At 41.0% G+C, this 72089-nt stretch overlaps 2 protein-coding genes and 2 long non-coding RNA genes across 5 annotated transcripts; 3 read left to right on the top strand and 1 right to left on the bottom strand.

Moving 5' to 3' along the window:
• The first annotated feature begins 11711 nt into the window (after positions 1-11711).
• LOC116201803 lies at positions 11712-13518 on the top strand. Its single transcript, XR_004155948.1, has 3 exons — positions 11712-11903; positions 12700-12781; positions 12868-13518. It is a non-coding gene; the product is annotated as an uncharacterized LOC116201803 (long non-coding RNA).
• A 30225-nt stretch (positions 13519-43743) lies between these two features.
• Positions 43744-47563, top strand: LOC116200231 (ATP synthase subunit beta, mitochondrial-like). The gene is made up of 9 exons (XM_031531035.1): positions 43744-44280; positions 44772-44847; positions 44934-45022; positions 45167-45284; positions 45375-45478; positions 45598-45756; positions 45848-46072; positions 46180-46491; positions 47115-47563. The coding sequence occupies exons 1-9, from the start codon at positions 43801-43803 to the stop codon at positions 47226-47228; spliced, it is 1677 nt and encodes a 558-aa protein (XP_031386895.1). The 5' UTR covers positions 43744-43800; the 3' UTR covers positions 47229-47563.
• An 8099-nt stretch (positions 47564-55662) lies between these two features.
• On the bottom strand, positions 55663-57937 carry LOC116200968. Its single transcript, XR_004155782.1, has 2 exons — positions 56560-57937; positions 55663-56313 (listed from the first exon to the last, which is right to left on the bottom strand). It is a non-coding gene; the product is annotated as an uncharacterized LOC116200968 (long non-coding RNA).
• Positions 57938-58496: 559 nt separating this feature from the next.
• LOC116200967 (fruit protein pKIWI502) lies at positions 58497-68865 on the top strand. Of its 2 annotated transcripts, none has more exons than XM_031531991.1 (5): positions 58497-59329; positions 59650-59749; positions 59858-59953; positions 60075-60155; positions 68716-68865. In XM_031531991.1, exons 1-5 carry the CDS (start codon positions 58794-58796, stop codon positions 68785-68787), a joined length of 885 nt encoding a protein of 294 aa, XP_031387851.1. In that variant the 5' UTR covers positions 58497-58793; the 3' UTR covers positions 68788-68865. The 2 variants fall into 2 exon arrangements, with proteins under 2 accessions (XP_031387851.1, XP_031387852.1); XM_031531992.1 differs by lacking the exon at positions 68716-68865 and adding an exon at positions 61806-61915 and having other exon boundaries at positions 58499-59329.
• Positions 68866-72089: the final 3224 nt, after the last annotated feature.

Here is a 72089-nt window from a genome sequence, read left to right as displayed (position 1 = left end):
AATGGTCTGTACGGAACCGAAAATTCCGAATTCGGGGATTTTATTATGTGTGGGCCTAAATCCCACACGTCCTTTCGGTACTCTAGCTTGCCTAGGCTTGCCATTTTAATTTAATTACCGCTTAATTAAGTTCCGCTCATCTTATGCGTTTTGACACCGAAAATTCGAAGAAACACTCTGGCCGTCCACTCTCCGACCTGGATTTTTACATGAATATATGTATAATATAAAACCTTATCTCAAATAAAAGACAAATTACAATGACTGAATCCCGATCGGTTCGCGTTCGGCCATTGTTTCACTCATGCTCACCGTATGGTTTTGGAAAAGACCGAAAATTAAATTAAATGAGCACTCGGTGTATGGGGGCATTGGATCCCGTGATCGACGGTTAGAGGCGTTGGACCCTGTGTGAATCGTGTCCTAAAGGATCGGGCTCGATTCGCATAACAAATAATTGCAAAAAAAATGTAACAAGCAAGCTCAAATAAACAAACAATGAGGTTTTGTTATCGCCGAATTTACGTGAATTAACTAATTATTAACCGAGGTATCTTGGCATACAAATCCTACCTTAAAACAAACATAGTGGGTACATGGTGTGAATCGATCAAGGATCGCCTCAGGAAGGTATTTCGCATTCGGCATTATTTTCCGAGGACTTGACAGACGTGACGTCTGTAGTCAAATCTTGTGTTTGTGGGTTGTTTTTAGAATTGTTCTATGTTATGACACTACGATTGTTACAAGTTATTACCGAACATTGATTCCGCCTGTAAATCCTAGAACCTAGTGCCTATCCCACTATTACCCATTTTTGTCTTAGCCAAGTACACAATTAGTCTGATATTTGTATTTTGAGTCAATCCACCCGAACTGACTACCCGAGACTATGCTAGAATAATAAAAACTCATCGGTCGGATAGAGCAGGCTATGCAGATGAAGCTAGGCCTAGACAGGTAGTCCATCCCTACCCAGACACCGTAGTGTTTCTGTTATTCTAACCCTAGGGGTGTCGCTAAGTTGCAAATAGACGATTTTGCCCTTGAGGTGAAAATTATTTTTGAAAAAGAGAGACTACGCGGTGCGGGCCACCTCGGCCTGTGACCGGCGTTAATCGATCCCCTGAACCTTCCAGGGTTGTCAAGAACCCTAAAAAGCCAAAAGATCGCTTAATCTATCCTGAAGTGATCTAAGAAGAACTTTCACGTCCCGACCTGAGTTTCCTGAAATCAGGTGAGGCCTCAAGTTAAGACGCGCAAGTCCTTCCTAGACATTCATGTCACATCGAACCACGTTTCTTAGGTTTTATAAAATTTGCAAGTTTGAGAAGGACACCAACGCATGTTTACAACCTATCGACGCATGTTACCGGTTTATTACCAATTCGTGCAAGATCATTAGGGCCAGGTGATTTAATTAATCGCGTGAACGTCCCAATTACCCCATTGGTGGAATTATTGATTAAATTAATTAATGTTTTGCCGAATGCTCTAAATATACGGGTTTCAGACCGTCGAGCCGATCATTGATGGACTGTCCGATGCAAATCCTAATTCCCGACCACCTTGGGATTCAAAAATTAATTTTAGGTCAAGTTTGCATGATTAAACCGATTCATGTGAGGTTTCGATTAAAACGAGAAAATAAAACATTTAAAACAAGGATCAAGAGCATATTATCACGTCAAGAACGACGAGCATACAAATTTACACAACCGGTGCCGCCATGATCATGATAAACACATACAAACATACACACAAACATAATATCAACGGAATCGATAAAACAGTACCGATTCATGGAAGCGGGAAAACATAAATGAGCGTGCATTGTCACGTTGTATACAACTAATAAAATATTTGAACGGGGCACAAACGTTGTCGGTCGGGGATCTAAGTAGGGAAGGGTTGGATATTTTTAGAAAATGCCCAAGGACTGATTTGAACGATTTTAAAAGAGCAGGGACTAATTTGAAAATTCGGCTAAAGTTTCGGGGACTGATTTGAAAATTCTGAAACAATTGGGGACTGTGTGAAAATTACTGAAATGTCCCAGGACTTGTTTGAAATGGATTCGAAAATTCGAGCTAATTTGAAAAGTGAAAAATTACCCCTAGGGACCAAACTGAAACGATTTAAAAGTTTCTGGGACTGGTTTAAAATCCTACAAAGTTCAGGGACTGATTGGAACGTGCTGAAAATGGCCGGGACTCGGCTGAAACGAATTTTAAAATTCGGGGCGGATCTGAAAAAGGCTGAAAATCGCCCAGGACTAAACTGAAACAACTTGAAAAGTTCTTTGGAGTGGTTGGAAAATTCTGGAAAATTCAAGGATTGATCTGGAAATATTAAAACTGGCTGGGACTTGAATGAAACGAATTTTAAAATTCGGGACAGATCTAAAAAAAATAAAATGCATCTTCAGGACTGAAGTGAGACAAAATAGAAAGTTTGTAAAATAGAGTTCGGGACAAATCCGATCATTCACGCAACCCAATAACGCTCATTTCACAACATATCCATCCAAGCAAACATTTATATTCTGAACTGGAGCCTTAAACATGCCACTAAGTCGAGGATTTATCTAGTTCGGGAAGTTGAGGGGTGATTCTATAAATAAAAAAAATTAAAAAATTAAAAAATATGCTGGCGAGTTGGGCTGCTGGGGAGGATTGGGCCGGATGGGCCGAACGGGCCGAATGGGCCACTGTTGGACTGCTCGCTGGTCCGAATGGGCCGCTGCTGGCTGGGCCGATGAGGAGGACGGACTGGGCCATCTGTTCAACCCGAGAAAAAAAAAACGAAACCGAAATCCGTTCGAGAGAATCGGCGAGCTCCGGGATTTTTTCGTTTTTCCGTTTTCCAAATCCCGAGCCGCGGGTTTTTGTTCCAAAAAATCGAGAGAGAGAGAGAGAGAGTCGGCGTGCACGAAATCCGTTGGCATGTGCAGAGGTTACAAGCTCGGTCATCCCTGCAAGGAGGAAGAAAAAAAAGAAAAGAAAACTGAGAGGAAAGGAGGAAGAAGAAGAACAGGAACCTGGGGGGGCATCGAGTCACTGACCAGTTCTGACTTTTTTTTTCGAATTCAAATTCGAATTCGACGCGCGTACAAAATTGAAAATTCCGTCGTCTTGATCGGACGTCGGAAAAATGATTCGATACTGCCATCGTGCTCAGAAAAATTCGTTGATCGATATTATGCAATAAAATTATTTTCAATCTCGAATTTTGTCCCAAATTTTGAAAATTGACGTCAATGTACGCGAAATTCGAAAACGTCCCAAATAGTATTATTTTTGAAAAATCATAAATTTTGTGTTAAATTAGGAAAATGTGCTATTTCCAAAAAGTCGTGAATACTCGAGTAACTAATTGGAAATACTTCCCTCACAGGTGGCAAAAATGACGATTTTGCCCCCCTTGGAGCCGGTGGACCAAAATTGGGTGCTGACATATGGATAAAACCTGACCCGTTTAATAATCGTGTCGTGTACGAGTTATGATTTCGATGACACGAACCCGTTTAGACACGACACGTATAAATACGACACGACACGAATTGCCACCCCTAGTCGTGTGGTTGAGCTGCAACGGTGCAGCTTCCTCCGACAAGGTAATGGCAGAGTGAGAGAGAAAGCGAAGACGGAAAAAGATCTTAGCGAGAGAAAGAAGTGATTTTCTGGATAGAGAAGCTGATGGAGGAATCTGAAAGTTAGTTATTTCTATGTATGAGTTTGCTATTTATAGGTTGGTTGCAGCACCCGGCAATGGGGGATTTTAAGGCTGGCAGCCTTATTGCCAACGGGGCGCCGTCCCCTGTCTAAGACAACTACAATTCTAGCAATTGGGGTGGTGGCCGGACGAGGTCCCTGCCACTCGGAATCAGGAGAACCCTCAAATTGGGGATTCTCCCGATTCCGACGGGTGGAGCCACGATTACTATCACGAACTCTCAATTGGGGTCATTGGTGCCCCTCCCCCAGATTGGAGTCATCGGTGCCTTTCCTCAGATTGGCTTCGTCGATGCCCTCTATGGCCTCAGTTCAGTCCAAATTAATGAAAAATTTGACGTCGTGCTAAAATTATTATCAAATCGAAAATTTATGTACTTTTAGGTTAAGGAAAAAGCTCATGCTAGAATTTTCAAATGTGAAATGTTTGTATTTTTTATTTTTATTTTTTTGGTTATTTACCTAAAAATTTTTTAGTAAGGACGATACATATGCATGCTTACATGGTACAACATAACAAACGATACAGATGCCCAATCGATTTGCAACCCCGATCTTCTTTGCATGTATCCCCATCAATGGGGTTCAATTCAAGATGAGGAATCCCTTCTTCGGCTAAAAGGAATGTCCACAGCCTAGTAAAAGGAAATTCAAATATAAATTTAAATAAAAAAGCCACATATAACCTTACTAACAAAAATCAAACATGAAATCTCTTAATTTTTTAGACAAATGCTATCTTAATATGGTTCATATCCAATGGTCATATTTCTTTGCCATATTAAAATTAGGCTATATTTGGTAGGCCGAATAAGAGGCCGCATGGGATTTTTTAAAATTCTAATGTTGATTTTGGTGCCGAAATCTCTTAATTTTTTAGACAATTGCTATCTTAATATGGTTCTTATCTGATGGTCATATTTCTTTGGGCATATTAAAATTAGGCTATGTTTCGTATGCCAAATAAGAGGCTGAATGGGATTTTTAAAATTCTAATCTTGATTTTGGTGTCGATCTGAGTAGGATTGGGATTGGGATAGATCTGAACATAGTGTTAAGTAGCTAATCCAAGGAGGGGATGGATTAAGAGTGGATTGGGATAAAATTATTTAAGAAAAGATAGAAATAGCCCTCTCCTTGTGTTAAATTTCCGAAATGTGCCATTGAACATGGGAAAGCTCTGAAAGGTGTGGTGGCTTCTTGATTTCGACAATCACTACCCAAGTGAGTCATCGACGGCCACAAAGGTTGTCAGCGACCTTAAAAAGACATGGTTACTAGAACCAGGGAGCCACCTTCGTGGAAATCACCCCTTCTCTTTCTCTCTAAGAAAGAGAGGAGGCCTAGTGGCACGGTGGTGGCCTGATTCCAACCACCACCGCGTCAATCAAGGTCGCGGGTGCCCCTAGAGTTCGTCGGCGACCTCGATTGACATGGTGGTAGTTGGAACGGGCCACCACCTTGCCACTCGGCTTCCTCTCTCTCATCGAAGAGAAAGAGAGGAACACTAATTTGCGGCGGTGGTCGCGGGTATCGAGCAGCCACCATCCCTTTCCCTCCAGCTCTATTAAACGGACTATCTTTTAAAAAAAATTGATTTTTTATTTCAAAATTCAAATATTATATTTTTGGATAAACAAAAATCAAGAATTATGAAGCTATTGGCATATTATCATTTTACATTTATGTCCTAGTCCCAAGTCATGAAACGTACCAAACCCTTAATTAAGATATTATAAATCCATTGAATTTATAATCTCATCCCATCCCTATCCCAAATCCGACGACCGAACGTAATCTAGGGGTAAGTAGGTTGGGCACATAATTCTCCCTCTCTAAAATGTAAGATATTATGAAGTTAACCGCTGCACTAAATATAACCGTTACACACAATACTTTTTCCAAAATAGGACGTGTTTCCTACTTTCTCAGGAGATGAGAGAGCTAAAAAGTGGAAAAAATATGAGTCAGTCATTATTGTATATACATATACTTTCTCAACACCCTCAACAAAGCCGATTATTGCTATCCTGGATCCTCCCTCTCCTTCTTCCATAAGGCAAAGCTTTCTCGAGATGCATCACCCCGTAATTCTCTAACTTTCATTCGCTTGTTTTGGTTAGGTGTTTGTCCTATTGATAACAGACTGGCCGCGAGAGGTTTATGGACATTTAGTAGCAGCAGTCTCCCTCCCCTTGCAAGCGAGCACTATGGAAGAAGATGATGAGCACTCGATGAGTACCGCGACAAATCCATCAACTGAGACTAGTTGCTTTTCATATGTCGACTTATTCCTAACAATAAGGTAACTTCTGTTTATTTATTAGTACCTACAAAATCAATTTTCTATCTTTACTTCTTTCGTTTTTCTTTTTTTAAGATTTTGCATCGCTCGATCTCTAAGTCTCTGACATATGATCGGTTGAACAAGAAAGAAAAGGTTTAATTCCCAATGGATTAATAATGTTTGTATGCACATTTCTTGGGCTTATGCATTGACCACTTCATATGATGATAAGTTGCCAAATTTTATTTGTTTTCATTGTCCCGACACTGACAAAGAGAACCAAAACCTGTTTGCAAGTATTGGTCTGGAGTTTTTAAGGGGTATGAGTTAAATTATCCGATTCATGAAAAGGAAGAATTGCTTTTAAAAAAATGGTATAAAAGCTTTCTTTATCTTCATTTCAGCTAAGAAATTCGAGGTAAGAACCGACTCGTTATATGTTAAAAGATTTATGAACCTAAATCTAAATAGGCTAGACAAACTAGGCTTCTAAGATTGTAGGAATGATTTAGCTATTACAAGTTTGATATTGAATACATTCCTTCCTAGAAAAAAATGTAATAGTTGATTCTCTCTCACGTGAATTATCTTGTCCTGCAGATGGATCCCAGGACCAACCCAAGGAAAAGGGTATGCTGGGAATGCAAGAAGGCGGGACACTCCTACCAAGATTGTCCTAAGAAGAAGAGAAGAATCAAAGGGCTCTAGAAGCCTTGGTCCCATAAGGGGCAGCCTAGAGTAATATGCTGGAAATGTCTCAAGCTAGTACATTACACATCATATTGCCCAAAAAGGAAAAACCATGAAAGAAAGAACGAGAAGGCTATTCGAAACAAGGAAGCCAAGAAGGCTAGGAAGGATATAGTCAAAGAAATTCCAATTCCTACAGCTTCAGAAGGAGAAAGTTCTTGGTGTCCTTGTAAAGATGGACACGAACTAAGGACTTGTTCCAATGTTATCATGAACAACGATGACCAGACCACTAGTCATTAGGTTAATCCCTCGAAAGAGGAGATTGAGCAAGAAATTCAATCTCCTTCATGAGCTGATGGCTCATGCTATGATTCCTAAGATTGAGGAAAATCGGGATTTGTTGGGAGAGCCATTTGGAATGTTTGACAACAAATATTCAGTTCCTCTTAATTTCTACATGAACGACCCATAGTTCCTATAGGATAGGGCTCTAAGGGCAAAAATTCTGAAAAATCAATAATGCTTGATGGCAAAAGCCATGAGGAACCCAAAAAGGTTGATGGTCAAGGCTATGAAGAAGATAGACTTATGGGAGATTATCAAAGATATTATTTTGATCTTGATCTTAAAAAGCTCGAAATTTCTAAAAAATCGATCCTAATGTATTCCGGATTAAAAGGAGGGTTAATAAAAAAAGACTTCAAACAAATTGAAATATTTCATAGATGAAGTTTTTTGCAGGCTCAGAGTGCTAGAATAGCACCTTCATATCTGGGAGGCGCATGAGGAAGGGTTGCTCGAGAAGTACTCTCAAAAGCAATGCATCCTAAAAGACTTTAAATGTCTTATTCCACTAGAAATTCAATGGGCAGACCACAAAAAAGAGGCAAATCCCATGGATTTATAGATCTAAGAAACGTTCTTTTGAGAACCAGTCATCGCATGGGAAGAAGTATGGGAATGGTTGAGGTTAAGGTTTGGTAACCTCTTAGAGAAACAAAGTCTCTCCTTCATAAAGGAGTACCTGGTAGAGGTAGTAGAGATCGATAAATCTGATTATGAGCTATGTAACCAGCTGCTCACTCCAATCAAGAGTGCACTATGTTGCTTGGGGTACTCCCTAAGGTATGTAACGGCTTTGATCTACAGTACCAACAGAGATAAGAGGGAGGGAAAATCTATAACCCCTATCAGTATTGGGATATTAACCATGCGAAGGCTATAGGCTTATTCCCACGATAACTCCATCCAGATTCAGAAGTTGCGGAAGAAACTTATTAGAATACCTATCAAGTCCACAAGCTGAAGTAGAAGGCAATGAGAATAAAGTATCTAAAGGCAGTCTTAAAAGATATTTTCTCTAAGCAATGAGAGTATTTTGTCTTCTGTGATGTGTCATAGCCTCAATGCCACCCAAATCTATTGCCTCCATGGATGAAGGCATATGGCCAGAACCCAACGGGACAAAGTAGAAGATCTGCTTCTACTGTTCTGGGATAAGAGCCCTAAATTGAAGATCAGGCCAAAGACTTTCAAGCTTTGGAAACAGATTGCAGAGATTCAAGACAAGCACTTCGCTAAGTTCCAGGCCTAAATGCCCCAAGGCCTAACCCTTGATGGCTGGACTAAACCTCAGTCATGACGTCACCATAAACGTGCAACACTGTAAGCATATCGTTCCGACCTGGGCTAAGATAATCGTTTGGGAAGCACACAAAATTAGAGAATGGATAAGGTACCTGAGAATCACACCTAATAAGACAGACTTTTAAGAATAAATAAATAAGTTCTCGAGTGTTAAGTACTTAATTTCAACTATTCATGTTTGTTTTCAAAACAATACGGGTTAATTGACAATACTTTTTTCTCCGAGGATGCGCGTGTAAAACAAATTTCAAAACGTGATGCCCACTCTTTGGAAAACTTGTTTTAAACCCAATTGCTCATATTTATAGATAAAAAAGCACGTTAAATTTTCTCTAATTAAAAGCTCAATTATTCTATCGGACATTAGTTCGAGACGGAGAAATTGATATTCTCATGTAGCGAGAAATATTAATATCGGCGATGATTTCCAATTAAAAAGTGTTTTCTAAACCTGATGATATTTTTCGATAATTTTTCTCTACTCAAATGTGCTTTAAAATCCCGAAGAAGATGAAAATGAAATGTTTTCACAATATATGTTATGTTTGCCCGACCAAACCAGTTTAGTTCAACTAGTTGAAGTGAGCTCCCGCCAAGGTGAAAATTTAGGACTTCGGCGCGGTTGAAAATAACACCTTTGTGTATAGGAACGTACCAGCTGTCCAAACGAATAGGTTTGGACAGCTGAACCCATCCGGAGCTCTCAAGTTTCAAAATAATTTTTTCGTTCTTGCCCCTGAACAATTGTTATTTGCAAAATGATCCCTCACTCCCTTTTGCCTATAAATAAAGGGTTATTTTCAGAAGATTGGACTTTTGACCAACTTCATGTGCTGAGGTTCTGCCAAAATAACCCTAAAATCCCTAATTACACTTAAGTTCATACACTTACATAGTAGGATTTGTAGAACTTGAGCCTGATTTTGTCATTCCCGAGCTTGAGAGTTCGAATCATGCCCGAACTAAGGTGAGAAAGGCGACAAGCGCCTCTGTCTAGAGCTGGAACCGATCTATTTAGTTCGTGTTTCGATCGAACCAGTCCTCCTTTATGGTTCTTGAGCGCCGGTGGGTCAAAACGGGATGCTGATAGTATATATGTAGATTAGATGACTAAGTGGGTAGTTTTTGTGTACTAGATCCTAATTAGGATTAATCATGCAGTATCATACTTAGGTAGGATCAAACTCAACTAAATCAAACTTTATTGCCCATGGGAAAAGACTAATTGCATGTTAATTGGACTTATTTGGTGTTAATTAAGTCAATTTGTGTATAATTAAGTGTAATTAGTTGCAATTAGCTTGGGTACGTGTTAATTAGGCTTAATCTTACTTAATTACTTGTGTTAATATTCTGGTCATTTAGTAATTAGGCCCAATTTGTAGTCAATTAGGTTCAATTTGGCTCAAATTGTGTGTAATCGGACAAATTACAAACTTGGCTATGAGTAATTAGGCTAGAACTTGCTTAATTAATAAAAAAAAATTGGTATGAAATTGAACTCATGTACATTCTGTAATTTTTGGTAAGTTAGGCTTAGATGGGTCAATTTGATTATTGGTGACTTGATTAGGCTTAACTAGGTGGAATTAACTTCCTACTGCTTGAGATATGGCTTAACTAAGTTCAATTAGATTTAATTAGATCAAAATTGATCTCGTAAGCATGCTGGGAAATTTTTGCTGAGTTGATCCGAGTGTCAATTGGGTGATTTAGGGGTCAAGTAGGCCTAGTCATGGGCTAATTGAGTTAATTAGTCGATCTCCTTATGTAATAAGACCTAATTGCTGCCAATTGTCTTGATTTCTGCTTGAATTGATGAATGGAATCCCTAATAGTGTGGATGATGATGTGGCTGAGTGGGTTATTGTCCTATTAGGTCCGATTTTGCTTAATTAGAATCTAACTAGGAGTAATTAGACCGATCTAGGCGAAATTGACCTAATTAGGTCTCAACCTTAGCAATTGAGGTCTAATTGAGTCGAATCTCTTGTGCGTATAGGGCCGAATTTGTGTGTAATCAATTGAGTCAAAATCTGTCAAACCATGAAATTGTTGTGTCAATTTGTAATAACTATGTATATTTGGCTTAATCACATGAGACTAAGGGTAATTGGATACCAATGAGGGTGTCTTAAACTCTTAGGAAGGTCTACGTAATCTTGAGGGTGGGTCATTAGGACCCAGAATTCCTTAAACAGGTTCAAGTCAACCACTTGGTTTAATTGGATATAAAACTCAACTTTTTGTGTGAATTGATTAAAACGATAAAATCATGTATAGCGACACAGAATTATGGGGATTAAATAATTGATTTCTAAGATCTAAATTAATGGTCAAATTGACCTTGAGGGACTTAGGACTATTTTCGTAGATTTTTTGGGATTAATTGGCCTAATCGTGTAAATATGGCTTTGTTAATAAAATCAGAAAAAATCGGACATGTTGTGAATAAAATAAATATAGAAAAATAGACTCATAAATTTTGTAGGTTAGGGGCCAAGGCCCATTTTCCTCTCTTCGAAGGTCCAATCGGTCCATTTGTCTGAACGACTGGCCTGAATGTATGACCTATCTATTTCCGGCATGAAGGTATGACCCGTTTCATTTTTTGCCAGAATGTGTGGCCCATTTTTCAGAGTCGGCATATATAATTTGTATATAAGCACGTAAATCGTACAGAGTCTGTAATTTGTCTTTTATTTCTTTGCACATTCACGAATAAGACATTGACCCCAGGTTAAACAACTCGACTTCAAAAATAAAAAGTGTTGGAATTGATAAGAGCCTAGGAGGGTACCGAAAGGGTAAGTTATTGGCTTACATGCCTCTAATCTCGTAACAAAGCCCCTAGACTCATTTCTCTGGTTGGAAGACCGGGTCAAACTTAAAATCCTTAGGCAGTTAGTATCCTGACCCATAGGTGATTTAAGTGGCTCGCCAGCAAAATAAAACGGTATAGTGACGAATCCAATTGGGTCCTCGATCACAGGGACTAATTGAATTTCCAAGTCGATAGCGGAGTCCTAAAAACCAAGCTCCTCCCAACAAATACTAAGGGTATATACTCCCTGCTAGTGGAGACAATAACAATAAAGTTTGTCAGACAATAATGTAAGTGTGTGGTGTGTAGCAAGTAGACGAGCATCGGATGCTCTTAGTGCCTTCTATTAATATACTTATTTGCACTATTTACTTGTCATTTTGTAATCAACATGTTGTGTGGTGTGTCGTGTTGTTATTATTGAAGATGAGCTGGCTAATAGTGCCATGGGCACTAGCTTTGTATAAATATATGTTATCTCTTCTAGTCAGGGATGTAGAGCAAGAGTAAGAGTGTGCTAATAACATCAATGAGCTTCTAAAATTCTCTTGTCTCCTACATACCTTTCTATTCTCTAAATAGTCTAATATCGTAGGGAGTGCCAGTGATAAATCCTCTTGAGTGAGTGAGGTATTTGTAGAACAGAAGAAGCTCCAATGTCGGTGACGAGTTTGAGGAAGAAGCGGAAGCTTATTGAACCCTGAAATTTCAAACCTAGGTATATGTTTATAAATGATTTCACGTTTATGCTTTCTAGCCAAAAGGGAATCTCTCTTAGTGAAAGTCTAAAGGAAGATATGTGTATTCTTCTAGCACAGAGTGATCCCATCTATGCTAAATACTCTAAAGTGAGACCAAGGTACGAGAGTATATAGAAAAGGTTAGGACACTGGGGGCATCATTGCTTGGGAATACTATTGCCTTCAATGATCTCTTAATCAAATTCAATATAGGAAACTTGAAAGAATTGGTGCTTGGATATGATACTTCGAAAATCCCAAAGTGGAACTTCATACGGGGTATGTCAGAATGATATCCTAATCCTAATTGTCTACATTTAGACCATGGAGAAGGCATGGATCCCGTTATAGGTTACTTAACTCTACATCGGATCGATTAATTTCTTTAAACTCTATGGTAGATAAGATATCCGTAAAGATGATTCAATGGATTGGAGACATATGATGCATCAACAGGTGAAACCTTTAACTTGTACATCACTTTTGTGGACTATCAATGATGTTGGGAGTTGGAAGAAAGCGAGGTAAATATAATGATTTTAAAGTTTTGTTCTTGTGTATATGCTCCTCCAACTCTAATCTTTGTTATATTGTTGCATTTATCTTCATTCTCCATTAGTTTAATTGAATTATGATTGCATTTCTGCTTTTTCTCTTTCAGCAGTAGTAAACTTTGTTACATTTTTGCATTTTCTCTTCTTCTCCTTCATTTACACTCAATTCTAATTACATTTACATCTCTTTTGTTAATGCGTTTTGACTGAATATTTGCAGAGCTAATAAGGCTAATAGATCAAAGCAAATGTTGGTGCACACAACTGGTTCAAAACTTTTTAATCAAATTTATGCTGATGAGGTAATTGGTTATGAATAAAATTGGTAAGACAACATGTTATTAGCAGCTTATTTATAAATTTCTTATGTTGTTTATGATGATAACAGCGGAAGAAAAGGCCTAATGGTTCACATTCACATCCATCGTTGGTATTTCGCATTGCGCATCAACATGATGGTCAGCCTGCTGATGAAGAGTTTAGAAAAATCATTGTATGATAATATAGTTAACTACCATTTGATTCTTCATGGTTAAACAAATTATTGATATCTATTTGATTTTTGAATTTGCAATTAGAGTTAGATGAAGTAGAAATCAAGCAACCAGAGTTGGCTAAAAAACCACTGAGTTATAATGATAGTTTAATAAGGGTCATGGGACCAGAGAAACCTGGACGTCTTAGGGCATTCAGTATTTTTGTTATACCTTTTTCTTTGTGGAGGAAAGAGGCCCAATTCATGGCGGATAAAGTAGCCTTAAAGGCAAAGTATGAATCGAAGCTGAGCATGATGAGGGGGCAACCTGGTCAAGATGGCTCAAGGAGTTCATGAGGCTTTTTCCTGTCTCCGAAATCAAGGAATTGATGTGCCTATCACTTCCATCTTCACTGAATTAATCTATGGTCAGATATACTATTCTTCCATTACATTAAATGTTTGAAGTAATAACAAATAATTTATAGGAATGTATGAACCTAGGATCCTACAGAAAAAGATGCCATATTAAGGTCATCCGCATCGGCTAGTAATCATACGACAAATGAGGTAATTTGGGTCTATCATTCTATATAGACTCGTTCTATGGTTTCATGAGAAGTACTTTCCTTGAGCAACAATTAAGCGTGTACTATTATACTTTAAGTTCAAAAATTAGGTTGGCATTAAATATGGGCAGTCAGACAATTCTCTCCACATAGATTATGGCTAAGTATTCAGATTTTACTAAGACTTTGGTTCAAATACTCGAGGGTTGGTTCCCAATCTCCATTCTAGGGTTTGCCTCCCCCCCCCCCCCCCGAATCTGAGACTCGGGTGAGAAAACCATCGTGGGAAGGGCACCGTGTAGTGGTTTCGGGCGCCACAATTGGGGGTTTGGCCTGAATCTCATTGGAGTTTATGGATTTTCCTGCAATGGAAGCTTCAGGTTCCTCCTCTGGCCCTCAAAAGTCTGCTCGTACTTTGCCCCTCAACTGGAATGGGTTGTTCAAAGGCAAGCCTGCCTGTTCCCTAGAATATTTTGAACCACTATGCGTGGATGGTCGCAAGATGGCAAAGCCACCGAAGGAAGTAACAGAGGTGGGTTGACTCCAATGGGTTAATACCCTTGTGGGTCGTTTCTTTGGTGCGGCCCTTGATTTCAAAAGATTTGCTGGTACTGTAAATTGATTATGGGGGAAGAAAGGGGTGGTTCGAGTCATGACTAGGGGCCAGCTCTTCCTTTTCCAATTTCCCAATTTCGATTCACTTCAATGGGTGCTTGAATTGGGGCCATGGCATGTTGACCACAAGCCTCTTCTTCTTCAAGAATGGACACCCGATTTGTCATTGGAGAAGCTGAACCTCAAGCGTATTCCGGTGTTGATTATACTACGAAATATTCCGCTTTAGTTTTACCTCAAAACTAGAATTAGCTATATAGCTAGTGTAATTAGTAAGCCTCTTTATATGGATAATTCTACTACCTCTTAATTGCATCCCGATTATGCTAAGGTTTGCATTGAAATGGCATTTGATGATGAGTTGATGGACGTAGTGCCATTGGATATAGCTGATAGCTTTTGGGTTGATATTATTGTTGATTATCCTTAGTTTCTTGGTAAGTGTGAAAAGTGCGAGGTGTTTGGTCATGATTGTGCCAAGAAGAAAATAGCTCAGAGGGTTACGAGATCTGAGCAGCAGATTGTTAGTGATCCTCCTGAACAGGAGCAACCTCTAACAATGGTTACTACTGAAGTAAGTGCTTTGAGAGTTGCAGGAAGTGATGAAGAAGAGCAGCCCTGTGTAGTTCCTCATTTCCCTGATCCTTCTCCACTGGAACAAGATGTCCAAGCACGGGAAAGTGGGAGGAAGGAAACTGGTAAATAGGTTATGCCACTTGAAGAAGCTGTAGTATGAGTAATTCAAAATGTGGAATGCAGCCCCCCTGGTGTAGTTAGTGTTGTTGCAACTAATAAAGATGATCTTGGGTTTCAATTGGTAGAAGGGAAAAAGAAGTCTAGAAGGAATTGTAAGAAGGGAAGGGACAAACAATCTCCTCCCGACCATGGATAAAGATATCCTCATGGAATATCAGGGGACTCAATGATCCCCTGAAACAAATGGCCATTTGGGCTCATGTAAAACATAATAAGGTGGATATCATGGGTGTACTCGAAACCCGTATCAGAGCCCCCAATATTCAGAAGTTTTGTAGTAGCTGGAGAGGCTAGAAATGGATGACTAATCACTCTCATGCTGAAAATTGGAAGGATTTGCTTGCTTTGGCAAAGTTCTATTGATTTGGACATCCTCCTTTTGTCTGACCAGCTTGTGCATTGCAAATCAACCGAAAAATGCCTCTCATGTGTTCTGCACTTTCATCTATGCTTCCAATTCTCAATTGGATAAGAGGCATTTGTGGACTAGCTTACATAGTCTAAGCCTGTCAACTCTTAGTCTCTGGACAGTACTTAGGGACTCTAACTCCGTTTGTAATCCTGGCGAAAATCTTATACCCAAACAAGGTGGCAGAGATGGACTTAAGCATGCATGAGCTTTAGGATTTTTTATTTGAAACGAGTTTGATGGACCACTCGTTCTCGGGTTGCTTCTATGCATGGAATAACAAGCAAAAAACTGGCTTTCAGATGAGGAAAATCGATAGAGTCCTTCTGAACAGCTATTGGGCACAGGCTCATCCTTTTTCTAGAGTGGAATTCTTCCCCTTGGGCTTTTTGATCACAACCTAGCTATTTTATCACTCATTGTATTAGAGAACTCGAGGCCTAAGCCTTTCAAGTTTTTCAATTTCTGGAGCTCTCGTCCTGACTTTATGACAACAGTAATTGAGACATGGAGTTCTGAAGTGTTGGGTGACCCAATGACTCAATTATATTAAGTTTCGGAACCTCAAAACTAAGCTGAGACTCTGTAACAAAAAAACAGGGGATTATTTTGAGAAGATAGCTCTGATCAAGGCTGAGCTTGACAAAGTACAACTTTCTATTCTCGGTGATTCCCCTCCTGCCTCCCCTTTAGATCTTGAAAAGACATTGCAAAGGAATTATCTAGCAGCAGTGAAGGAAGAAGAGGCTTTTTTCAAGTTAAAATCAAGAATAAATTTGTTAAAGTTGGAAGACCAAAACACAATTTTGTTTCATAATTCGATGAAAGCTAGAAATTTTCTAAATATTTTACGTATGCTGGTCACTGAGGATGGCGAAAGACTGCAAAGTATAATAGATATTAGACAAGAGGTTGTGGAATTTTATTGACGGCTGCTTGGCTCATGCGATCCTAATGTCCACTCTACTTGTGATGATCTCGCTACTCTGAACTTGAAAATTGTCTCATCTGATTTTGTTGATTTGCTTTTAGCTCCTGTTCTTGCTCAGGAAATCAAAGAAGCCTTTTTTTTCAATGGATGACAATAAGGCACCGAGTCTTGATGGCTTTACAGCACATTTTTTTAAAGTGGCTTGGTCGATTACGGGGGATTCATTTAGCAAGGTTGTCCTTCACTTCTTCGCTACTAGCAAGCTAATGAGGCAAGTGAATTCGACCATTATCTCCCTTGTTCCAAAAAAGATAAATGTTGAATCTATGAAGGACTTTAGACCTATTTCTTATTGTAATATTGTGTATAAGTGCATCACGAAGCTACTTGCGAACATAATGAGATTGGTGATGCCTGACCTTATAAGTTGGAATCAGAGTACTAATGTGAAGGGTAGAAGAATTTCCGATAACATCCTCCTGGAACATGAGCTCCTGCATAATTATAATATGCGAGTTATTTATAAAAGGTGTGCTATCAAGATTTATTTGATGAAGGCATTTGGCTTTGTTAATTGGCAATTCTTGTTGACTTTACTTGTGGCCGTTTGGATTCGGAGTTAAAGTTACTTTGATTTTAATTTTGATTTTGATTGTGGAAAAGGACAAATGAGATGTAATTATAAATTTGACTTCGGAAATGTGTATTTTTGTTGTGTAGTGTGTTGAGTTAAAGTTAAACTTAAAGTTAAAATCAAATTTCTTACGATCCAAACGGGCCTTTAATAAATGGCTCTCTTGCTGGATATTTCAAAAGAGGAAATATCAAGTTTCATCCGAGAAGCAAAAAGCTCAATCTCACGCATCCTTGCTTTGTATATGACATATTTGTGTTCTTTGATGGATCTGTGAGCTCCCTGCAGGGTATTTTGCATGTTCTGGAAGATTTTTATCGGCTTTCGGAATTGAAGTTCAACCCTGAAAAAACTGAATTATTCTTTGGTGGACTATCTACACCTCAACAAGAAGAACTCTTGGCCCTTTCTGGATTTAAAAAAGGTATTTTACCAATCAAGTATCTTGGAATGCCTGTAGTGTTTGAAAAGCTCTCTTCAAAGGATTACAAACCACTTATTGATCGAATTGTTACTTGTATTAAGAGCTGGACTTCCAAATTTCTCTTTTATGCGGGTAGATTACAACTTATTAACTCTGTCATGTTTAGCATGGCTAACTATTGGTGCAGCAATTTGATTCTTCCTAAGAAGGTCATTAGGGTGGTGCAACATAAATGCAGTTCCTTCTTTGGAAAGGAAATGAAACTAATGCAAAAGGAGCCAAAGTTAAATGGAATGGTGTATGCCTCCCCAAGAGTGAGGGTGGTCTAGGAGTCAAGGAGCTGGAAGTATGGAACAAGATATGCATTTTGAGGAATCTTTGGTTGTTATGATAAATGCAGGTTCTCTTTGGGTTGCTTGGATGAGATGCTACATACTAAAGGGCAGATCTTTATGGGCTGTCCATAGCTAAAGCAACTTCTCTTGTGCTGCGAACAAATTACTTAAACTGCGGCCTATCATCAAACATGTTGTAACTTGAAAGGTTGGTGATGGCAACTCATCTCTTTTTGGTATGACTCGTGGTCTTCTCTTGGGCCTCTTGTTTCGAGGGGTTTCCAATGCTTTCCCTCCATTAAACCTCATGATAATCTCAGTGTTATCCTTCAAAATGGGCAATGGAGCTGATCTAGAAGCGTAAACTCTGAAGCCATCAGGATTATCAATCAGGCCAGCTCTTCTGTGATTCGAGCAAATGTTGACACGATGCTATGGAATGCTACAACTTTGAAGTTCAGCACCTCCAAGCTATGGTAAGATCTCCGACCAAGGAAGGCAAAGGTCCCATGGCATAAACTTTTGTGGTTCCAAGGCCATTTCTCACGTGCTTCATTCATCTCTTGGTTAGCCATCATTGATAGGCTGGTCACGAAAGAAAGATTGTCAAACGGGGCTTGTCTCAATGGAGCTTATGTATGTAACTTTTGTAGTGCAGCTGTGGAATCACGTGATCATCTCTTTTTCACCTATGATTTCTCTAAGCAGATTTGGAACTTACTGTTATCGAAGTTATTCATCTCCAGGAATTGTGGTGACTGGGAGCACGAATTCTAACTTGCCGCTTCTTGGAAAGAGAAGTCTCTTAGTGCTATAATCCTCAAGTTAAGTTGGACTTGCTATATTTATAGAATTTGAAGGGAGAGGAATGTGCGAATCTTTGAGAGGAATGCCCAAAAGCCTAATGATATAGTCCAATAGAATTTTTGCGGACTTGAAAGGAAGGCTTATGACGATTCCCAAGCTGCTGCTGAAGTTTCCTCACAACCCTTATAGATCACCTTTCCAATTTTGATATGTATATGGTTCTGTGGTTTCTGTCCTTGTCTATATGTGGTAGGTTTTTTTTCTTTGCTCTAATGAGCATTTCCTTGGATAAATGTAACGTGAACCTTCAGGGTTTTAATGCACCATCATTTATCCAAAAAAAAAATATTCGAGGGTTGTGTTTACAACAATAATTCTTAGCCCTTTTAATGATGCACATGAGAAGTTTCTTTGCCCGGGGTATAGGTTGCATTAGCTTTGCTTAAATTATGCTCCATGGTCTTTTTGGATGAGCAGTTAAAACTAGTAAGGAATTATGTAAGGAAGAATGGGATGGCGATCACTAGCATATATAATGGATATTTTAAAAACAGGTTAACATTTTACTATATTTTTGTTTTATGGCAAGTACATCTATGAAGATGATATTAAAGGGCATCTTCGCAAATCTTGATTGAACACGTTAATTTGTGTGAAATGTTACATGGAAGGAGAGCATCTCGGCAATTCTAATTTCATGGCTCATTTATCATAGGCGGCAGTTAGCTAGGAACTGCCACGAGAAGTATTAGATCTGCCACTATAGATAGTTTGCGACAGTCAAGAACTGTAGCAAAATCCGTTGCCAAATATAGCATCTCATGTTGAAAAATGAACTGCCGCATAAATATGCCACCATTGACATTTCTCGACAGTAAACTTGCCGGCACCCTCCAAAACTGCTGTAATTGCATATTGCGGCAATTTTGGAAGATCTAGCGGCAGTTTTTAAGTGCCACGCAATGTCATATATATAGTAGTCTATTTTAGTTATACGGTGGAAAAATAACTCTCAACTATGTATTTTTAATTTTAATAAGTTTCTCCGTACAAAGTACAAAGCATGTATGAATTCTAATGTGGAAGAAAATTTTTCATTACTCTCACACCCAAAAACTTAAAATGAATATGAAAATATTTTAAAAAATATCCCTCTAAATTTTCTGTACTACAAATAAATTTATGGTTTTCCTTTTTACCTCTTAACACCAATACAATCCCATAAAATCCAATCCCATAAAATCCTCTTACCTACTCTCATTTTCATCATATATTATTTTTTGTTTTCTAATTTTTTCTTGAGTTCCGAGCATTGAAAAAAATCTATCTATGTTTATGGTATCTATTTAGACTTTATAAAAATGCTAAAATAATTATTTTATTGAATTATAATAATTAATAGTTGTGATGCACACATTGTTTTGTTGTATGTAAAGAAGGATCATTGTCATCCTCAAAAATTTGATTTTGAATATCAAAATATGAAGAATAAATATCAAATAATGTCGACTAGAGAAGGTACTATAAAGAAGATATATTTTTGAGATCTTAAAATTAATATTATATTATATTATATATATATATATATTACATTACATAAAGAAATGATTCTAGGTCCATCGCCACAAGGTGGCGAGTGGGGTGGATTTCCCCACCTACGGAACCCCACCGAGTCTTTCCATTTTTTTTTTAAATTTTTAAATTTTTTATTTTAAATTTTGTATTTTTTTTAAAGTACGTATACAAACTTTCATTTGAGACACCACTTGATATATGAATTTCCTACGAACCCAATTAATTTAGATTCGAGCGAGTCGATCCTTATTTTTTAAAAAGTTTATTACATACATGGGATCCCACCAATCCCACCATTTTTTTATTTTCATTTTTTATATATTATTTAATGTAAGTATACAAACTTTATTTTTTAGCAACACTACCTAATATTCAAAAGTCCAATGAATCCGATTAATATAGGTTTGAGCGGGGTCGATTCACTAAGGGAAAAATCTATCTCCAATACATAAAGAACTTATTCTTGTTCGTCACCACCTAGGGCGAGTTGAGTGGATTTCCCACACGCGGGACCCTACCCCCTCTTTCTTTTTTCTTTTTAAATTTTTTTTGACTATTTTCCAATTTTTTAATTCTTTTAATGTATGTATATAAACTTTCGTTTCGGAAACCACTTGATATTCGATTGTCCTACGAACCTGATTAATTTAAGATCGAGCGGGATCAATCCTTATTTTTTAAAAACTTTATTTCACGCACAGAGATCCCACCATGTTTTTTTTCAAATCATTTTTTATTTATTATTTAATGTAAGTATACAAACTTGTTTTTGAGCAACACCACCTAATATTTGAAAGTCGAACGAATCCGATTAATATAGTTCTGAATAGGGTCGATTCACTAAGGGAAAAATCTCTCTCCAATCACAGCACCAAATTACCTAAAATCAACACACGTAGGTAAGGCCTATTTAATGCATTACCAATTTAAGTAGTATCTTTTTATTTATGATTTTAGAAATATCATTTTGTCGGTTGACATAAGTTTAAGCTAATTTGTTGATTGATACTAATTCTTGCTTGGTTGACTTGGCTATAACGAAGAGATGCTTTTATTGAATAGGAATTATATTGAGAGTAAATTTTGTGCATTTACTTATGCAAAAAAAAATTGTTTACTTAAAACTAGTGGGCTACTTAAGGCCCATTATGTTGTGGTCATGATATCTAATTACATTATTGAAAAATCAAATTAAAAATAAAAGAAAAATTATTTGACCTGCGGCACTGCATGGAATTGCTACCTAGTATACTCTAAAATGGGTTTGTGCAAGCTTAGGTTGCCACATCACCCCCTCTTCTTTTTCCTTCTTTTATCTTTCAAAATTACTAGTGTACCATATATATATATATATATATATATATCATAAAATAAAGTGCTCGGATATCATCCATTGCCATCGCCTATGGGGATATCCTACAAACTCTTGTGACAGGTCGTTCGCAAATCGTGTGGGATTTCAAAATGGGGAGTATTATCGAATATAGTTTTTGGATCACACGGGTCACGCAAATCGTACATGGTTCTCAATAAGAGTATTGTCATATTTAGGTTGTAGATTGATTCGAACTTGAATTTTGACCGAAGAAATCCCACTCTTTAACCACCGTGTCTATCCTATCGAATTTTTTTCCTGCTAAACTTTTATTAATTTGTTTTGTATTTGAATTTTTTATCATCATTCCATGTACTTTATATCATTTTCTTACATTATATTATATATATGTATTTTTTTATACTCTTAAACAGGTCCATGCAAGCTTAGCTTGCCACATCACCCTTTATTTTTCTTTCAAAATTATTAGTGTACCTATATATATATATATATATATATATATATATAATAGAATGAAGAGCCAGGATTTCGCCCATTCCCATCGTCTATGGGGATAGCCTGTAAACTCTTGTGACAGGTCAATTCGCAAATCGTGTAGGATATTCAATGGGGAGTATTATCGTATATAGTTTTTAGATTACATGGGTAACACAAATCGTGTAGGGTTCTCAATATGAGTATTATCATATACAGTTTTTAGATTGAGTCGAACTTGAATTTTCACCAAAGAAATCCCACCCTATAACCACCACGTCTATCCTATTGAAATTTTTTCCTGCTAAACTTTATTAATTTATTTTGCATTTGTGTCTTTTTTTATCATCGTTCCATGTAATTTAGGTCATTTTCTTCTACAATCAAGTATGCTTCTCAAGAGGAATTAGTTTGAATTATATTTTATTTATAAATGAATATAGTGGCAATTTTATGTGTAATAAAAATAGATATGGTATATTTATACATCAAAAATTAATATTTTATATCTTATAAAATTAGATAGATCTCTAACAAATATATACATATATATAATTTTTTCCCTTATATGTTGTAATTATTTAATCACTATTTTTAAAATTTCATATACACTTTTGCCTTTTTATACTTATGTTATCATTATTGTTTAATTAAGTTTCTCATTTCTTTTTCCTCCACGTCTACATATTCACTAAATTCAGACAATTTCGAAATTAGATTGTTCTATCTATTTTAAAAATCCAAAAGAATATCGAACTAGGACCACCTATGTCTTTATGTTGTTGTCTCCTTTGTGAAAGGTGAAGATTCTTGTGGAGCCTTGTAGATGTCGTGAAGCCTTATGGAGTATCTTGACGTGGATTCATGTGGAGCTAAATGTGCTTGCTATTCAAATCAAAAGGTTTGGGTTATTGAACATAGTTAGGTTTTTTCGATTTGTGCTTTCTAAACATGAATTTTCTGGTCCTTTCTTATCCCATCAAACCCCACCCCACCTGACCCCACCTGACCCTTCCAAACCCCACAATTCAAACAATGCCTAAGAGAGTTGAGAGCCTTAAAGGGACTAGCAGCACTGCTAAGCTAAGGGAAATTAATGAGAGTATGCTAGTATGTTTGTAATTGATAGAGTTGTCAGCACCTAATTTCGGTCCATCGGGACGGGGCAAAATTGTCATTTCCCAATTTATTACCTTTTCTTTAAAAAAAAAGAAAAAAAAAAGAAGAAGTTAGGTGAACCGGGCAGGCCGGGCAGCGTTGACCGGCTGCCCGTGACCCACCGGCCTTTTCCTTAAAAAAAAAAAATTGATTCGGGCAGGCCGGGCAAGGCCGAGCAGCGCTCGCCGGCTGCCCGAGACCCCGCCGGCCCAGGATCCCCAATATCGCGGATTTCCGCGGTTTTTCGCCAAATCGGTCGAAATCTTAACGGTAAAGAAGATTGAATTACAATTAAATGAAGAGAAATACAATTTGGAGGAGCACGGACAAAACCCAGCAAAGAAAAACAGAAAATTGGCTCTCGATTTGGCGAATTTTGAAATCGGGGAACTCGGAACTTTCGCCGGAAAACCGCGGCTTTTCCCCCCGATTCTGACTAATTAAGAGCCGGTGAGGTCCCGATCGACCACGGTGAAGCATCGGCGGCGCCCAGAGCTATCTCCCGCACCCTCTCGTGCCGTAGTCGCGGTGTCCAAGGGCCAGAACCGCCGCCCGCAGAGTCGTCGCCGCCGCTCCCGGCGATCCCGACGCCCGCCGGCTAACGGGCCTCGGCCCATTTCTCTTTCTTCGCAGGCCCAGCCCAAGTCCATTTGGCCCAACGCGCCCAATCCGGCCCAGCGCTCTTCCGGGCGGTTTCTCCTTCGGGCGGGCTAGCCGATCCGATCCGACCCGATTGTCCGACTTTTTTTATTTTACAGAGAAGCCCCTCAACTTTTCGGACTAGGAAAATTCTCGACTTAGTAGCATGATTAGGGCTTCTTTCCAGAATATTAATGCTTGCTTGATGGATATAATGTGAAATGAGTTTTCTTGGGTCGTGTGGGCGATCGGATTTGTCCCGAACTCGATTTTACGAACTTTCCGTTTTGTCACATTTCAGTCCAGAGGGAGCATTTTACTTTTTTTAGATCTACCCCGAACTCTAAAAATTAATTTCAATCAAGTCCCGGTCATTTTACTATTTTCCAATCAGTCCTTGGATTTTTCAGAATTTTTCAACCATCCCAAATAACTTTCCAAGTTGTTTCAGTTTAGTCCAGAGGGCGCATTTCACCTTTTTCAGATCTGCCCCGAACTCTAAAAATTATTTTCAATCACGTCCCGGTCATTTTACTATTTTCCAATCAGTCTTTAAATTTTTCAGAATTTTTCAAGCATCCCAAAGAACTTTTCAAGTTGTTTCAGTTTAATCCTGGGGCCACGTTTCACCTTTTTCAGATCTACCCTGAACTCTAAAATTATTTTCAATCAAGTCCCGGTTATTTTACTATTTTCCAATCAGTCCTTGGATTTTTCAGAATTTTTCAAGCATCCCAAAGAACTTTCCAAGTTGTTTCAGTTTAGTCCCGGGGCCATTTTTCACCTTTTCAGATTTGCCCCGAATTTCAAAATTTCTTTTCAATCAAGTCCTAGTCATTTTACTATTTTCCAATCAGTCCTAGAATTCCCAGAATTTTTCAAGCATCCCAAGGAACTTTCCAAGCTGTTTCAGTTTAGTCCTGGGGCCATTTTTTGTTTCCAGATCAGTCCAGATTTTCAAATTCATTTCAAACAAATCCTGGGATATTTTCAGTAAGTTTTACATAGTCCCCAATTTTTTCAGAATTTTCAAATCGGTCCCCGAAACTTCATCCGAATTTTCAAATCAGTCCCTGCTCTTTTAAAATCGTTCAATTCAGTCCCCTGGACATTTTCTAAAAATATCCGACCCTTTCCTACTTGGATCACCCACCGACAATGTATGTGCCCCATTTAAATATTTTATTTTTGTAATTATATGTATACAACGTGACCATGTCGGAAATTAGAGTTTATCGGACGGTCAACTAATGGCTATCTCGACGACTCGAAATCCGTAGACCAAAACATTCGGCAAATTTCTAATTAACCTAAAATTCTACATACGGGGTAATCGGGACGTTAAATTTGGCTAAACTAAATCACTTGACTCTTTAAATGAATTGTACGAACTGATTAATAATCTGTAATCGCATCGACAGTTCAAGAACTGTTAGTCAAGCCCTTTTCAAAATTCACAATTTCAAAAGCACTGAGATACATACAACGTAATATTGATTTTCATGCACACACATATTTACCGATTCAAGGGCATGATTATCGGTTCTTGTCCTGCCGTCACTCTAGTGTAGGTTTGTGTTTAGAACGGGTTAAAACATGGAAAAACGGATTAATTTCAAACTCGGCTTAAATCAAATACGGGTAATAGTCAAATAGAGGGTTAGGTTTTGGGTTTTAGGTGAAAATACTCTTAATTTGTAAAAGTCATATTGTCACGATGCAAAATAATCTAAAAATAACCCACTCATTCGAGACTTGACTATGAACATCATGTCTGTCGAGTCCGTTAAATGATGTCGAATGCTACATACCCTATCTATCATCCAGTTTGTTTGTTTTAGGGTAGGATTTGTATGCCAAGATACTCCGGATAATAATTGATTAACTCATGTAAATTCGGCAATAACAAAATCTCATTGTTTGTTTATTTGCGCTTACCTGTTGCATTGTTGCACTTATTTGTTATGCGGGTCGAGCCCGATCCTTTAGGATACGATTCACATGGGGTCCAACGCCCCAATCTTAGATTATGGGATCTAATCCCCTAAACACCGAGTGCGCACCTTAATTTCAATTTCAGTCTTTTCAAACCACACGGTGAGCACGAGTGAAATAATGACCGAACGCGAACCGACTGGGATTCAATTGTTGTAATTTGTATTTTATTTATTTGAGAGGACAATGTAAGGATTTATGTTGTACGTTTATTCATATAAGAATCTCGGTCGGAGAGCAAACGGTCGGAGTGTTTCTTCGAATTTACGGTGTCAAAACGCGTAAGATGAGCAGCACTTAATCATGCGGTAAATAAATAAAATGGCAAGCCTAGCAAGGTAGAGTACCGAAAGGGCGTGTGGGATATAGGCCCACGCGTAATAGAACCCCCGAATTCGGAATTTTCGGTTCTGTACAAGACCATTGCCTTAGCATACTAGGTGTATCCATACCCCTAGACCCGGGCGACTCACCGGCCCTTGACCTCCGGGTCATAAACAGGTAGTGGCGACTTCTTCTCACGTGCGTCCGTCGCGCGTCCCCGGGAAGGTGGACACTCCCAAGCTGCGTTGCAATTAGGCGCGCATATGCGTGCCCCGACGAGATGAAATTTGGGTGCGCACAGCTTGGCGACTCCGTTGGAGACACTTAGAGGGTTCGGGCTCATTCTCGCTTGCTTTGTTTTCTTGTTTATTTATCGCTTTCCACAATTTGTCGCTTATCTACTTTACGCACTTTTATTTCTCGCACACGCATTGTATATCATACTAGCTTCTAGGTACCTATGGGTCGCGTCCCACTAATAAGAGCATAGGCTAGATAGGAGTTCGAAGTAGGGGTACGGCGCGCAGTTCGACTTTCGCTTAGGCCCTGAAAAGAATGCCGCTCGATTTCAAGGAATTGACACCCTTGAGTCGGGGGCCCCCATCCCTAGGTAGCACGGTCATTGTAGTGCCGAAACCATGCATACTGCAGGAGCTCCATACCATCTTCCAACCCGACTTCAATAACAGTTCATCGAGTCAGCCTGCGCGCCATTTGAGTCCTTTTCTGTTTTTGAGAGAGATGTACACTGTATACATTAAGCCGTGGGCATTTATTTTCTGTACCCATGCATCATCTAATTTCAAAATTAGGTGTCATTTGTATTAACTAGTCCTAAATCGGTTTTCCTTTCATCTTGGTAAGAGATGGCGCGCTCGGTCTCCTTTCCACACCTCGACAGGGTCACGCCACCACTCGAGGAAATCAGTCATATCTGGGCTTATCTACGCCAAGTCGACCGCGATTACATCAAGACCTTTGTTGGGGATATACAAATGCTAGCCATCTGCCGAGTGGATTGGAACTTCTTGGGAGCAGCAGTGACGTTTTGGGACCCAATCCACGCCGTCTTCAACATCCAAGGTACCGAGCTCACACCTACCATCGAGAAATATCGTACTCTCGTCGGAAGAATTGCAGCCACCCACGGCATTGTGGAACCTAACTTCCATACCACCCGACTTGTTTTGGTATCGCGCCTACTCGGGGTGCATAGGTCTCAGCTACAAGCCGAACTTGCATATTCCGGTGGCACAGAGATAGTCACCGCGAAACTCCTCCGTTTCATTGAAATAAGAGCGCGCCGCGTGGATGCCACCCGGACCCATGACCCTTAAATGTCTTGATTTTAACGGAGTACCACTCGTGAGCCATGCGGGGTCCACCACCTATTTTCCGGCGCGAGTAGTGAGGCAGTCAGGTGGCTTACAGACGGTTCCCAAAGGTACGGCGCGAACCAAGTTCGAACACACCTGGCGGGAGGACCAGACGTCCATAGATCGCTTAAGTGAAATCGAACGGGTTATGACCGCGTGGCAGACTACGGTCATCGAGCATCCTTGTGGTCATCGAGCATCCTTACTTCCCCGAGCACCCGACCTAAAATGAACGGGACTTTCAAGCCACAGAGGAATATATCCTCCGCTTTTATCGATGGGGTCCATCAGAGAATGATGATTTCACAGACTCTCCTCCGGTCGAGAGTAGCACATCATCCGGGGCACCGGTACCGGACATGGCCATCCAAGCCGAGCTCGCCAATCTGAGGGCTGAAAGGGTCCGCCTCCGCCAGGAGGTCGCCGAGAAGAATGAGCAGCTTGGCGATCAGCACCAACTACAGAAGGAGCTTGCCCAGGCCCGCGCCCAACTGCAGAGGCGTGATCAGGAGTTGGCGCAAGCGAATGCTGCCTTGGATAGGTCCAGAAAGAGGGCCCGTGGAGGTCCACGCACATCCTAGGATAGATACCTCTACTAGGCCCTCACCTGAAACTGGCGCTTTCCATGGCGACGGTCGCTTGCACCCCGAGCGTGTTGGAAGATCGACTTAGGGCTATCTTTTTAAAATTTGTATTGCACTTTGAACCATTCGGAGTTAATACGAATGACAGCATTAGTTTTTAAAAATTCATGCATCTCATGAATCCCCTCTCTTTTCATTACTTTGTATGTTTATTTTAAAGAGAATATTCTTGCATCGAAACTCACACACTTATGGAATCCAGGTATTAACAACTGGCGGCGCCCCACCGGTATCCCACACGCTTCCAATTAAGAATGGCAGAGGAAAATCAACTCACTATCTTCGAGGGGAATACACCACCGACGCCAGTTCATTCTCCACGGCCCACGATGAACGCGCCACCACCACTTACCACTACAGGCACGCCACTAGCACATCATGGGACTCCCACGGCCCATCTCCCACAACTGATTTCAACAAGCATGTCACTACCGCCGGGATACGCACCACCACCACCTGGACACTCGCCGCCACCATCGAAGTACGTGCCGTCGTCGGCGACTCAAGCACCACCGCTTGCCCATGATCCTACTCGCATGGCCACGCTCGAGGGAAACGTCACAACTCTTCAAAACACGGTTGACCTAATGGCCGCTAATATGGCCGAGATGATGGCCTTGCTCAGGGGGCCAAATGGCGCATCTTCGAGCTCCATCCCGCCTCTCGCACGCGGGCCAACTGTCAATCCCGCTCCTTGGGTCCCGCCAACCCATGCATCAGAGGGCGACATAGCGGCCGCCCCCGCGCCAGCAATTATCCCAGTGCCCGCTCTTCATCCGAAGCATGCACCGGCAATTCACCCGGTCGACTTCGGCCATCCTCAGTCCACCATTCCAGCAACCGTCTCACTTCCGCCCATCACGATTCCCGCGCCGGATCCGATCATGTTCGCACCACCTCCTGTGTCCGTGCCAGCTCCAGCTACCGTTTATACTGCTCCTCCGCCGATGGGCTTCCCGACATCGAACGCCCCTGTTCCTGCTCACACAACTGAGCCTTTCCCTCACCAAGCTCCACAACCCCATATCAGCCTCCCCTACCAAGCTCCACCTCCCATAAATATTACTTTCTCTGAACTGGGCATGCCGACTCAAGCGGCCCCTAGAGCTCCACCCACAAATTTCTTTCCTGAAACGGAAACTGAGCAGGAGAGGAGAATGAAGAAGATGGAAGAGACTATTAGAGCCCTCCAAACAAGTGATCCTCGACATAGCACGAGCTACTTGGATTCGTCTCTCTTCCCGGGAATGCAGCTGCCCTTGAAAGTCAAAATGCCGGAGTTCGAGAAATATGATGGAACCAAAGACCCGCGGCACCATCTTCGCCACTATCATACAAAGATGCTTCAGTACTGGGACTATGAACAGTTCGTTGTCGCCACTTTCCAAGAAAGTCTATCGGAATCGGCCCTTAACTGGTTCATGTCGCTCCAAGCGGAAGACATCCCATCTTGGATCGAACTGGCCAAGAAGTTCGTTGAACAATATCAGTACAACATAGAGACGCCGCGATCTTTCCTCGAGCTAAGCACAATGGAAATGGCAGAAGGCCAAAAGTTCGAGAAATACGCCACTGATTGGCGCTCAGAAGCAGCGAAGCATTTTCCCCCAATTTGCGAGGCGCAACAGATACAGATGTTCCACGGAACACTCAAAGGGGCCTACTATTCCCATCTCATGAGCCACAAGTCCTCCTTTTCGGAGATGATTATAGCGGGGAAGTAGGTAGACTTGGGCATCAAGCTCGAAAGGTTAGAGGGTCCGACAAAGAAGGAGAAGGAGAGTCCTCGAGGAAGACCGCGGCTGCAGCAGCCCCTACTAACGGCCGAAGGGGAAAGGAGGCTTTGGTTAATGCAGTTAATCTAAGGCATCCGGGATCTCAACAGTACTCGGTGAATTTCACACCTGCGCCACCTGCTACTCCCGCATATGCTCCGCCGACTGTACACTATCAGCCTCAATACCCCGCTCAACCAGTTTACTATTCAGCCCCGCCGGTCCCGTAACAAATTGTCCACCACTATCCCCCTGTTTCGACCCAACAGTATAGGCCCCCGGCTTCAAGAGTTCCTCAGCCGGCACAGCAAACCCCAGCCACGCAGAGCCAACAGAGCGGTACGACGCAATTCCGACAGCGTATACAGTTCACGCCCTTGCCTACCCCACTCTCCCACATATACAGGCAAATATTAGCTGGCGACATGATCCGACCAACGGTTCCCGGTCCCAGTTTCGTTCCGGCAAACCAAGATCAGAGTCTACACTGTGAGTACCACTCAAGTGCTCTCGGTCACACCACCGACAACTGTTGGAAATTGCGGGAAGAGGTTCAGAAGTTGATCAATGATAAGAAGATCTCGTTCAATGCCATCAGGGCCCCGAACGTGCAAGCTAACCCTCTCCCTGATCATGGGTCGAGCTCGGGGCCCACCATCAATATGATCAGTGTTTGCACTATGAGGGAGGACGAGAGCCAACAGGAGGGCCCTGCTCCATTTGTAATCGAGTATGTCCCCGCGGAAGCCACCGTAGGGTTCACAGGGTCTAGTGCCGCGCCTGCCCCGTTCATAATAGAAGTCCTCGCTCGTGAGCCGTATCAGGACAACAAGGTCCCCTGGACCTACGAAGGAAGTGTCGGGAACCTTGAGCAGCAGTTCAGTGTCATGGGCGTGACAAACTCGGGTCGGGTGTACACAAACCCGGAGATCGCAGGCAAGGGCAAGGCTCCCGCTGCATCCGGAGCTGCTCTGGAAGCCCCGCCTATCTCGCAGAAGAAGGTGACCGAAGAAGAAGCCGAGGCTTTCATGAAAGTGATCAAGGCGAGCGAGTACAAGGTAGTAGAACAAATGGGTAAGTCTCCAGCTCATATTTCACTACTCGCTCTCCTATTAAGTTCGGAGCCACACCGAGAAGCCCTCCTACGAGTCCTTACTGCAGCACAGGTTCCTAAGGAGACAGCCCCGGATCGGATTTAAGAGACCGTCAGCTCGATTTTCTCCAATGCCATCTCATTTTCGGATGACGAACTCCCGTCTGAAGGATGGGCACACTCACGGGCGTTGCACATTGTCTGCAAGTGCAACAATTTCGTTATTGGCCGGGTCATGATCGACAACGGCTCCGCTCTCAATGTTTGCCCAGTGTCCACGTTGAAGCAAATGAATGTGGACCTCAACCGCGTCCGCCCGAGCAAAACCGCGGTTCGAGCCTTTGACGGCTCACGGAGGCAAGTGAATGGGGAGATTGACCTCATGATCGATGTCGGCCCGTGCTCATTCAGCGTCACATTTCAGGTCCTTGACATCCCGAATGCTTTCAGCCTGCTCCTAGGAAAACCCTCAGCTAGAGCCGTTCCCTCGTCCCTGCACCAAAGGATCAAGTTCATCGCGGAGGGTCGGCTCATTACGGTCAAGGGTGAAGAGGACTATGCCATCTATAAGAAAACGGATGTACCCTATATTAGCATCGGAGACGACGAGAACCTCCCATTCCATTCATTCGAGACCATCTCAGTCATTCGGGACTATGGGGAGGCTCGTCCGTCTCGTGCTGACCGCATGGTCGGGAAGGTCCTTCTGCGTCACAACTACGTTCCCGGTACCGGGCTCGGAGCACAGGGGCAGGGGATCAATTGCCCCATCGAGATTGAAGAGTACAAGAACAGGAGGGGACTCGGTTTTCGCCCTTCCTGCGACGAGATTATCGAGGCCCGCAGGAGCATGCACCTCCACCATCTCGCCGCATATTATGGGAAGATCAACAGGGGCATCCCAGTTCCCCCACTCTCTCACTTTTTTCCCGCACTACCGCACGTCATCGGAGGTACTCTTGACGGCCCTTTCTTGGCTTTAGAGGACGAGCCTGTCGATCTGTCAGCCATATGTGCCGTCACTGAAGAGACTCCTTTGGGGGTCCATATCCGTCTCACACAGGAGAATGAGGAGCTCAACAACTGGAACTTAGTCCCGCGCTACTCGGTTGTAATCGCCGATGTAAGGCTATCTATGTGTTTGATGTTTCCCCGCGTTTCGGCATAGCCATAAGCCACATGACGGAAGAGGGATTTTGTTATGGCTTCATGCTTACACCATTAATAAAATCTCCGCACGCATTTTTGAATTTTCGCGTCTACTTTCTCTTTTCTTTCACTTATCTCACAACGCTCTAAATTTCTAAGACTATTCGTTTGAATTGCCAAGCTTCACTCGAATCCAAATCTTCGACACGTCAATTCGAACTCATCCGAGGAACACCTCGAAGAGTCCCAACCCATATACTTCGGGGAAGGGCTCGACGAGGATGGTTGAGTGCCCGAGATAGAGGAGAGTTTGCGCCGCCTTGAGAACCGTCAATTCACTTCAGTTGAGCCGACAAAAGAGTTCAACGTGGGTACCGAAGGAGAGCCTCATATCCTGAAGATCGGGATGAGCCTCGACCCCACACAGCAGGCCTGAATGATCAATTTCCTCAAGGAGTACCAAGAAGTCTTTGCTTGGTCTTACGCCGACATGCCAGGTCTGGATCCCTCAATAGTTAAGCACTTCTTTCCGCTCGATACGGAGAGGTTTCTACCCAAACGACAGCATTTACGGCGTCAGCGAGCCGGCCTTCTCCTCCGCATTAAAGAAGAGGTCATCAAGCAAATCAACGCGGGCTTCCTGGAAGTTTGTAATTACTCTGAGTGGGTGGTGAACATTGTGCCTGTGGAAAAGAAAGATGGAAAAGTAAGAGTTTGCGTCGACTATCGGGACCTCAACAAGGCTAGCCCCAAGGATAACTTCCCCCTGCCTCACATTGACGTCTTAGTTGACAACATAGCACGCCATACATTGTTCTCCTTCATGGATGGCTTCTCCGGGTACAACCAGATTCGGATGGCCGATGAGGACAAGATCAAGATGACGTTCATCACAATGTGGGGCACTTTCTGTTATCGAGTCATGCCTTTCGGCCTCAAAAATGCCGAGGCAACATACCAAAGGGCCATAGTCACGCTATTCTACGATATGATGCATAAAGAGATCAAGGTCTACGTCGACGACGTGATTGCTAAATCAAAAGAAGGAGAGGATCATCTCATTAATCTAAAACGCCTCTTCGACTGACTCAAGAAGTACAAGCTTCGACTTAACCCGGCAAAATGTACATTCGGCGCCAAGTCAGGGAAACTACTAGATTTCGTGGTCAGCGAACGAGGCATCGAGGTTGATCCCGACAAGGTGAAGGCAATCAGGGAGCTACCTCCACCATCGACAGTCCGTGAAGTACGAGGCTTCTAGGGACGGTTGAACTACATTGCGCGTTTCATTACAAACCGGACAGACAAATGTCAACCACTCTTCTGCTTACTTCGCAAAAATGCAGCGATTAAGTGGGACAGAGAATGTCAGAAGGCCTTTGACACTATCAAGGCATACTTGGTTCAACCCCCTGTATTGGTCCCGCCTACTCCAGATCGCCCTCTTATTCTCTATCTGACAGTGCGCCGGCAATCCCTAGGATGCATGTTAGGGCAGAAAGACGAGTCCATGCGCGCAGAACATGCCATTTACTATTTAAGCAAGAAGTTCACCGAAGGGGAGTCCAACTACCCGGAGATTGAGAAGATGTGCTGCGCGCTGGTGTGGGTCATGTAGCGGCTCCGGCAGTACACTCTCTATCATACTATTCGCTTATCGTCAAAAGCGGATCCCCTGAAGTACTTGTTCGATAGTCCATCTTCCATGAAGAATATTTCAAAGTGGCGATGTTAGCTGACGGAATACGACATTAAATACGTGCCCCGCACATCAGTTAAGGGGCAGGCAATTGCGGATCAACTCTGACTTTCTGGACGAATGGATTCTCCAAGTGGACAGTGAGGAGAACAAATTCGCATGGGGGATGTATTTCAACGGCGCAATAAATTCCACTGGGTCCGGCATTGGTGCAGTACTGATATCCCCCGACGGACACTACTATTCGGTCGCAGCAAAGGTTGATTTTCCCTGCACTAATAACGTGGCCGAATACGAAGTATGCATCCTCGGTCTGCAAGCGGCGATCAACTTCAAGGTGAAGGAACTAGAAGTGTTTGGTGATTCCATGCTTACAATTTTCCAGACGTTGGGGCAATGGAAGACGAAGGACGCGAAGCTAGTGCCATATCACGAGTATCTCGAGGAGTTAGCGGAGAACTTCGAGAAAATCTCATTCACATACACACCGTGCATCAAGAACCAATTCGCAGATGCACTTGCGACGTTCGCATCCATGGTGAGCATCACGAAAGAGAATCTCATTGAGCCACTCGAAATTGAGATTGCCAAGGGCCCTGCTCACTGCGACGTAATCGAGGCAACTGACGAATAGCCATGGTATGAAGACATCAAACATTTTCTGCAAACCGGCCAATACCCGACATTTGCCAACCGGCGTGACAGAAAAACACTTCGGCGACTCGTAGCACATTACTTCCTGAGTGGAGAGGTCCTTTATCGCCGTTCCTTCGATGCCACACTACTCCGGTGTGTCGATGAAATTGAGGCACAACGCCTTATGGGAGAGGTACATGAGGGAAGTTGCGGACCCCACATGAGCGGGCTCATGCTCGCTAAGAAACTTATGCGTTTGGATTACTTCTGGTCCACCATGGAGGCCGACTGTGCCAAACACGTCAGACACTGCCACTTGTGCCAGGTCTACGCCGACCATATCAAAGCACTCCCCAATGAGCTACATCCGATGGCAGCCCCGTGGCCTTTTTCAATGTGGGGCATAAATGTGATCGGCCCTATCAATCCCAGAGCATCCAACGGACACCTTTTCATTTTGGTGGCAATTGACTACTTCACCAAGTGGATCAAGGCCATAATGCTTGCTTCGGTCACCGCAAAGGTCGTGGCACGCTTCCTCAAGTGCAACATCATCACCCGATACGGAGTCCCCGCGACAATCATCACTAACAACGCTAAGAACTTGAACAACAAGATCATCGATGAACTCTGCGAGCAATTCAAAGTGCAGCATCGTAACTCCACACCGTAACGTCCCCAAATGAACGGTGCGGTGGAAGCTGCGAACAAAAACATCAAGAAGATCATCGAAAAAATGACGGTGACCTATAAGGATTGGCACGAGATGCTCCGTTTTACTCTCTTAGCATACCGAACATCTATCCCCACTTCAACCGGGGCAACTCCGTACTCTTTGGTCTACGGCATGGAAATCGTCCTCCCAATTGAAGTGAAGATTCCTTCCATGAGGGTCCTGGCCGAGTCCGAGCTTGAAGAAGCAGAATGGGCGAAGCAACGCTATGAACAGCTCAATCTCATCGACGAGAAGCAGCTAACAACGCTATGCCACGGCCAATGCTACCAACAAAGAATGGCCCGAGCATTCAATGCAAGAGTCCGCCACCGCGAATTCAACCCTGGTGACCTTGTCCTGCGGAAGGTTCTTCACATTACACCTGACTCTTGGGGCAAGTTCGCATACAAGTATGACAGGCCCTTCGTCGTTAGGGAAACCTTCTCTGGAGGAGCAATTATCTTAAGTGACATGAACGGGACCGAAAATGCGCTCCCAGTCAACGCTGACGCCCTCAAGAAGTACTATCCCTGATAGCTTTCTTGGTCATTCTGCAGCCTCTTCATGTCCCCGCAGACTGCAAGCCACATTTCCGACATTTGTCTTCTTCTGTATTCTTCAAACTCCACGCTCATGTCTCCTCAACGCTTCCTGTCATCAACACCTGTACTCTTTCCATCTAAGATCACCTTTGAGAGAAAAGAATAAATTTCCCGTTAGGTCGAAAACCTCCTCGAGGCGACCTAGGCAAAAGTTAGGGAACGAGGGGCACGGCTTAAAATCCTGTAAAGGGGAGCCGTGACAAAAGGAGAGCATAAATCATATTCCTTGCTAGGCTGAAAACCCGCAAAGGGCGGTCTAGGCAAAAGTTAGAGGAATCGAGAGATGCGATCGGACCCTATCTTGGGCGGTCGTAGTAAAAGGAGAGCATTCATGAGAGAAAAGTCAAAATAAAATATCCCGTCAGGTCGTCACGCGTTTTGCGGCCTGGGAAAAAGTTAGGGGCAATTGTCGGTTTGACCACGAAAGAACAGCAGCACCCCGCGTGAAGCTACAACTAGTAGTGGTTTGGCAGTTCTCAACGCAAACAAACTCTTCTCGACTCTCAAGGCTCGAGACGCGCCTCGAAATGGGGTCGAATCGTATCCTTGATTTGGAGGATCCTAAAGATCCTTCCTTTTACCTTTATTCAAAGTTCTGTGGGCCATGCCCACATTTTGCGAAAAGCCTTTCTTTTGGTCAAACGTGAGTTCGGGACACGGCCACCCCTCAAATGGTCACCAAGTTCAAATCCCCGAAGCATCATTACCTAGATTTCCTTTACACATTGTAATTCCAGCAGTTTCACGCGACTGACAACGACCATTAGCTGTCACCCTCCTATGCAGGTACAGGCATGTGGATCCTAAGAGGCGTCTCTCCCTAACGGACTCATGTCTGCCTCATACGACAAGATCGCAATCTCAAACTCGAGCGAAAGGCCCTCAATGAGGCACCTAGCACCATTATTTGACGAATCCGTCGGTTTCATCGGGCCCAAGTCAACTCTCTCAAGTTCTCAAGCCATTCTTGATGACCGAATCCACTTTTATTGTTTTGGGTTTGGACACCCACCTTTTACTGTTTTGGGTTTGGACACCCGCCTTTTACTGCTTTGGGTTTGGACACCCGCCTTTTAATGCTTTGGGTTTGGACGTCCACCTTTACTGCTTTGGGTTTGGACACCCACCTTTACTGCTTTGGGTGCAAACGCCCACCTTTTACTGCTTTGGGTTTGGACACCCACCTTTTACTACTTTGGGTTTGGACACCCACCTTTTAATGCTTTGGGTTTTGACACCCACATTTACTGCTTTGGGTTTGGACACCCACCTTTTAATGCTTTGGGTTTTGACACCCACCTTTACTGCTTTGGGTTTGGACACCCACTTTTACTGCTTTGGATTTGGACACCAACCTTTTACTGCTTTGGGTTTGGACACTCACCTTTACTGCTTTCGGTACAAATGCCCACCTTTTACTGCTTTGGGTTTGGACACCCACTCTTTACTGCTTTGGGTTTGGACACCCACAATTTATTACTTTGGGGTTTAGACACCTACATTTATTACTTTGGGTTTAGACACCCACCTTTTTATTGCTTTGGGTTTGGACACCCACCATTTATTACTTTGGGTTTGGACACCCACCTTTTTATTGCTTTGAGTTTGAACACCCACCATTTATTGCTTTGGGTTTAGACACCCACATTTATTACTTTGGGTTTGGACACCCACCTTTTTACTTTCTTTGGGCCCGTAAACCCATCTTTACTGCTTTCAAGGCCATAAGTCCACCTTTATTGCTTTTGGATTCATAAACCACCTCTTCACTTCTTTCAGGTACATACGTCCATCCAACTCTATCCCATGAATCCAAAACCAGAGAGAACAAGTGGCTGTGGGGAAAGATGCCAGGACGGTCGCAGAGATCAGACGGGGTGCTTCTTATGGTCTTTGGCTGCATTCTCTATCCGAGCACACAACCAAAGAGGGGCAAGCTGTCAGTACTCAATTTCGGTCCATCGGCTCCGGAAGGGGGGGCAAAATTGTCATTTCCCAATTTATTACCTTTTCTTTAAAAAAAACAAAAAAAGAAAAAAAGAAAAAAGAAGTCAGGCGAACCGGGCAGCGTTGACCGGCTACCCGTGACCCGCCGGTCTTTTCCTTAAAAAAAAAAATCGATTCGGGCAGGCCGGGCAGCGCTCGCCGGCTGCCCGCGACCTCGCCGGCCTAGGATCCCCAATATCGCGGATTTCCGCGATTTTCCGCTAAATCGGCCGAAATCTTAACGGAAAAGAAGATTGAATTGCAATTAAATGAAGAGAAATACAATTCGGAGGAGCACGGACAAAACCCAGCAAGGAAAAACAGAAAATTGGCTCTCGATTTGGCGAATTTTGAAATCGAAGAACTCGGAACTTTCGCCGGAAAACGCGGCTTTTCCCCCTGATTCCGACTGATTAAGCACCGGTGAGGTCCCGATCGACCACGGTGAAGTATCGGCGGCGCCCAGAGCTATCTCCCGCACCCTCTCGTGCCGTCGTCGTGGCGTCCAAGGCCGAGAACCGCCGCACGCAGAGTCGTAGCCGCCGCTCCCGGCGATCCCGACGCCCGCCGGCTAACGGGCCTCGGCCCATTTCTCTTTCTTCGCAGGCCCAGCCCAAGTCCATTCGGCCCAACGCGCCCAATCCGACCCAGCGCCCTTCCGGGCGGTTTCTCCTTTGGGCGGGCTAGGCGATCCGATCCGACCCAATTGTCCGGCTTTTTTTTATTATTTTATTTTATTTTACAGAGAAGCCCCTCAACTTTCCGGATTAGGTAAATTCTCGACTTAGTACCATGATTAGGGCTCCTTTCATTAATATTAATGCTTGCTTGATGGATATAATGTGAAATGAGTTTTCTTGGGTCGCGTGGGCGATCGGATTTGTCCCGAACTCGATTTTACGAACTTTTCATTTTGTCACATTTCAGTCCAGAGGGCGCATTTTACTTTTTTCAGATCTGCCCCGAACTCTAAAAATTATTTTCAATCAAGTCCCGGTCATTTTACTATTTTCCAATCAGTCCTTGGATTTTTAAGAATTTTTCAACCATCCCAAATAACTTTCCAAGTTGTTTCAGTTTAGTCCAGAGGGTGCATTTCACCTTTTTCAGATCTGCCCCGAACTCTAAAAATTATTTTCAATCAAGTCCCGGTCATTTTAGTATTTTCCAATCAGTCCTTGGATTTTTCAGAATTTTTCAACCATCCCAAAGTACTTTCCAAGTTGTTTCAATTTAATCCCGAGGCCACTTTTCACCTTTTTCAGATCTGCCCCGAACTCTAAAATTATTTTCAATCAAGTCCCAGTCATTTTACTATTTTCCAATCAGTCCTTGGATTTTTCAGAATTTTTCAAGCATCCCAAAGAACTTTCCAAGTTGTTTCAGTTTAGTCCCGGGGCCATTTTTCACCTTTTCAGATCTGCCCCGAATTTCAAAATTTCTTTTCAATCAAGTCCCAGTCATTTTACTATTTTCCAATCAGTCCTGGAATTCCTAGAATTTTTCAAGCATCCCAAGGAACTTTCCAAGCTGTTTCAGTTTAATCCTGGGGCCATTTTTTGTTTCTAGATCAGTCCAGATTTTCAAATTCGTTTCAAACAATCCTGGGATATTTTCAGTAATTTTTACATAGTCCCCAATTTTTTCAGAATTTTCAAATCGGTCCCCGAAACTTCATCCGAATTTTCAAATCAGTCCCTGCTCTTTTAAAATCGTTCAATTCAGTCCCCTGGACATTTTCTAAAAATATCCGACCCTTTCCTACTTGGATCACCCACCGACAATGTATGTGCCTCATTTAAATATTTTATTTTTGTAATTATATGTATACAACGTGACCATGTCGGAAATTAGAGTTTATCGGACGGTCAACTAATGGCTATCTCGACGACTCGAAATCCGTAGACCAAAGCATTCGACAAATTTCTTATTAACCTAAAATTCTACATGCGGGGTAATCGGGACGTTAAATTTGGCTAAACTAAATCACTTGACTCTTTAAATGAATTGTACGAACCGATTAATAATCTGTAATCGCATCGACAATTCAAGAACTGTTAGTCATGCCCTTTTCAAAATTCACAATTTCAAAAGCACCGAGATACGTACAACGTAATATTGATTTTCATGCACACACATATTTACCGATTCAATGGCATGATTACCGGTTCTTGTCCTGCCGTCACTCTAGTGTAGGTTTGTGTTTAGAACGGGTTAAAACATGGAAAAACAGATTACTTTCAAACTCGGCTTAAATCAAATACGGGTAATAGTCAAATAGAGGGTTAGGTTTTGGGTTTTAGGTGAAAATACTCTTAATCTGTAAAAGCCATATTGTCACGATACAAAATAATCTAAAAATAACCCACTCATTCGAGACTTGACTATGGACATCATGTCTGTCGAGTCCGTTAAATGATGCCGAATGCTACATACCCTATCTATCATCCTATTTGTTTGTTTTAGGGTAGGATTTGTATGCCAAGATACCCCGGATAATAATTGATTAACTCATGTAAATTCGGCAATAACAAAATCTCATTGTTTGTTTATTTGCGCTTACTTGTTGCATTCTTGCACTTATTTGTTATGCGGGTTGAGCCCGATCCTTTAGGATACGATTCACATGGGGTCCAACGCCCCAATCGTAGATTACGGGATCTAATCCCCTAAACACCGAGTGCGCACCTTAATTTCAATTTCAGTCTTTTCAAACCACACGGTGAGCACGAGTGGAATAATGACCGAACGCGAACCGACTGGGATTCAATTGTTATAATTTGTATTTTATTTATTTGAGAGGACAATGTAAGGATTTATGTTGTACGTTTATTCATATAAGAATCCCAGTCGGAGAGCGAACGGTCGGAGTGTTTCTTCGAATTTACGGTGTCAAAACGCGTAAGATGAGCGGAACTTAATCATGCGGTAAATAAATAAAATGGCAAGCCTAGCAAGCTAGAGTACCGAAAGGGCGTGTGGGATATAGGCCCACACGTAATAGAACCCCCGAATTAGGAATTTTCGGTTTCGTACAAGACCATTGCCTTAGCATACTAGGTGTATCCATACCCCTAGACCCGGGCGACTCACCGGCCCTCGACCTACGGGTCGTAAACAGGTAGTGGCGACTCTTTCTCACGTGCGTCCGTTGCGCATCCCCGGGAAGGTGGACACTCCCAAGCTGAGTTGCATTTAGGCGCGCGCATGTGTGCCCCGACGAGATGAAATTCGGGTGCGCACAAGAGTAAATGCTGGTAGAGGAATTGAAGAAATGCAAACTGATGGGGTAGATATAGCCAGAGGAATTGATGACGCAAAATACTTAGATGAATTTAAGAGCTGTAAATTGTATGTTGTCCTTTTGATACACAAGGAAGTGATGGTGACAGAGGTTTAGATAAGGTGAAGAGAACTTTGAGAGTGATAATGAGAGATCTTGAATATGTGCCTAGGATGAAAGTAAAGATGATGATTTTGAGTATACTTAGATTGTGAACCAATTGAAGGTTGCCAAGATGAAGAGAAAGGACAACTTGAAGAATGTGAAGCTATACAAGGATTTGAAGACAATTATAAAGAAGGTAAGGCATGACAAAGAGAAAAATAGGGAGGAAAATGAAAAATATTACTAGTAGATATTATGGTGGAAAGGAAGGATAGCAGAGATTACCCATCATCAGATAATGTCTACAGCAATATTGAACAAGAAGGATCATATGTAGAGCTTGAGGATAGTGAGGAGGGAGAAACCTTTCCTCAGTTTGATCTAACTTTTGATAGTCCTACTTTCTGTGTTGGGTAGTTGTTTGATGATGGGAAATAATTCAAGGATGCATCATTATATGCTGTGAAAACTCAAAAGAATTCATACCACAAGAAGAATTGTCGAGAGTATATAGGAGCTAGGGGTAAAGGGGAATTGAGTCCTAAAAAATTTATGCTAGATTTATAAAGAACCTAGGAGCTTATCATGTTAAGAGGTTGCTAAATAAACACACTTGCACTGTGACTTTCAAGAACAACATAGTGAATAACGCATGATTGGCAAGATAATACATTGGCACTATTAGGGCTATGCTAATCACGAAATTGATTGAATTTGAAATGGTGGTGAAAAAATAGCGACATGTGGAGGTTTTTAGATCCCAATGTATGAGGGCAAAGGAGAAAGTGTATGATATTTTTATTAGCGATAAAAAAAGTAGAGTGTGCGCTGATGTGGGCTTTTGCTGATGAGTTGAGAAGACCAAACACGGGTTTCACTGTGCATATAATGGTTCAGAGGCTAATACTAATAAAATCAAGTGTGTTTGACAGATTTTATGTCATTATTAAAGCTGTGAGAACAAGATTGTGAAGGGCTATAGGCCAATCATTAGTGTTGATGGGTGCTTTTTAAAAACTACCATTATATTATTAGTATTAGTATTATTGCCGTTGTTGTTGTTCCTAGCGGTGTTGTTATTATTTAGTTATTTTTAGCTTTCATGAAAAATTGCAAAAGTAGTTTTTATTTAGTTTTAGCGGATTTAGAAAATAGGATGCCAAACGCCCAACAACTTTTGAGAATCAACAATAATTTTTTGGCAATTATGTTTCAACACATTTTTTTTTCTAGTAATAACACTCCCAAACCAAGCTTAAAATAGAGACTCTGTTAAGGATGTGACTATCTTATTATAATTTTATTTTGTTGTATTTGATATATGGTTATATCTTGTAATCTATTTTGTTTAATTTATATTGAAATTACCTTTTCTTCATTTTTATGTAAATATATTGTTTCGGATCTAGAAAATCCGTAGTATATCATGAGCAATCCGCATGCTTGTTGTTAAAGATGAATGTACGAGACATGAACCACCTTCGCCTGCACGAAGAGAAGATCGGGGGTGGTGTCCGGATTTCCCTCTTCGACACTCAAGTCACTATAAACCTTACATTAGATAGAAGTGTGCAATCAAAACAATCAAAGAATGTGCCTCCATATTTATAGGAGATTAGAGATATAATTTGCTACCTATCATTAGAGAGATTCTCGATATCCCAAATATATCTTGCAAGTCGATATATTAGGAAAGCACATTAAACATGATTATTCCCCAAGCATAACTCAAACATAGATTAGATGTGCCGGGCTGCGTTGTGTAGACCTTCACTGGGCCCGCAACGAGCTTCTCAAGCCCACTCGGCAATAGACCCAATATGATTAAAAAGTAAAATTCATATTTATTAAAATTAAATTTATTAATTATTACTTAATTAAGTATAATTATTTATTATACTCAAAAATATTTTTATTATTTAAATTATTCACGATATTATATATTACATATGTCTAAACATAATAATTATTTTCCTCTATACAAGGAAAGGTTCATTATATTATATGTATGGATAAAGTTCTAAAAAAGCTACTAGTTTGTACATGATGGATAACTTTGTATCTTTATTCTAACCATTTCTATCCATTAACTTACACCAATTAAAGTTGCAATTCTCATTTTTTCTAGTACATTCAACTATACAGATATATTCACGTGTAATCTCAACTCTTTTACTTATCAATCCATATTCCCTGTTCATTCAATTTATCGCTAATTCCACTACAGCGACACTAATTTAATGTGAAATTCGGGGGCTAACTCTCTTGGAATGACAATCTCCGTGTTCAAATGGCGCTTCAAATTTTAAACATTGGCAATGTCGGAGACGCTTGATGGGCGCTGCCCGTTTGACTTCTTGTTCGCCTAATCAGGCGGAATGAAACTGACCCTCGGAACGTCGTCGTATCCTCCACCCCACGGGTCGAACACTCAATTCAGAACGCACAAATTGGAAGAAAAAGGAGAGAGAAAAACGAATATATTCTAATTTCTAGCGGAGCAGCAGAAATACTGAAATAGTAAACGGAACCTCACTAATCGCCTGCGCCGCCCCCACCACGATCCAATCATTTCGCCGAGATCTGAGCCACTGATGCTGCACACGTGCCAAGCTCTCGGACGTATCAGAGACATTACGTCAGATCAACGGTGATGGTACGATTGGTATAGGTGGAAACGGGAGCAGAGGATAACTCAAGCAAAGCGGAGTCTCAGCTGGACTGCCGAGCATATAGTAGCTCTGAAAGACAGCCTCCCACTAACCCTAATACTCTGTCTCGCTCTCCTCTGAAGCCTCGTCCATGGCTTCACGCAGGCTCTTATCCACATTTCTCCGATCCTCGGCCCGCCGATCTCCGTCCTCCAGGTCCGCCTTCTCCGGCCCCAAGGCTTCCCCCTGCCCCTACGCTTCCCACCGCCCCTCCCCGGCCGGATACCTCCTCACTCGAGCGGCGGAGTACGCCACATCCGCCGCGGCTGCCTCGCCGCCCTCCCCGCCTCCCCCGACGAAGGACGCCGGGAAGGGGAAGATCACCGATGAGTTCACCGGCGCCGGCGCGATCGGCCAGGTCTGCCAGGTGATCGGTGCCGTCGTAGATGTCCGGTTCAATGAGGGGCTGCCCCCCATCCTCACGGCCCTCGAGGTGCAGGGCCACTCCATAAGGCTGGTGCTTGAGGTTGCCCAGCACTTGGGGGAAAATGTGGTCAGGACTATCGCTATGGACGGGACTGAGGGTCTTGTCCGTGGCCAGCGCGTGCTCAACACTGGCTCCCCTATCACTGTGAGACCCCAATCGATCTCATTGATTGATCCTTTTTTGCTTGGATCCAATTTCTTATATGAAGTAAAGTCTAGCTTTTCAATCTTGTCGGATCGAAATCTCGGCCTTGGTACGTCTTTGCTTGTGATTTTGTGGCGGATTGGCCGATGAGATTTAGATCTGAGAGTAATCGGTTGAATTCTTGACTATATTCCGATTGAATCTGTTGTAGCAGAGGGGTTTTATGGTTTGCAGATTTAGTAAATGAGGTAGCTGAGAATCAGATCAGTTTCAGTTTGATTAAAACATTCGCACCACTTCGTCTCCGGCTTACTGTCACTCAGTTCTTGTTTTGCTTTTCTGTTGGCATGATGATGTCTTGTGGAAGCTGTCTGTTGTGTTCGATTTGCTTATACTGAATTGCGGACCTTGTTGATTACTGTGATTTATGTTTGTGTTGTTGTTCAGTGACAAGGCGTGATTCCTTATTTCTCTTTCGCTTGTCGGTTCAGGTGCCGGTTGGGAGGGCTACACTTGGCCGTATCATTAATGTCATCGGAGAGGCCATTGATGAAAGAGGAGAACTCAGTGAGTAATTTACTTGACTGTTTTATCGGTTTTTTATATTCTGTTTCAGTTGAGATGAATCTAAAAGTCTCATTATCCCTCAACAGAGACCGACCACTACCTGCCCATCCACAGAGAAGCTCCGGCATTTGTGGAGCAGGCGACTGAGCAACAGATCCTTGTCACTGGTATTAAGGTAATATACCTCACAATTATAGTAAGACAGTTTGTTTGTCCCATGATTCCTTTTCTCTTGTAGACTTGATGGAATTGGATCCTTTTCATTCTCAAATGGCTTTTGTGAACACAAGTAAATTGGACTAGCTTGTTTTGATTTCAGGTCGTTGACATGCTCGCTCCATACCAAAGAGGAGGAAAGATTGGACTCTTTGGTGGTGCTGGTGTTGGAAAGACTGTGCTAATCATGGAGCTTATTAACAATGTTGCAAAAGCTCATGGTATGTTTGACAGATAAAAATTAAACTTTTCTTTCCTTGGTGGCCTGCTTGGCTTTACATTTGCGTGATACTAGGTGATTCTTTCATCAGGTGGTTTCTCTGTGTTTGCTGGTGTGGGAGAGCGTACTCGTGAGGGCAATGACTTGTACAGGGAAATGATTGAGAGTGGTGTCATTAAGCTAGGGGAGAAGCAGGTCAGTATTGTGCAGTGATGTGCTTCAGTTTCTTTTCATTATTAGTATATATTGGTTTATGTTCTTTTAGCTTTTCTTTTGTAGTTGACAGTAATTCTGGTATACCTTTCATTTTGCAGGCTGATAGCAAGTGTGCTCTTGTCTATGGTCAAATGAATGAGCCCCCTGGTGCCCGTGCTCGTGTCGGGCTTACTGGGCTTACTGTGGCAGAGCACTTCCGTGATGCTGAAGGGCAGGATGTGCTGCTTTTCATTGACAACATTTTCCGATTCACGCAAGTAAAGCTTGCATGATTGACAGTTTTTGTTTGTTAAATTTATTGTTGAATTTGCAAGCATTGGCATTAATCCTTGTTTTTTGTTTCACTAGGCGAACTCTGAGGTGTCTGCGCTGCTTGGTCGTATTCCTTCTGCCGTGGGTTACCAACCAACCTTGGCTACAGATCTTGGAGGTCTTCAGGAGCGTATTACAACCACGAAGAAAGGCTCCATCACATCAGTGCAAGCCATTTATGTGCCTGCTGATGACTTGACAGATCCAGCCCCTGCTACCACTTTTGCCCACTTGGATGCTACAACTGTGTTGTCGCGACAGGTCTTTATATCTTAAAACTATTAGACCGCGTATTGGTAGTGTTTTTACTTTATTTTGTTATTCAAGAGATTATGCTCTAATGTATTTAACCTTCCAATAATGAGCAGATTTCAGAACTTGGAATCTATCCTGCTGTGGATCCCCTCGACTCGACATCCCGTATGCTCTCTCCTCACATTTTGGGGGAGGATCACTACAACACAGCTCGTGGAGTGCAAAAGGTTCTTCAGAACTATAAAAATCTTCAGGATATTATTGCTATTCTGGGAATGGATGAGCTCAGTGAAGATGACAAATTGACTGTCGCTCGTGCCCGTAAGATCCAGCGTTTCTTGAGCCAGCCTTTCCATGTTGCTGAAGTCTTCACGGGTGCCCCTGGCAAGTATGTCGAATTGAAGGAGAGCATTGCCAGCTTCCAGGTATGTATCTATCTCTGGTAATATCTATAATTCTTATGATTTTGTTACAGGGAGCTTGAAATTTTGCGACATTGGAACAGGGAAACACATTTTCTTTAAAAGGGTCTGCCCATCAGGCATTAAGATCGTTAGCCTAGATTGGATATATGGCGCTTCATTTGTTGTGGTACTGTTAAGTTCCTTTAGTAGCAATAGGAAATGGGAAAGCCCGAAACCTTTCTATAGAAGTTCCTCTTAGCTGCTGTTCATTCTGCTGTTTTGTACCCTAGATTTTTTGTGGACTTTGCTTCTAGATAATCTCTTTCCTGTAGGATAAGAATGTAATGGAGTTAAAATGTTAGTAATTCTAATTCAGATTTGCAGTTGTAGTTCTAGTTGCTAAACTTCTTCCATATGAATGTACCGCCTTTTTCTGTTTGTCGGAAATCAATGTGCTTCTTCTGGTTAAGCCATTGACGAGTGAGCTCTTGGTATGCTCCTTGTGTGCTTCATGTTGACTTGCCCCATGATGTTCCACATTCTAGGAGTAAAAAACAGACAGTCATTGGGAATTATTGGGCCTGCTTAAAGAATTGGATAATTTGACTGTCATTAATCTGTTGACATGATTTTTCTTGCTTCAGGGTGTGTTGGATGGGAAGTACGATGATCTCCCCGAGCAGTCATTCTACATGGTTGGAGGCATCGAGGAAGTCCTTGCCAAGGCCGAAAAGATTGCTAAGGAATCTGCATCTTAGTGCAGTCGCTGCTCTCATTCTTCTCATTTACTTCTCTTCAGCAGATTATTGAGAAAATTAATAATTTAGGCGCTGTTGGCGATGCCCAGCAAAAGGATTCTTTTTCCCCTCACCAGAGACCAAAATGGTTTAGGATCTCCGTTTGTGGTCCATCTGTGCTGTTAATGTTGTTGCTGAGTGTGCAAAAGGAAATGGAGTTGAATCAGTGCCCTGTCCCAAAAACCAAACCCTCTTTTCTTAATAAAGTGCAAGAGAAAACTGAGGCAGGCATTGGGGACATGTATATTGTTTTTTTGATGCTCTCAGAATATCGAGTTGGGTTTCAATTGTGTTGATGTCTTCCTATATGATTCCAATCGAGTCGGAGTCCAGGGCCCCGAAGTGGTGTTGAACCTAGATGATGCTACTCAGTTGGCGGGTGTACCAGAAGCCCTGGGTATCGAGAACCAACCCATCTCGGATGGGACTGCACGGAGTTCTCTACATTCATTAGTTACGTTGTGGACTGCGTAGATATATTTGGGGAGGGGAGACTGGATGGAGCGGTTGTCGAGAAGAAGGAAAAAACCGACAAGAAGATTAACATAGATAGATGGTGACGGTGAAGAATACATGGGACTGCGATAGGCTAACCAGCGACATTTCAGGCAAGCTTAATTACGCATAGCTTAAAAAAAGAAAAATAATAATAATAAGAAAGGGAAAAGGATAAAATATCCCCTTCTAGTTATAGAATTGAACCTTTCAATGACAACTAACATCATGTAATTTACTCCTGACGCATAAAGAAAGTTACAGCTACTTTTTTCTTCATTTTTTATCCTCAACCTTTTACATTTTTTTTCTTTTTAATCCTAAACTTTTTTCTTTGTCATTTTTATACTCAACATTTCAAGAATTTTTCACTTTAGTCCTACTGAAAAGCTGGGATCAAGGTCCCAACCAATTCGGGAGTTGGTGCCGCCAATCGGCATCCCAACCCCAATCTCGTGGTTCTCAACATCCTCTGCGGGTGCAATCTACCACGGGGGTGGGGTCGAAAAAGTCCATTGACTGCCCCAACCCCCGAGTTGGTTGAGACCTCAACTCAAGTCCCGATCAATTCGAGGGTTGGGGCCACCTATTGGCGACCTTGACCCTACCCTGATGGTCGCCGACACCTGCAGAGGACGTCGGCGACCACGGGAGTGGAGTCAAGGTTGTCGATTTGTTGCCCAGTCCCTCCGTTCCGTGGATAGGACTAAAGTGAAAAATTCTTGAAAGCTGAAAATAAAAATGACAAAAAAAATTTAGTATTAGAAAGTTAAAAAATGTAAAAGGAAACCAAAAGTGAAGAAAAAAGTAGCAGTGAGGTCTTTTATTTCCCACGGAGTAAACTACGGTGTGTTAGTTGTCCATTGAAAAAATATATGGTCCAATTTGTTTCAATCTCTAACCATAAGGAGGTGTTTTTGTACTTTACTAAAAAAAAACCAAGAATCTTGAGCATATGAGATGATCGGATTACCATCTTAATAGTTAATAGTTGGAATCTGAAGTGATCGTTGCTAACTTGCTATACTACGAATCGGTAATTGGAAGCTTTGCTGAAAGCTTGAAATTTCATTTCCGATATTTCTTTCCCCCATGGTAAACGGGGCTAAAACAAAATTTTTTAAAGCCATTGTATATATTTTCCATAACAGCGAACAACCTTATTAAGAAAAAGGGAAAAAGTACGCTTTTAGCAGAAAAACTTCCGTTACTTTTCTATTTTCACTCGCTTCCTTCTTTTCCTTCTATTATCACCCAATACCTTTAACCCTTTTCCTACTTTCACCTTTGGTTACGATTTCCGTTAAATATGCTGACGTGTAATAATTGGTGCGCCGGATCAGCAAAAATTAAATTGGTAGGTTGCATCAAACCGGTTGAAATCAAAACAATTAAATGAACCGACAATGACTAGACAGTTGGTTTCCTCTTCATTCTTTTTGCACAGTTCATCGATCAATTTCTACTCAGTAACGATGTAAGCCAACCCAAGGTTTCCTCTTCATTCTCTTGTACAGTTCATGGATCTCCATCTTCTCTTCCCTTAGTTCTTCTTTCTTTATTGCTTTTTTCTTTCTCCTCTACATCTCTGGTCTCTCTTCATCTCTTACTTTCCTCCTGCTTTGTTTTGAGATAAATTAGTGTTTCAGGAGACGAATTCGGGGGCGAATTCAGAGCCAAAAATCTGCCTCTACAGTTTGTAATTGTGTCATTACATCTGAATTAAGTTGTTGCTTTACTCAACTGTTGGCAGTATCTTATCCAAAAAATCATTGCATGGTCGGTGCAATATCTTTTAAGACGAATTTGTTGGTGAGCCGACCCACTAACAACACAGAATGACAAAACTCGAGCTAAATACGACAACACAGCTGCTGACATTATCAATTCAGCTATTCCTGAAGTAAACTATCTCGGTCAAGTTCGCCGCCCGAACCTTGTCAAGCTCATTGGCTACTGCCAGGAAGGAGAGCACCGGCTTTTGGTCTATGAGTACATGCCCAGAGGTAGCCTCGAGAGTCATCTTTTCGGAAGTGAGTCACTCTTTTTTTCTCCCATCTTAACTTTGTTAACGTGATGTGACCTTCTAACCATGGTATCTGAACATACCTTAATGTAATTGCAACCTGGCCACAACCGCTTCCGTGGGGAGTAAGGGTGAAAGTCGCAGTTGGTGCCGCTCGTGGGCTTGCCTTCCTGCATGAGTCTGAACAACCTGTCATATGTCGTGTTTTCAAGGCTTCTAACATTCTGTTAGATATGGTAAGTTGGAAAGACTTGAGAAAAGTCGACATGCTCGCCTTGCCGTGTTGCTTTATTATGTATATCGGGCGATCAGCTGAGAATAGATTAATATGGCAGGATTTTAATGCTAAACTTTCTGACTTTGGGTTGGCGAGGGTTGCTACTTACGTCCAAGATTATAGGGGGGATTGAGCCAACTATCGAATCCTCTATCCCAACCTACAAAAGATTAAGGGCTTGTTTGGGAACCAAGAATTATTCAACTCTACTTATTTTGAACTAGTAAGAAGAAAAAATGGGTTGGCTTATTTTTTTTCTAATATGAATTTGTGGGCTCCAGGGGTAGGAACAAGTAATAAGCGACAAAAATATGCTTCCTGAAGCCTTTTAGTTTTATTTTTATTTTTTTTACTTCTCCATGTCTTTTTTTTTTCTCTCTATTTTTACATAGACCACCACACGATGAGACGCGTAGGAGCAACGTGCTGACAATCAAGTATTTATTGATAACATTTTATCAAATAAATCAAATGTGTAGAAGACATTTAAAAAAATAGATGTCTACATTAATTTCATGGATTTAATAAAAATTTTGAAAATCAATCTTCATACACACAAAGTACTGATACGAATTTAAAATACAAATAGAAAGTGCATGACATCGCCGTTTTGCTTCTGCGCGCCATAACCGATTTGCGATACGGTTGCGTACGACATTCATTTCGTTGCTGCTCACGTCAACTTTAATTCGTATTCCTGGTTGTTCTGGTGGATTTCAAAATTTATCGTAATCTGCTCAAGCATCGCTGTACTCCTCAAATAACCCGTAGTGATAATGATTGCACCGAATAAAATTATGCAACACAAAAAAGGCAATGGCAATTTGTCCTTGCCTATGCAGTTTGAAATAAGGCATCAATTTCATTATTGCGAATCTCCTCTTCAAAATACTAAAAATCCGTTCAATAACATTACGAACGGATGAGTGCCGATGATTGAATAGCTCCTTCTTTGTTGTTGGCAGATTGTCCTCACCGAAATCACTTTGGTGATACCGTTTTCCCTTGTATGGTGCCAAATATCCAGGAGTATTGGGAAAGCCTATGTCGACAACATAATGTTGTTTTGGAAATAATAAAAGGAAAATTACAGTTAAATATGTTATGGCTGAAATTTTTTGGGAAATAGAACATTGATTAGCAAACCCTCACCACCACTCGGTGTTGAAAATAATTTCAACGTGGCAGTTTCGGAAAAAAATTCTTGAATCATATGCAGAAGCCTCTCAACTTGTCTTGACATATGTAAACATCATATTATGGGAACAAGCGACAAATACATTTTGTGTTATTTCTGTATTTCAATCGCGATAAGCTATTCTTTTCTCCTTAGGGACACAAGTAGTCACATGGGTTCCATCCATAGTTACGATGCAATCCTGGAGGGGCAATGCAAAATTATATAATTTATATAATCTTACGAAATGAAATATAATAGTATGTACTTTTCAAATAGTGCCTTAAGGTAATGCCACTTTTGACAATTTTTGATTTCGGACAGCACAACAACGTTCCTCTGTCTTATATAAATCGGTGCTACGGCTTGTATTCCTCAGAGAATTTTTTTGAATGATCGCGACATTGTTTCCTTAGAATGTTGGTACCTTTCCGCGACTACTGCATATCGCATATTACGTGAAATAATCAATAAGAACATTTCGAGCATCTCTTCGACAGTGATACCATTTGTCCTATCATTGATGCCACAATGTTGTCGAAGTGTGTCATAGAGGCTGCTAAATACGTACGGTTTCCATTCTGAAATTCTCATAGCATCTAACGTTATTCTCCAATACTTCAAGCGTGTACTCTCTTCATTAGAGGCGGGAATTTCTACACGAGATGTTTTGTCTAACTTGTTTTTCGGCCTCCGCAACTTGCATTATCCAAAAGAAAAACCATCGTTGCCTAATTTTCATCTCTTCGTCACTAGAGCTATCTTCATATAGCGAAAAAGTGTTATTTCTTGGCATATTGTCTTTCCACTACGCGCCTATAACAGTGGAAAGAAGTTCATGAATATGTCGTCAATGGTAAAGCACAATAATGCATAAACATACAACATAAAAAATTCCAAGCACACATAAATCTTATTCAAGTCGAGATATCCAAACACACATAACACACGTAACAGTATGATTAGTGTCATAATTAAGAGAAAGAAATGAGATTGTCGAAAAAGTTCCAATAAATATAAAGTGAGATTCTAAGCTCATTCAAGTGCCAGAAAGTTGTTGTAGTCATGCCCTTTGTGCCTCTTCCGCGTGTACATGAAAAGCCTCCTCATTTTGTCATTAATGAGAGCTAAGCTGCCTACTATATACCATTCAATCGGGATTGTCGATTTCAATTTATCCAACTCTACTTTGGCTTTCTTAATGCTATTACTTTCAGGCTTCTTAGGGCTTGAAACATACTTGCTTCTCTTTGACGATGATGGGGTGATCTTAGGCTTGGGTTTGAAATTGGCCTTGAACAAGTCTATGAACTCCTGCAGTTGTGAGGTTGTCGATTGAATGTTTTTTGCGCACTTGATGTCGAGATTAAGATGTAATAAGCTCTTTAACATGGATGAGGTCATCACTCACATCGGAGCCTTCTTCGAGGTTAACTGGCTGTATTTGCTTTTTCTTGGATGTTGATAGGAATTCGTCAAGCACCCGTCGTTCCTCTTGAGAAGTCATCGATGGATCAATCAAGGAGATGCGTAGAGCACCGTAGCAGTTGATGCACCGAAAAGCTCATTGAGCAGATTGTAGTGCTTCCAGCCTCCGGTTCGGAATGTGTTGAAGGTCCTGTTTTTTTGCATGATGCAAAAATGATCGTTGAACGAGGCACTTCATTAAATATGAAGCAAGCAAACAAAGATAACTTATAAATAAAGGATATGCACATATGTATCAAAATGAAGCTCTATTATGCTAAGTTCGACCCGATCTTAAAGAGTAGGAAGACCGTAGCAGAGCTATGGAGATGGGGGCCCTCGATTAACACCTTAGTCGAGAATTTATCCTATGGTCACAAAGCTCTTTACCTCCACAAATCTCTCATGACAAAGGCTGCAGATGCCTCAAGGGTTTCGATCTTGCCCTTTCCTGTCTTCCTGATGCGTCAAGACTCCGAAGATCACTGGTGAGGCTCCATTGCAGCTTCAAATGGCGTGTATCTTGTCACTAATCGACCGTCTTGGAGCTCGATATGCTAGTTGCTCTTCTTGATTTGGGCAGGAAAACGTCGATTGGTGCAACTGAGAACAAGCAGAAAGAGGAAAGGGGGAAGGGAGAACTCGGGCAGGAAGAAGACAGATGGGGCAAGGAAGCAAACATTGGTCCCTACCCAATGGTAAGAATTACGGACTTTAAGTGAAGACTGGACCCATCATATTCAATAATGGAAGATGTTGTAGCCATGCTTCATGGTATTCTAGCTAAGTTAAAAAATCCATGAGGAAGCCAGCAAGAACTGAAGAGGCATGGAGAGAAAAAAAAAGGCTTTAGGAAGCCAATTTTGTCAGCCATGAATAGTTCCTACCCTGGGGCCTACAAGTTTCCCTTGGAAAAACAATAAGCCAACTCATTTTGTCTTCTTGCTAGTTCAAAATAAGTAGAGAAAGACATTTTTTTATTCCAAAACAAGTCCTCGATATCTCGACTTGAATAAGTTTTATGTGTGCTTAGAATTTATGTTGTATGTTTATGCATTATTGTATTTTACCGTTAATGACATGTTCATGAACTTCCTTCCACTGTTATAGACGCACAGTGAAAAGATAATATACCAAGGAATAACACTTCTTTGCGATATGAAAATAGCTCTAGTGATAAAAGATGGAAATTAGGCAATGATGGTTCTTCTTTTTGATAATGCATGTTGCGGCGGCCGAAGAACATGTTTGACGGAATATCTCGTGTAAAAATTCCCAATTCCAAGGAAGAGAGTACACGCTTGAAGTTTTGGGGAATAATGTGAGATGCTACGTAAATTTCATAATGAAACCGTATGTATTTAGCAATCTCTGTAACGCACTTCAACCGCATTATGGCATCAATGATAGTAGGAATGATATCACCATCTAAGAGATGCTTAGAATATTCTTATTGATTATCTCACATAATACGCGATATGCAGTAGTCGCGGAAAGGTACCAACATTCTAGGGAGATGGTGTCGCGATCATTCAAAAACATTCTTCGAGGAATACAAGCCTTAGTACCGGTTTATATAAGACAGAGAAACGTTGTTGTGCAGCTCGAAATTGAAAATTGTCAAAGGTGACATTTCTTTAAGGTACTTTTTGAAAAGTAAATACTATTAGTTTTCATTTCATAAGATTATATAAATTACATAATTTTGCATTGGCCCTCTAGGATTGCATCGAAGTTATGGATGGAACCCATGTGGCTACTTGTGTCTTGAAGGAAAAAAAAGTAGCTTATCGTGATCGGAATACAAAAATAACATAAAATGTACTTGCTGTTTGTTTCCACGATATGATATTTATATATGTCATGACGGGTTGGAAGGGTTCAACACATGATTCAAGAATTTTTTCCGAAACTGCGATATTGAAATTATTTCCAGCGCCTCGTGGTGGCAAGTGTTTGCTGATCAATGTTCTATTTCCCAAAAAAAATTCAACCATAACGTATTTAACTGTAATTTTCCTTTTGTTATTTCTAGAACAGTATTATGTTGATGATGCATGCTTTCCCAATATTCTGGAATATTTGACACCATACAAGGGGGAACGGTATCACCGAAGTGATTTCGGTGAGTACAATCCGCCGACAACAAAGAAGGAGCTGTTCAATTATCGACATTCATCCGTTCGTAATGTTATTGAACTGTGTTTTGGGATTTTGAAGAGGAGATTCGCAATAATTAAATTGATGTCAAATTTCAAACCACATCGACAATGACAAATTGCCCTTACTTGGTTTGTGTTGCATAATTTTATTCGGTGCAATCATTGCCATGATAAGTTATTTGAGGAATATGACAATAATTGGGCAGATTACGATAAATTTCGAAATCCACCAGAATAACCAAGAATACGAATTAAAGTTGACATGAGTAGTAACAAAATGAATGTCGTACGCGACCGTATCGCAAATTGGTTATGGCGTGCAGAGGGAAGACGGCGATGGCTTGCTCTTTCTATTTGTATTTTAAATTCTTATCAGTACTTTGTGTGTATGGAAATTGATTTTCAAAATTTTTATTAAATCCATGCAATTAATGTTAGACATCTATTTCTCTAAATGTCTTATATACACAACCGATTTATTTGATCAAATGTGATCAATAAATACTTGATCGTCAACACGTTATTCTTATGCATTTCATCGTGTGGTGGTTTGTGTAAAAATAGGAAATAAGGGAAGGCATGGAGAAGTAAAAGAAAAAAAAAGGCTTTGGGAAGCCTATTTTTGTCGCCTATGACTTGTTCCTACCCCTTTGGCCCACAAATTCATATTGGAAAAAAAAAAAAGCCAATCCATTTTGTCTTCTTGTTAGTTCAAAATAAGTAGAGTTGAATAATTCTTGATTCCCAAACAAGCCCCCAAACACACATAGCAGTACGATTATTGTCATAACTGAGAGAAAGAAATGAGATTGTTGAAAAAGTTTCAATAAACATAAAGCTGGATCCTGAGCTCATTCAAGAGCCATAACGCTGCTGTAACTATGCTTTTCACGCGTCTTCCGTGTAGTACATGAAAAGCCTTATCATTTTGTCATTAAGGAAAGCTAAGATGCCTGCTATATACCATTCAGTCAAGATTATTGATTTCAATTTATCCAACTCCACCATGGCTTCCTCGATGCTATTCTTTTCAGGCTTCTCAAGGCTTGAAACTTATTTGCTTCTCTTTGACGACGGTGGGGTGATCTTTGGCTTGGGTTTGAAGCTGGCCTTGAACAAGTCCATGCAGTCCAGCATTGTGAGGTTGTCGATGAATGTCTTTTGTGCACTCGACATCGGGACTCAAATACAATAGGCTCTTTAACATAGACAGGGTCATCACTATCGTCGGAGCCTTTTTCGACGTTGACTGACTATTTCTGTTTTTTCTTTGATGTTGATAGGAATTTATCAAGCACCTACCATTCCTCCTTAGAAGTCCTCGGTGGATCGGTCGATGAGGTGCGTAGAGCACTGGTAGCAGTTGATGCACTAAAAAGCTCATTGAGCAGGTTGTAGTGCTTGCAGCCTCTGGTTCGGAATGTCTTGAAGGCCCTGTTCTTCTGCACGATGCAAAAAGGATCGTTGAACGAGACACTTCATTAAATATGAAGCAAGCAAACAAAGATAACGTATAAACAAAGGACTTGCACATATGTATTAAAATGAAGCTGTATCATATTCGGTATTTTACCTTGAAAGATTGCTCGTATATGTGAACTGATATTGGTAGAACTTCAAGTTCACGCTCAAAAGACAAGAAAAAGATTGATATGATGTTATGCGAAGTCGTCAGACGAAGACTGTACCTTAATAAATGTATCCCATACATCGGGAATCACCTCGATAGTATTGGTGTCTTCGTCCAATCCGACTCTAGTATGGTAAAACAGTTCAGTGAACTGCTTTTACATGGTATTCAGTCTCGTTGCCTTCTGCTAGATCTTTTGGGAGCCCAGTTGTTCATCGAGAAATTGCTTTTCCATATCCACAATCATCTCCTTCCAATCTTTTTGCTTCCAAGATGTCGTGTGTATCCTTTTCAACTTGTCAAGCATGATATGAATGAAAGCCAACTCTGTCTTATCAGTCCACTCGAAAATATTCTCACTCTTAGGAGCCATGACGGATGCACTTTTCCGAGTAGAACTTCCACACATAAGCAGGCAAAGAACATGAATAACACAACACAAACAAGTTGTAGCAAAACGAAAGAGCTTTCACTAGTAAAAAATAAGCAGATGGAAAGCTCATAAAGCAGCCAATTTGCAAGTAACCGCAACAATATTAACATAAGAGAAAGAATCAGCATACATTACATCAAAGGACACAAATATGGACAACACACAATTATATGACCAGTTATATCTTCAACACAAGGCAACTAGGAGATGAACATTGACACTCGCAAATTGACAACCTTAAAAAACCATAAAATTGAATCATGAGATGGTAGAATATGACATGGCAAATAGATCAATACAAGACTCGGTTTGGACCTGGTCTTAACAACTCTAAGTTCAGTGACGTCCTTCAATAATATAAGACTCAGTTCAGTGACGATACAAGACTTTGCATGACATGAATTTAATCAAATTAATTTCGATATGTCAGAAAAGGAGTCGTGCCGAGTAGATATGTTGGTTCTGGCAGATCTCATATGCTTTGAAATCCATGAGAAAAATTAACTAACAACATTCATCATGTTCACAACGTTCATGGGTGCCAATAAGTGTTCAGTAACTTGCATATCCCAATTCGATCCGGTCTTAAAGAAAAGGAAGACCGTAGCAGAGTTATGGAGATGGGGACCCTCGACTAACACCTCAGCCGAGAATCTCTGTCCTTTGGTCACAGAGCTCTTTACCTCCGCGAATCTCTCATGACAAAGATTGCAGACGCCTTAAGGGTTCCGAACTTGCCCTTTCCCATCTTCCTCACACATCAAGACTCCGATGATCATTGGCTAGGCTCCATTGCAATCTCAAATGGCATGTATCTTGCCACTAATCAGCCTTCTTGGAACTCGATTTGCTGGTTGCTCTTCTTGATTTGGGCAGGAAAAAGTCAACTGGTGCAACTGAGAACAAGCAGAAAGAGGAAAGGGGGAAGGGATAACTCGGGCAAGAAGAAGACAAATGGGGCAGGGAAGCAAACGTTGGCCCATATTCAACGGTAAGAGTTACTGATGTTGGGTGAACACTGGGCCCACCACATATAATAATGGAAGATGCTGTAGCCATGCTTCACGGTGGTCTTTTAGCTAAATTAAAATGTCCATGAGGAAGCCAGCAAGAACTGAGGGAGGCATGAAAGGGAAAAAAAAAAGGCTTCAGGAAGCCAATTTTGTCGGCCATGAATTGTTTCTACCCCTGGGGCCCCCCAAATTTCCATTGGAAAAACAATAAGGTAACTCATTTTATTTTCTTGCTAGTTTAAAATAAGTATAGCAGAACATTTCTTTATTCCCAAATAAGCCCTAAACCACTCTGGCCAAGACCATAGGGGCTCTATGGTGGAAGATCAAATTTTAAAATAAATTTGAAAATAAAAGGGTGATTTTAAAAATTTTGGAGAATATTTTTGCAAGTGAAAAGGAAGAAAGCTTCCACCAAATTACTCCGATTTTCTTTGGATGAGCATTTTAATATTTGAAAATTCAATGGTCCTCAATTAATTCAATTCGAGTAGATCACCACTAACAAATATAACTCTCCTATCTGTGAAGCTCTGATTTTCTATCTCCAGTGGAGAAGTAAATCACTTTTCCGGATCTCTCTCCGAAAGGACAACGCAATTTTCCGGCAGGGTTTGCAAAGGGAACGAAACGTCGGGTCACTCTTATCCTCCAAATCATCAGGAGAGGAGACCCTCCCACTGCACGCCACGTGGCTCCCCCAACTCCGAAAGAGAGTCCCCCACAGGCGCACGTTAATCTCCGCCGCCCTCGCCCCCTCCTTTACCGCCGCCTCTCTCTCCCCCTCTCCCCCCGCCCATCTCCGCCGCCACCCATCTCACTCTCTCTCTCTCTATACTGCTCAGCATGCCCCTCCTCCTCTCTCCCCCCTCCACCACTTGTCCCCATGCCTTCCTCTCCCCGCCTGCCCCACCCATGCCTCTCCCCCGCCTAAGCCCCCTCCACATCAGACGCCGCCTCGCCTCCCTCGCCGTCGCCGCCGCTGTCCGCCAGGACACCATCGTTTGGACTCCCGCCCTGCTCTCCGAGGTCGAGCCCGCCGCCGCCTCCCTCTTCCACATCAGCGTCGACGTCTCCGATTCTTCCGAGCTTGCCGGCTCCCACAACCGCCCGGGCCAGTACCTCCAGCTCCGCGTCCCTGATGCACCCAAGCCTTCGTTCCTGGCCATTGCTTCGCCGCCTTCCCTGGCAGCGTCCACTGGGCGGTTCGAGTTCCTGGTCAAGAGTGTGGAGGGCACGACTGCTGAGGCGCTCTGTGCATTGAAGAGGGGGGATGTGGTTGAGCTGAGTCCGGTCATGGGGAAAGGATTCGATATCGCCCGCATCGACCCTCCCAAAGATTACCCCACCGTCTTCATCTTCGCCACTGGATCAGGAATCAGGTGAACTATTCTCTGTTTACTGCACATGCCAATTGGAGGAAATGTGATGTGGTCTTTGTGGCAGACGAATGCTCTGTTTGGCTCTTATGAATCGAATGGCAAACGTTAGAAAGCCGAAATGAGTATAAATCAGAATCGAGGATTGAGGTTTCATCGAGAATGCATACTTGATTAGAAAGTTTGAATCTTTGCCGAAGTTATCATATATGTACTTTCGTTGTTTGCTCTTCGAATTTGCCCCATTTGCTGTGTATAGCCGAACTGCATCTCATCGAATATTAGTCAACTCTTGAATTGGTTCCTCTTGTCTCGACTTGCAGTCCTATCAGGTCACTCATTGAATCTGGGTTCAGCGCGGACAAGAGATCCGATGTGAGACTCTATTATGGTGTCAGAAACCTCCAACGAATGGCTTATCAGGTTTGTCTTTTACTTTATTGAGCTCGTATATTTTTTCCATACTGCAATAATTTATGTGTCTAGAGAGCATATTACAATTAGATGCAATGGTTTTACCTGTTTGTATAGGATAGGTTTAAAACTTGGGAATCTTCCGGTGTAAAGATCGTGCCAGTACTATCGCAACCAGATGATGGTTGGACTGGTGAAACTGGTTATGTACAGGTAATAATGTATTCAAGCTTGAGAAAGTTCCTTTCTTTTTGTCCCTCAATAGTTTTTTTCCCTCCAACTCGGCACAGGTGCCTTTCTATCCTCAATTCTTATATTCACTGCTTGTTTGCAGGCAGCATTTAGCCGAGCCAAGAAGGCTTTTACCCCTATGTCCACTGGTGCCGTGCTTTGTGGGCAGAAGCAGATGACTGAGGTTTGATGCTCTTTTACTTCTTCTAAATTCATTTGCTACCAATTTGTTTCTTCTAGATCATAATGGGTATTTCTGTGATGGATTATCTTACCAATTGACATATCATATTGCACATATAAACCTTACATGACACTGTAGTTACGTGAAATATTGCATCTATTTGATTGAACTGCCAGATCACTTAATTGTGTGTAGCCTTTCGTGTCACCTACAAATAATGTTCAGTTAAGGTGACCGTAGAAACTCCCTTTTTATGAATTTGTCAAGGTTTTTCTTTCGTTCTTTCTATACTTGTTAGTACACTTTTTTGGATGTACTTGGTTCACCTCTTGCTGGTGCTAGTCCAGTGAAAGCTAAGATCGGAAGATCTTTGGACAATGCAATCATAAGACTCTTGTTGGGTTTTTGGTGAATAGTAAGGTCCCGTCTTCTTCAAAAATGAAGTTCTCATTCAATGAAAAGCTGCAGGTACTTGCCCTCAAAGTGTTATACACTTCGATAGAGGTAGTCCACTCTAAATATATTGACATCCTATCAGGTCAAATATAGGGAAGTGCATGGGCGTTTTAGGATAGTCAAATTCTCCCATTTATTATTTAGCTATTCTGGATAAGTGCGGAAGAATATTTAGTATCCTTGAGGTCTGAAGCTTTGAATAATTAAGTAGAACATCATGAAACTCCCAAATTCTATTGTTTCCTATTGAAGAGGAAATATAAAAATAGTGGAATGCAGTCGAGTGTACTAGTAGGTTGATGAAGAGCTAAAATTGGTGTCCTGCTGGCTTCGTATCATCAGAGTTGTCTTTTCTTCAGTCATTAGCTCAGATAGAAAACAGAAAACAGCGAATCTATGGAAGTTTTGATGGACAAGATCCATCAAAGTGGCCTTTTTTACTTACAACTTAGGCACCTCAAGAAATAATTCGTGATGCTACTTTGCTGTCTTAGTCTTATAAATAATAGCCTTATTGCTGTTAACCATCGTCATGCGCTTGCTACGTCGGTGGGCAGCTAGAATTTGGGGTGATATTAGTACAATACTAACAATCACTGCCTTCGTTCAGAAAGAAAAATTGGTTTTACCCTGAGTTAGCTTAAAATTCTAAGTGACTGGCCAATCTGCAATGTTAAATATAGAGGGTGTGTACTTAATGGCTTTTCTGGGAATTATGGAAAAAAGGCCCTTCAATAATAATGTCAGCATGTTTACTATGTACTTTGGCTGGGAAACATGAAAAGCTAGCTGCTGTGAAAGTTTAGGCTGAGGCTTTGGGTTTTATCAGGTCCATATCATTCTGGCCACCCAATTCATGCAAAATCCACAAGATAAAAGCTCATTCCCATCTCATAGCTCACTAAGGATGGACTTAATATTCATGTTCTTGGCATGTTTACAGGAGAATGTTACATTTTAGGAACTAGACAACTGGTGTTCCATTGAATTATCTAGCATCATCATGTACAGGTGGACTTTGCCAATGATGTTATTATATACATGTTCGTTCTGACTAAGTGAATAGTGCCTCCTGTCACATAGTTCTGCATGAGGGATCATTCAATTTGATTAATTGCTGATCTATACGATAACGAAGAAACCTGTCAAACTCTGGTCAGTAATTAACACAGACCTTTGGCTGCCCTTGTGCAGGAAATTACCTCAATTCTTGTAGCAGATGGAGTTTCTAGTGAGAAAATATTGATGAACTTCTGATAATAATCAACCCGAGTGACTTTTCGGGGGGGGGGGGGGGGGGGGGGGGGGGGGGGTATCATTGTTGTCTAATGCCATTGCATATCTATTGGCGTCCTGTGCTGGAGATTGGGATTCCATGTCGCAACCAAGAAATAAGATCAGTTTTGTTATTCTTTATGCCTCAAAATTGTATCTTAAGAATAATATCCAATGAAAGATGTAAGATAGACTAGCTGAATGTTGGGGCTCGATTCGAGAATATGTTGAGTCTTCTTCTTTTTCGTCTCTGCCTATTTTAAGCATTGAATTTTTATTTTCAAATATGCTTTGTAGTCTTGGCTCATATGTGTAGATATTCGCCATGGTTAAATGGGATTCTTTGACTAAAACTGTGGCAGTCTGTATTATCTGCGTTGTAACAAATGGCTTGTAGAAAAGCTTTCATGGTATCTCAGAACAATGAATTCATTGTAAGAAATCAAACATATAATCTGAAACCACAAAGGACAGACCCAGAGAAGGGACAGAATAAAAGAAATTGTTACCTTTGTATCAATTCTCGCGAATACAAAAACCAACACCAGCCATGAGAGCTTTGTATTCAAACAAATAAAAGAACTGCACAAAAATAAAACGACTTTTCGAAGAAAAAAAAATACAATGTACGAACATTGGAGAGTATCCATGGACGTTAACAAAAAGAAAAAAATTCTTCAACTTTATGTCACATCGCTTTAAAAAATATTATACTCCCATCTAATGATTTTATTAATATTGTAAACCCTCACCATTAACTGATCTATCGAATTTGGTTACCCAATTACTGATTCAATTTGATCATATTCTCCTTCCATCTTCCTCCAAACGTCAGGTTTTGCCAAAAGCTCATATCCTCATATTTGCCCAAGAAGTATTTCCTATATTTTTCCTCTGAAGCAATCCCGTAGATGGACCGATTAGATTAGCTTTCTCTTTTCTCTCTGAACCCAATTAAAAAAAAAAAAAGCCTGGAAGCAATACTTATAGAATATTTCCAAAAATCTTTTGACAAAAATAGGTCTGATTTTCCCTAAATCTCTCACATCTCCGTGAATCAAATAAGATGGAAAACTCATGGAAGTAATACCTACAGATTATATGTTGAATCTACTGCAAAAAAAAAAAAAAGAATCTTCATCCCACAACTCTCGCTTGTTGATTGATTTGCTCTGTTGTTGAACCTCTCGCGGAGAAAATATCTCATTCCTAAACCCTCACTTGTTGATCGATTACCTTTCTCTTTCTTTTGTTTTTGTAGAATCGTAACCGATAACTCGCTCAGTTTCCATCACAGAGGAAAAACAAAGAACCTTAATGGCCAAGACCCAAAAAGCTAGTCATATTTGGTAGTAAAACAATTATTTACTCTACTTTATTTATTCTAGCTAAAGACAAAGTCAATGTAGATTTTTAATTTTTGGGTCCATAAGTTTGACAAAAGTGCTAACGACAAGTATTTGTTCATCACTTGTTATGAAATAAATTGCCCGTGTAAAAGACATGTACAGAAATAGATGTCTATCTTAACTGAATGGATTTAATAAAAATTGGCAAAATCAATTTACAAACAGAGAAAGTATTGCTAGTAATTTCAGATACATAGACCTCAGTGCATGTCATCCCCCTCCTCTCTACACGCCATAACCGATTAGCGATACGGTCACGTATAGAATTGATTTCATGACTACTCATGTCCACTTCAATTCTAATTCTTGGGTGTTCTGGTGGATTTCGAAATTCATCGTAATCCTGCCAAGTATTGCCGTACTCCTCAAATAAACTGTCGTGGTAATGATTGTGGCGAATAAAATTATGCAACACAAAACAAGGCAATTTGTCTTTGCCTATGCGGTATGAAGTTTGGCATCAATTTCAGTATAGCGAATCTCCTCTTCAAAATTCCAAAACAACGTTCGATGACATTATGTACTGATGTGTGGCGCTGATTGAATAGCTCATTTTTGGTTGTCGGCGGATTGTCCTTACCGAAATCACTCCGGTGATACCGTTCCTCCTCGTATGGAGCCAAATATCCCGGAATATTGGAAAATCCTGCATCGACAACATAATATTGTTTTGGAAATAACAAAAGGAAAATTACAGTTAAATACGTTAGGGCTGAAATTTTTTGGGAAATAGAAAGTTTATTAGTAAACACTCACCACCACATGGAGTTGGAAATAATTCCAATGTGGCAACTTCGGAAAAAATTCTTGAATCATGTACCAAACCCTCCCAACCCGTCATAAGATATGTAAACATCATATCATAGGAACAAGCGGCCAGTACATTTTGTGATATCTCTATATTCTGATCGCGATAAGTTACTCTTTTCTCCTTAGGCACATATGTAGCCACATGGATTCCATCCATAGCTCCGATGCAATTCTATGGGGCAATGCAAAATTATATGTAATTTATATAATATTACGAAATGAATTATTATAGTATTGAATTATCAAAAAATTACCTTAAAGAAATGCAATTTTCAATTTCGAGCTGCACAACAACGTTCTTCTGTCTTATACAAACGGGTGCTAAGGCTTGTATTCCTCGGAGAATTTTTCGGAATGAATGTGACACCGTCTCCTTAGAATGTTGGTACCTTTCCGCGACTACTACATATCGCTTACTATGTGAAATAACCAATAAGAACATTTCGAGCATCTCTTCGACGGTGATACCATTCCTAGTATCATTGATGCCACATTGCTGTCAAAGCATGTCACGGAGATTTGTAAATACGTACGGTTCCATTATGAAATTGTCATAGCATCTAACGTTACTCCCCAAAACTTCAAGCGTGTACTCTCTTTCTTGAAGTTGAGAAGTTCTACATGGGATGTTCTGACTAACTTGTTCTTCTGTCGCCGCAACTTGCATTATCAAAAAGAGGAACCGCCATTGATTAATTTACATTTCTTTGTCACTAGAGCTATCGTCATATTGTGAAGAAGTGCTATTCCTTGGCATATTGTCTTTCAACTGTGCGCCTATAATAGTGGAAGGAAGTTCATGAACATGTCATTAATGATAAAACACAATAATTCATAACCATTCAAAATAAACATTCCAAGCACACATAAAACATAATCAAGTCAAGATATCCAAACACACATAACAAATATAGCAGTACGAGTAAGGTCATAACAAAGAAAAAGAAATGAGGTTATTGAAATAGTTCAACTAAACATAAAGCCGAATCCCGAGCTGATTCAAGAGTCCGCAAGACATCCCCTTCGGTTGTCCTCCGTGTAGTACATGAAAAGCCTCCTCATTTTATCATCAAGGAGAGCTAAGCTACCAGCTATATACATGCAACGAGGGATTGTCGGTTTCAATTTATCCAACTCCACCATGGCTTTCTCGATGATGTTCCTCTCAGGCTTTTCAAGGTTTGAAATGGACTTGCTTCTCTTTGACGACGGTGGGGTGCTCTGTGGCTTCTGTTTGAAACTGGCCTTGAACAAGTCCATGCACTCATGTAGTTGTGAGCTTGTCGATGAAGGTATTTTGCGCACTCGACGTCGGGACTCAAATATAATAGGCTCTTGAACCTAGACGGGGTCGTCACTCTCGTCGAAGCCTTCTTCATGGTTGATAGGCTGGTTTTGCTTTTTCTTGGATGTTGATATGAATTCCTCATGTAGCTGTCGTTCCTCATCTGAAGTCCTCAGTAGATCGGTCGAGGTGATACAGAGAGCATTGGTAGTAGTTGAAGAATTGAAAAGCTCATTCAGCAAGCGGTAGTGCTTGCAGCCTCTGCTTCGGAATGTCTTGGACGCCCTATTCTTCTGCAAGTTAAAATAAGGATCATTCAACGGGACACATCATTACATTCGAAGCAACCATACAAAGCGAGCGTATAAATAAAGGATATGCACATATATGTTAAAATGAAGCAGTAATATAGTCAGCATTTTACCTTGAAAGACTTGTTGTATTTTTCAACTAATATTATTAGGAATTCAAGTTCACACTTAAAAGACAAGAAAAAGATTAATATAATGTTATGCAAAGTTGGAAAACGAAGATTGTACCTTGATAAACATATGGCATACATCAGGACTCGCCTTGATAGTGTTGGTGTCTACATCCCATCCGACGCTAGTATGGTTGACCAGTTCAGTGAATTGCTTGTACATTCCCTTCAGTCTCGTACACTTGTCCTTTATCTTATGGAAGTACAGTTGCTCATCGAGAAATTGCTTTCCCATCTCCACCGTCATGTCATCCCATTCCCTTTGCTTCCAGGATGTGGTGTGGCTTCTTTTCAACTTCTCAAACATGATATTAATGAAAGCCAACTCCATCTGATCAGTCCACTCGAGGATATTCGCACCCTTAGGAGCCATGGTGGATGCACTTGTTGGAGCAGAACTTCCACACGTAATAGGCAAACAAAATGAATAAAGCAACATAAACAAGTTACAGCATAACGTATTTCAATTACTCAGCAATACAACAAAAACTAGTGTTCTGTCATGAGAGTTTATTTTTGGGATGAACTCAACCGTCCACTTGTTCATTCATACCATAAAACGATTGCAAGAATGGATAAACTGAAACCAACAAGGATGAGCCCCTCATATTAACCCAAAGAATGAAAAAAACCAAAAAAATGAAAAAAGCGAAACCATAAAGCAAGCCCATGCCTACTCAAATTACCCCCAAAGAATGGAACAAAACCAAAACCAAGGATGAGCACCCCACATTAACCCACAGAATGAAAAAAATCACAAAATGGAAAAAGCTAAACTAGAGAACAAGCCCTTAGAATTTATCCAATTTTCATCTTTCTATCTCAGAACAGTGAGACCATGCTAGGGTGTGGAAATATAGAGGCATTTTGAAGTGTTATCTAAGACCTTTTATGTGCTGTCTACTATGAGAAAACCGTCCGACTAGAAATTCAAATGAATTATAACCAAACTCAAAAAATCGATCTTGAAAATACCCTCTTGAAGAACAATTTATGGACTTTTCAATTTTTTTTCAAACTCTGAAGAGTTCCAGGAAATAGTAAAGAGGAAAAGAGGAAGGACTAATGGCTACTTAGATGAACTCATGCCTACTCAGATTAACCAAAGAATGCAACAAAACCAAAACTAACAAAGATGAGCCGCTCACATTAACCCACTGGATGAAAAAAATCACATAATGGAAAAAGCTTAACCATAAAACAAGCCGATGCCTCCTACTCAGATTAATCGAAACTAAAAAACAAGCTTCCTACTTAGCGACCGTAGAAGCAAAAAAATCAACATCATTATGCAACCGACAAGGAGTAATCGAGAAAGAGGGCAGAGGAAGCTACCTCGATTGAAGATGGCTCTCCCAAGCAGAGGTGGACCGGTTCTTAAAGACCACCGTGTAGGTGAATAGAGCAATGGAGGGGGCCATCGACAAAGAACCAAGTCACGAATATCTGTCCTTTGGTGACAGACCTCACTAACTCCGGGAATCTCTCCTGACAAAGTCGAGCTTTCACTCTTCTTCGGACCACATCTTTCCTCATCTTCCTCATGCCCGTACACTTCGCAAATCACTACGGGGCCTCCACTAATCTGCGAAATGGCGTCTTCCTTGTCATTAATTGGCAGTTTTCAAGTTGGATTAGCTAGTTCATGTGCCCTATTTCGGTCGAAAATGGGACTGATTGCGTGGAACCCTAAAATAGAGGCAAAACTGGAACTCTAGAGAAGGGAACGATGGTTTCTGTTGGGTAGGAAGATGGCCCCTACCCAATGGTCATAATTGGCCACCGATGGGGGGAAAAAGAAAGAGCATCATGTGACATTGTCGTGGGTGCAAGGCAAATATGTCAATCGATGGGACCCTTATTTTTCAAAGTTATCTTTGTCCTCGTGCAAGTAAAAATAAGTAAAGTTGAATATATTTTACTTCCCAAACATGCCCTTAGATTTTCACTCATCGAAGAAACCCTAATTTTCCTCATTCTCACTAAATGCTTCTTTTGCAAGGAAGAAAATTCTCGCTCTCTTTAAACTTTACTTTTCTACTTGCCCATTAATGAGTGACGTGTGGCATGAGATTTATTAGCTTAAAGATAAAGGAAATAGTTTTTTTTTTGGGAAAAAGGTACTTTTTATTATGTAATAAATTTTTCCCCTTGTAATTTTTATTGTTATTTAAGAAGAGGTAAATTACCCAAAAAAATACAAAATTTGCACTTTATATTAATTTTAGCACAAACTCTTTTTTATCATCACAGAAATTCATGAACTTTTAATTTCCTATCACATTTAGCACAACGCGGCCTGACCCGTCAATTTAAACGGAATTGTTCGATGTTGCACTTTAATGATTGTGACGAGGCTAATGTCGGCCGACATGAATTCCCTCCATTGCTCGACTAACGAAATTATTTGTTTGCCCCTCACCCTCTTCTTCTATTTGTTTGATGGGGTCTGGCAAAATGGAGATTTCACCTCTTATCCATTTAGGGTTTAAAATTGCATCAGTAAAAGGAAATGGGGGGGAAAACAAATTGTCTTGGATGATCATTACGAAGAAAGGAAATTCAGGTTGGGCATATGATATTTTGATGGAATTAGGGCACAAAACTCACGGATTTGAGGTCCACGGTAGATATCAGAGATGCAAGCTGATGGCATATGCAGATTTTGCAAGAAATTTTAGGCGCAGAGGTGATTTGTTGCACATAGCAGACATGTTAGGATAAATTGACCATCACACTTACTGATTTTGTATAAATTAGGGTTTTATAGATCAACATTTGGAGTTTATCATAAATTAAGAACAAGAATTAGGGTTACCTTTGATGAATTGGAGGATTTTGCAGGACCTAAGGGCTACCCGAATTGGGGGACTGTGCAGACTGAAGTTTGGGGCTGCCTGTGACGAGTTGAGATAAAGGAGCTAAGGATAAGATGAAGGGCAATGTTTGTATGGTGTTATGCTTTCTATGTATTTGGTTCTATGGTTTGTTATTTGGTGGAGGAAAAAACTCGAGCAGTTAGTTTGTTTTATGTCTATTTCGGATTTGGTGTAACCCCTTGATTGTTCAATGACAATGTCCTATATATAGTCAAATTGTTCTCTTCTTCTTTTGTCCATTCCCATCTTGGAATGATCATTCAATAGCACAAAAATACACATCTAAAGCATAACATGTTGAAATGAACAACAATATAACAATATGATATTCATATTCTCATATGTTTGAGTTTCACACAATTATCTATAGAGAACTTGCAATATTCATTTAGTATGTGCCAAATATAATGGATGTCCACATCCATTGCACTCTCAATTAGGCTGATGAAATGGAGGCTAACATCCATCCTCATTCACGTACTATCCTATACATTCTACTTAGAATAACCCACAGAAAGGAACATATCCACAAAAAAGGAACACTCAAAAGTGAGACATGTTGTTGTTACTATTGTGAGACATGCTGTTGCTACGAGACATGTTGTTTCTGCTGGTGCGAGAATTGCTATTGTTGCTGGCTCATATTTTGATGCTTTTGCTTTTGGAAAAATTGTTCTCTCAATCTCCCTTGATGGCAAATTCTTACTTGTTCACCAAGCATCAACACGAAAAATGTGAAATGTGTTTCACTTACTCCATAAGCACCGTTTAAGGTGATAGAACTCATATGTACTTACATGAACAAAAGTAATTCCCATTTCTTTCCCAATTGTAATATCCCTTTGCTGTTTGTGCTTTCTCATTGTGAACTAAAGTCTCATGAGATGGTCTTTGTTGCTTTCTTCTAACCTGTAATTGACATGGTTCAATGTTAGTTAAACAATAACACTACCATTGAAATGAAATTTACTAAGATAAGACTTACATGTAGCTTTGATGGTCCTTGGGCCATCTGTCATGGAGCCACCTGACCTGATTGCACTTGACTTGAGTCAAGACCTGAAGCCATCTGACTTGAAGAATTCTTGCGTAGCCTTCCCCTCTTCCTGATCTGATTAAGAGAAATAAGCTTATTACATGAGCTAGTGATGCTGGTTAAGAGAGATAAGCATATTACCTATGGTAGCTATGTTAAAGTTATGAGAGATAAGCATATTACATGAGTTGGTACTGCTGGTTCTTGTTCTCTCCCCTTGTCTTTGCATGTCTTTTTGTTGTGTTCATACTCACGGCACAAATCACACTTCATCTCAACTCCATTCTTGGAAAATTTATTGGGATTACCTTTCCCATTGTCCTTCTCAATTTTATACTTTTTCCTGGCCTTTTTTAGCTTTCCTATTTCCCTCATAACTATTAGAGGTAATAAAGGTTCACTGTCGACCTTTTCCCTTTTTTTTTCCCATTCAATGGCCGTAGAAGCTAATCATGTGCCTTTAGATAGGTATTCTTTGTGTAAAAATTATCAACAAAATCCTATGCGTCCTCTTTTAACCAATGAATGCCTGCATTGGCATGAGGGCAAGAGATTCTTGTAAGATCCCACATTATGTACTCGGAAGTCCTATTCTTTGGCTTCACACCGTAAGTCTCATCTCTGTGTACCACCTCAAATACCTCACGTCCAACATGTGTAGGTGTGCATAATGCACTAATGAGCTTATTCTCTTCGAGCTTCTTCCTCACCCTAGGCCATATGGTGTCATTGCATTTCAATATCATCTCCCTCTTATCAGCCAGCCTTTTTATCATGGCCCTCCTTATATCATCTAACATGTCTATTATTGGTTTTGTCTTTGCATTCAGTATGTATACATTAAAGCATTTAGACGTTATTATCAACTACCTCAAACTTGGGCCAAATGCTAATTTTATGCATGCAGAACTTCTCTAGTCCAATTGCCTTAAAGTCATCATGAGCTTTTTGGGAATGTACCTTCATTTGATTCATGACCAGGCCTGCAACCATTCAGAAACCTTTGTTTCAGCCTTTAAAGCCCACATAGATACTCTTGAATATAGTAGCTGAGTTGGGAACATTTCTCTCAACCATCATATCAAACAAACTGTCTCTATTCACCCTCTTGAGTTCTGCAATATAGGATGACAATAAGCTGTAATGCTCACCCATTGACCTTCTGATGATGGTGAGAACCTTTGCCCTACCTCTATAACAAACAATTTCAGTGACTTTTAAAGAAAATTTCACATCTAGGTCATTCATCATTTCTGTAATACCCCGATCTGGGTTTTGCCTAAACCTCTCAAAGTAATGATTTGCATGCCATTCCGATGAAGCTTACATGTTCTTTGCAAATCTATAGCACCTATGTTCTGGATTATAAATCGTCACCACAAATGCATCCTTCCTCTGAGTCTATCTACCATATATTTTCCATGGACAGTTCTTTGCACACCTAACCTCTACCTTCTTCACACTAGACTTGACCCATCAAATAGACTTCCCATTCTTAACTGCATAATCTTGCACAGCTTGCCTAAATTGGTGTGATGACTCAAACCTCATCTCAAGGTAAAATTCCTCATCTTTTTTGCCCCGTAAGGCTTTCCCTTGTATGTTCTCTTTATTTATTTTTTTTACCTTCATCTTCACCGTTCTCAGGTGTCATCACTTCATCATTGGACGAAGTATAATCATGATGAGCTTCTGCCGGTGGATCTTCTTCACTTGCCTCCATAACCTGCACATAATGTAATCCATGCCCTTCAAACTGTACATCATGTAATCCTTCCCCCTTAACCTGCTCAAAATATCTACTAGAGCTTTCACCTTTACTCTTTCTCAACCTATAATTCCTCAAGTTTGCCAAGACTGCAATATCATCATCCCCATCATTTAACAATTCACCGCATTCAAATTCATCACCTTCAGATTCATCATAATCATTAGCTTCAAAATTAGTATCCCCAACCTCGTTTCCTTTCTCACCACCCTTATTAGAACCCTTCATGAAGACCCTGCAAATTATCATTTTTCATATCGACTGCTTGAACATGAAGCTGCAAATTGTCACTTTTCTTATCTGCTTTTACATATACATGAACACACCCATGTTATACCCCTAGTCCAACCATCTTCATAACTTCATTATTAGACTTTATCTCAACCGACCCATAAGACATACATTGCTTTGGCACATGGTACTACATTTTAATGGGTTCCCTGTAATTTAAGAACTCTACAGTGTTTTTGAGCTCAACCCGCGACATTCGATCGTAATCCTCTTCTGATAAGATGAGTTCACCACCCACATAATG

The sequence above is a fragment of the Punica granatum genome, chromosome 3 (assembly GCF_007655135.1).
Source record: "Punica granatum isolate Tunisia-2019 chromosome 3, ASM765513v2, whole genome shotgun sequence".
NCBI classification, from domain to species: Eukaryota; Viridiplantae; Streptophyta; class Magnoliopsida; order Myrtales; family Lythraceae; genus Punica; species Punica granatum.
This window is presented reverse-complemented; position numbering and strand designations above follow the sequence as displayed.

Bases quoted from the DNA above. Each gene is read 5' to 3' on its own strand.
- LOC116200231 (XM_031531035.1), top strand. From the start codon at position 43,801: ATGGCTTCACGCAGGCTCTTATCCACATTTCTCCGATCCTCGGCCCGC. The intron at 45,023-45,166 runs GTAATATACCTC...TTTTGATTTCAG, and splicing joins TCCTTGTCACTGGTATTAAG to GTCGTTGACATGCTCGCTCC. The intron at 46,492-47,114 runs GTATGTATCTAT...TTCTTGCTTCAG, and splicing joins AGAGCATTGCCAGCTTCCAG to GGTGTGTTGGATGGGAAGTA.
- LOC116200967 (XM_031531991.1), top strand. From the start codon at position 58,794: ATGCCCCTCCTCCTCTCTCCCCCCTCCACCACTTGTCCCCATGCCTTC. The intron at 59,330-59,649 runs GTGAACTATTCT...CTCGACTTGCAG, and splicing joins GCCACTGGATCAGGAATCAG to TCCTATCAGGTCACTCATTG. The intron at 59,750-59,857 runs GTTTGTCTTTTA...CTGTTTGTATAG, and splicing joins TCCAACGAATGGCTTATCAG to GATAGGTTTAAAACTTGGGA.